This window comes from Coenobita brevimanus, chromosome 90 (assembly GCF_032717465.1).
Source record: "Coenobita brevimanus isolate Jiangsu-jjx chromosome 90, ASM3271746v2, whole genome shotgun sequence".
Classification (NCBI taxonomy): domain Eukaryota; kingdom Metazoa; phylum Arthropoda; class Malacostraca; order Decapoda; family Coenobitidae; genus Coenobita; species Coenobita brevimanus.
The window spans coordinates 25,998,296-26,070,384 of record NC_137043.1 but is presented as its reverse complement, the minus strand read 5'-3'; the positions used below and the strand labels follow the sequence as shown (position 1 = coordinate 26,070,384).

Genomic DNA, 72,089 nt, shown 5'->3' with positions numbered 1-72,089 from the left:
CATTGTGATTTTTGTCATATACTGATAAGCAGTTGGAAGTCACTATATCATCCCGGTGTCCCAGAAAACTGATGAAATGGGAGGACCGTGTTGTACTCCAAGAAGGGAAAGAAATTGCTATAAATATTAATAAGGCTATAACACTGGATTCATAAGAAATAGTAGCATAAATCTATTCATGGCACAGTTCTAAGTCAACTTTTTTCTGTGACATTTCTTCTGCAAATATAAAATAAGCGAGATATTGTGGGGTCTTTAATGTGGCGTTAAGGCTTTGTAAACATTAACCTCGACACTTTTTTATTTTTAATGGTGAAAATAAACAAACAAATGAATTTCAAGCCATTTTAGGCATTAACCTATCCAGCTCCACTTAACCTAACCTAGATCTGTATCATCTGAAAGTTGAGAGATAGGATAGGGAGTATATTGGTGTTGTGATGATGAGAAGTAGATTGAGATGGTCTGGCCATGTGGGGAGGATGGGGGATGATAACTGGGTGCAGAAACTGGGAAGTATTAATGTTAGGGGTAGGATTGTGAGAGGCAGACCAAAAAAGACCTGGGACGAAGTCACTGAGTTTGACCATAGGGTTAAAGGACTGAATATGTAAGCTGCCAGAGATCGAGCAGCATGGAGAGCTGCCATTTGGTATCCAAGGTCGATGCATGCATGCATGTTGGAACCTTTAAAAATGAAACAGAACAAAAGGATTACTATCATGAAATCATCCACTGTGTGTAGAGAGAGAGAGAGATAGATAGATATAGATATATTTAAAATGCAATTATAAATGATTGGAGGCAGCCTGGGAGGGGAGAGAGGGGCAAGAAGCGGTAATGGAGTGTATCTTGTGGATCTGAGTTACACTCTTCCCTCCTCTCCTATGAGGCAGCATCAGCTAAAATTTAGGGGTGACAAACTGGAGAATCGCCCTAATGGGAAATCCGTACAGTACAATCAATATACGCCCATTAAAGAAGGATTATGTAGGAATAAGATAGTGGGAAAAAACAGAGTTTGGGACCTATGATTGGGTGTATCTTCTGGTTCTGAGTGCCTCATGTGAAACATTCACAAGCAGAAGATAAATTAATGGATTATATATGAAGTCCTCAATTACATGACCAGTAAGCAATAAAAACTTATGATCAGGTATTATTTTATGCCTGTACTGTGTACCCTACTTGTTCTGATCATTCAGTGCATAAGATAATGCCACCAAAAAAATGCAGTGCAGTTGTTATTATTTTGTTGCTGCTTTACCCTGGTCCGTGTGTCTGAGCAGACCCATCAACCACATGGAAGCAGCTGCCTTCCTGTGGCTAACAGTGCCTCACCAGGGTTAAAAGAGGGTCCTTCCACATGGTGAGGTGCAGGGAAAATTGTAATGCAGTTGTCATTAGCCATCCACAGATGAAGCAACAAGTCAGTTTCCTATACTGAACCCCCAACATTTTGATAATGTTTAGTTATTCTTACTACTGCTTGACAATTACATTCAGCTTAAGAGAGTCCCTACTATAAAAAGCTACTGAAGGCTAGATCAAACTTCTCCAGTTAAAAATTTACATACTCCAGTTAATGAAACTGTATGCAGTGTAGCAGAAGTAACACAAAAAATCTGTATAATTGGACTGAAAGGGTTATTAAACAGACATACAGTATCTTGCAGCACTCATAATTTCACAACAGTCATTTATATAACACTGCCATTTATATCAGTAACAGTGAAACACCATTATTATGCTGCATAAACTTAACCTCTTCCATAAAGTGATATCTTCTTAAAATTATATTAGGCCCTGGAGAAACTTTTCCAGACTGGAGAGATTAGATGTATCCTCCATTAACCCCTAAATGCCAAGCAATCTACTGTCCGCATGCTCCCTCAGTACGCTGATTTTCCCCAGAATAGCTTTATTTCAAACCTTCATATCTCGGAAACTATAGCATTTGGGGAGTAGACTGTAGCACCAGTCGGGCAGGGCAGTACTCCCGAGGTGGATGGAAAGCTGATGACAGGGAGTGCTGGAGCTCCCGTTTCATCAGCCCTCAGGACTAGTTCCTGACCATCCCCCTTTGCTGAACTTTTCCAGTGTCTCAGTTACACAGAGAGTAGGCCAGCATGCTCTCCAGTACAAATTTCTCTAACTATCTACACCAAACTACATGCACAGTACACACTACACTTCCTATTCTAAATTCAACAAAAATGGCGTCTTTTAATCAAGCCTCGGAGTCCCCAGGGGGGGGGACCATAAATGCCCCCACCGTCCGCCCCTCTCCCGGTGACGACTCGAGGTGCCTGGAACCACTGTCTGACTCTCTTCTTCTTCATTTCTGCAACATTCGCGGCCTTTCCTCTAACTTTCGCTCTGTTGAGCACCACCTCTCCTCCTGTAAACCTCACCTTCTTTTTCTGACGGAGACTCAGCTGTCTGAGGCAACTGACAGCAAACCCTTTTCTGTATCCTCCTACTTTCTCTATACTCATTTCAAAGCCAAAGGTGGCTGTTGTGTATACATACGCAACGACTTATCTTGCTCTCGTGTTCCTGAACTTGATTCTTCTGAATTCTCCACACTCTGGCTTCGGCTTTCCTGTCATTCTCTGACTAAATATATCTGTGCTGTTTACTTATCCCTAATTCTACTGACTATCAAAAATTCTTCGACTATCTTACTTCTACGATGGAACACATTCTGTCCATTTCTCCTTTCTCTGAAATCTCCATTCTTGGAGATTTCAATGTTCACCACCACCTTTGGCTCTCCTCTCCTTTCACGGATCCACCTGGTGAACAAGCCTACATCTTCTCTATCCTTAATGACCTAGAGCAGCTTGTACAGCACCCTACCCGTATCCCTGACCGCCTTGGAGAGAGCTCCAATATACTTGACCTCTTCCTCACAACTAATCCTTCTGCTTACTCTGTTAATCTTTTCTCTCCGTTGGGCTCCTCCGATCACAACCTTATTACCTTAACCTGTCCTATCACTCCGGTACGGCCTGTGGACCCTCCAGGGAAACGTCGTCTGTGGCATTTTGGAGCTGCGGACTGGGAGGCCCTCAGGCAGTACTTCTTTGATTTTCCCTGGAATGATTATTGCTTCCATGGCCGTGAGCCATCTGAGTGTGCCTTGCACATTACAGAGGTTATTCTCTCGGGCATGGAAGCATACATTCCTTTCTCATATCCTTTGACTAACGCAAGAAAGCCTTGGTTTAATCACGCTTGTTCTAATGCTGTCCGCAACAAGGAGAAGGCCTACAAAAGGTACCGGAGCCAACCCACCCCTGAATCACATCATCTTTACGTTTCTGCCCGGAATCGTGCTAAGTCTGTTCTTCGCTCTACTAAAAATAATTTCATCCATACTAAATGCTCTCAACTCTCCAACTCGAATTCTTCCCGCTCCTTGTGGCACCTTGCCAAAAATCTTTCTAACAACTTTACCTCATCATCCTTCCCTCCTCTTTTCTACTCTGATGGTTCTGTAGCTGTTTCTTCTACTGATAAAGCAGATCTCTTCGCACAGACTTTCTCCTCCAATTCCACCTTAGACGATTCCGGTGCTGTTCCTCCATCACTTCCCCCCTCTGACTTCCTCATGGCTGACATTAAAATTTCTTCAGTTGATGTATTTTCTGCCATCACTGGCCTCAGTACTAACAAGGCATATGGGCCTGATGGGGTCCCTCCTGTTGTTCTCAAGAACTGTGCTTCTGTGCTTACACCCTGCTTAGGCAAACTCTTTCGCCTTTGTCTGTCAACTTGTACCTTTCCTTCTTGCTGGAAGTTTGCTCTCATTCAGCCAGTCCCAAAGAAGGGTGACCACTCCCAACCCTCCAACTATCGTCCAATTGCTTTAACGTCCTGTATTTCAAAAGTTTTCGAGTCAATTCTTAATAGAAAAATTTTAAGGCATCTTTCCTATCACAACCTTCTTTCCGATCCTCAGTATGGGTTCCGTCAGGGACGCTCCACTGGCGATCTTCTCACCTACCTTTCAGACTCCTGGTCATCCTCCTTTCGGGACTTTGGCAAAAGCTTTGCCATTGCACTTGACATCTCAAAGGATTTCGATCGAGTCTGGCATAAATCTTTAATTTCCAAACTGCCCTCCTACGGTTTCTATCCTTCTATCTGTGCCTTCATCGCTAGCTTCCTTTCTGGTCGTTCTATAGCCGCTGTTGTAGACGGCCATCGTTCTTCTCCTAGATCTATCAACAGTGGTGTTCCTCAGGGCTCTGTCCTATCACCAACTCTCTTCCTTTTATTCATCAATGATCTTCTAAGCTGTACATCTAACCCTATCCACTCATACGCTGATGACTCCACCCTTCACCTTTCCATTCGGTTCCCGCAACGCCCATCTCAACAGTTACTTCAACAAACAAGGGATGAGGCTATGGCACACCTAATGTCTGACTTGGCTCGTATCTCTGACTGGGGTAAAAATAATATGGTTGTCTTTAATGCGTCTAAGACTCAGTTCTTACACCTATCAACCCGACAAAATCTTCCACAGGTATACCCACTAATGTTTAATAATATTCAGCTTAATCCTGCATCATCCTTGAACATGCTTGGGGTTTCATTTACTCGGGACTTATCTTGGAAAGATCATATTACATCTCTTGTAAAATCTGCTTCCAAGAGATTGGGTTTGCTAAGCCGACTCCACTCTTTTTTTACCGCTGCACAATTGTTGACTCTATACAGGGGTTTTATCCGCCCCTGTGTGGAGTACAACTCTCATGTGTGGGGAGGCTCCCCACATACAGCTCTTCTCAATAGGGTGGAGTCAAAGGCTTTTCGTCTCATTAACTCTCCTCCTCTTACTGACTCCCTTCAACCTCTGTCTCTTCGCCGCACTGTTGCATCTTTATCTCTTTTTTATCGCTACTTTAATGGTCACTGCTCCTCTGAACTGTCTGCTTGCATTCCTCCACCTCTACGACGGGCGCGTAGCACCCGTCTGGCAGCAAACTCTCATCCCTTTTCTGTCCAACTCTCTAATGCAAGAGTTAACCGTTACTCCCAGTCTTTCATTTATGCAACAGGTCAGCTCTGGAACTGTCTCCCTCTGTCTGTATTTCCTGCTGCCTATGATCTCCGGTCTTTCAAACGCAGTGTGTCCAGGCATCTCAAAATGATCGGATCTTGAATTTGGCTCTCTATTGTATTTTGTTTTTCTCTTGGAGGGAACCGTTACTGCGGGCTCATGGCCTTTGGTTCCTTCTTCCTCGCATAAAAAAAAAAAAAAAAAAAAGTTAGGAAATAAAGACCATATTAATCACCAACTCTTCATCTTGCAAATGAAACCATCCCCAGGTCTCTAAGTGGTCCCGCTGATGAGTAGGGAGCTGTGGAAGATGTGTAACTTTTGGTGGACAACAGGGGCTGCATCCGAGCCGATGTTCCTGGCCACAACTTGGGTCCCATGGCTGCAGTCTGGTCGGCCTTTGGCAACACCGACTGGGCAAGCACTGAGGAGTGTTTGCAACACTGCCCAATGCTATATCCACCTTTCTACACAATCTCTTTCATTTCACTACTCAAAGCCATAGTTTTGAATCATCACCCTGTGCATGTGGCTTGTCTTTGGTTTTCTGGGCGTATCAGACTGACACTTTGCCCCGTTGGTGTGTGGGAGAACTCACAGATGCAATACAAAGTGCCTAAAAAAAATAATCAATTTCCCATAATTTTCAATCAACTTTGCATTTTGCACTTTCTTTTTCCTTTGGTATTTCTTCCGCAGGTAGCATGCACTAGTGTAATGAAAATCTCATTCCTAAATAACGATACACCATGAGGTACACTTATACTGCACTGTTTCTTTGGCACTTTCTTTAGGCATAGGACTAATACTTACCTTACAGCTTATGTTAGCACGTATACTACATGCACTTGATATCACATTTACAGCACATATCACATAGTTTTCATAATACAAACAAAGGCCTTGAAATATAGAAAGTACTGCCCAAGAAAGCCATTTTCTTCAAGTGCTACTTGGGGTTCTCTTTCTTTAGATGCTAGGGAAACTATAAATATTTACATGTTCAACGTCACAGATCAGCACGACACCTATAACTCATAAATTACAAAGAAACACAGCACTGGCACAACATTCTCTGCAGTTTACAATCTCCCACATACCTGTGCTCAGTAGTCTTAGTGATACTTAAAGAAGCACTCGGGGTAAAGTGCAACCTTGCACTCACAGCACTGATAATAAGATTCCTTACGTGCTTGGTCCCAACATTTGGTTGTTACACAGGCATGGCACCTCCTGTAGGCAAAGCGGCCAGCAGGAGTTCTGCTCAGGTGCACTAGACAGTGAAAAGACAGATAACTGGAACTCGCCAGCCTGTCAGCTGTTGCAATCTGATACACTGTCTTCCTTGAACCTGCAGGCTGAACAGTTGCATACTTTGCAAGGAGCTGCTGTGCCAGTTCTTTCTCATACTCACATAGAGAAATACTTTTCCCAACATCCTCCTTGTAAAGGATGTAACTATTCAGAATCCCCATATCAAGGTGTAAGAATGCCTTCTTGTACCAGTGGCAGGATTTGCAGAGACAATCTGTTGCACCTATCTACATGTCGGACTTGTTAATGAGCCGCATGTTGTTGTCATCATTGATGGCATCCGGCTTCAACAGGGGTTTCCTGGTCCTGCAGTCTGTCTTGCTGTTTCCTGCACAACCCCCTTGTGAATTGTGGCCAACATGCTGACCTTCCATTTATCATGCCAGCAAATGGCTAACATTTTACCACACTTCCAGGTTAGCTGGGCACTTCTTAGTCTTCTCAGGGAAGGATGGAAAATTCCACCAAGTGGCACAGTTCCAAAGGTTCCAGTTCCAAGTTCACACAGGTATTTCGTCAATGCCAGGGATGTTTAATAATTGTCCCTGAACTGAATGCAATTCCTGTGGAAGTATCTGTCCATCGCAACAGAAAAGCCACGCAGATCACCACAGGGAATGTCCACGTCTGTAGCTGAATAAACTATCATGTCAAACACAAATCCAGTCTGGCAGTCTCGGAGGACAAAGAACTTTAGTCCAAAATGGTGACGTTTGGAGGGCACATACTGAATAAGATGACCCCAGAACAGGACAAGCAGCTCATCAATCACAACCTTCTGGAATGGGCTAAAATGCCTCAGAAATGATTCCTTGAGCTGCATAAGGATAGTCCTAATCTTCCACAACCTGTCACTGGATGCCAGGACATAATTCTTGCTGAAGTGGAGAAACTTCAGGATGGCAAGGTATCAGTTGCGTCTCATATATATCCCAAAGACGGGTGTGTGGATGATTTTGTCTGCTGCCCAATAGTCATGGAGAACATGTTTTTTAACTTGCACCATAACCATCGTAAAGGAGAACCACACGTACACTTCCGCCACCTCTACTACCTTCATTTTCGAGTTCTCGCTCACGGACATGTCCAGCCAGCATACAGAGATAGCCTGGTGAAAGTTTATTTCATCCACCAGGAACTCAACTACTGTGGTGGTAGATATGACCTTGAAAAAGGACAGGATTAATGGTGTTCCTGCCCCAAGGTGCTCCCTCTGTACACCAGCCCTTGTTGCATCAAAGGCAGGTGTTGCAGACTCAAAACCTGCACCCTCCTCCCACACAAAAGCGCCAAGCCTGCTGATGCTGGGGATGCTATGGCGTGATGCCCCCACACCTGGATGTCACCTATGACCACAGGCGCAGCCACAGGCGGGGGGTGGGGGGAGGGGCAGAGGAGGGAAGGGGGAGGGGAAGGAGAGGTGGAGATGGAGGTGACAGACGACAAGGGTGATAACTCACCTATAGCAGGGGCTTCCTGGAGTGATGCTGGCTTGCCACACTGATGATGTGTTGCCGCAAACCTCGATTTCCCCACATTAGAAGGGCCAGACTGTGGGGAAACGGCCCTTGAGGTGCTAGGTTGTGGTGACAAGGGTCGTGACGTGGACTGACGGCAACACACTGCCTGCGAGCGTGGTGGTGAGACAGGGCAGCAGCATTTATGGAGAACGTGTCTGTCACCCTCATCACTGTCTCCCTCACTTTTACTTGCTCCAGGATTATCCACTTCTTCCTCCCAGGTGAAGGCGTCGCTCTCATAGGCTGTCCCTGCCTGCTGATGCTCTGTGAGGCCAGTATCAGAAGGAACAGGGCTTGGAGGACGAGACACATCACTCTCCACATCACTTTCCGTCTTCTCAGAGGAAGTTTCCTCACTCTCAGCTAAACTAGACACAGCCACATCCAATGCAAGCCCAGTAGCAAATCACTGAGCCCTTTCACAGTTCCCTTCAGCAGGAATTTGGCTGGGGTGGATGATGCAACGGGGCCCCGTGTGCCAGGGACAGAATCGGATGAGGCAGAATCAGAGGACATGGCTCTACTGTACACCCTACTAAGGCATGAGAGTGACTGAGTCATGCTTGCGTCTGCTACCGGGAGTCTATCACAACACTTTGGCGGTGAGATCAAATGGCGGCCACTTCAAACTGTGGCGCTAAAACAAGTGCATTCCCGACCTACACCCGGCGCCGCCAATTTCTCGAAAGCTGCGACTGACACCTGATGGTTAGGGGTTCACCCCTTCCATACCAGTGCCTTTCTTTTTTCTTTCATTTGTTTTATTGTCTAGGAAGCTAAATTGTAAGGCACATAAATCAAAAGTGAAAAACAGTGTTGGGTAATGCAAAATCATGTGTATTGTGTTGCTGCAAGAATTTCTGTACTGTACCTCCTGGACAAACATCTGTATCAGTAATTTGCTCATTTAATATCAAACTTTTTTTTTTTTTTTTTTTTTTAATACTTTACATTTTCTTTAAAATTCATACTGTTTCTTAGTTCCCTTAACTAACATCATCACAGATTTCTCACTCTCAGAACCGTATACTGTATTCTTTCATTTTTTAAGCAGAACACGTGTTGTTCATTAACTCCAACCACTTCTTTTTTTTCATCCACTGCCATTTCATCCTCCACATCCCACCAAGCTGTTCTTTTTTTTACTAACTGATATCGTTAATTAGTTTTAGCCTTTATAACGAAACCAAATAACTGTTGTATGTGCTAGATAAATTTTCCAATGTAATTTCCTCCCAGTTCATTGCCCTCACTACTTTACTTTTTGTCTTACTTAACCCCTTAAACGCGGCTGTGTACAGTCATTTCCCCCCGAGTGGCGGGGTTGTATCGCGGTCTGAGTACCTGTAGGAAAAAATTCACCAAAAATCAGAGATTAACCCTAGAACATCATACTTGGTATGGCAGATAGTACTTACATTCAGCTTTCTCCAGAGACAGGTGTTGAGCCTTCGTGGACTACCCAAGGACTTGTGGAGACTTGCAAAGTTGGGTAACCAAATCTTCCCTTTCACACCTCCAGCAACCCGGTTTCCCCTCTACCACAGCCTCATTCTGTCACAGTAAACTTTATACTACAACGTAAAGGTAGTTAGGAATCCGTATTTGTACAATAAGCACTGAAAATAAGGCTAAAATCAACGGAGCGTACGGCCGACATGCTCTGTGGCGGCGGTCTTCCCGTCACTCAACAAACATTTCCATTTTCACAGCTAAAAACATGTATACTACATTATTTTCAATCATATTACTTCCCAAAAGATCACCACGGCGCGCTTTTTATTCTGCCTTACGTCCACCACTTTATTCTCGTTCCTGTCGGTCGCTTGCACTGACTGGGAAGAGCTAGAACTCGCCATAATGTCACTTTGAAAGCCTGCAATAAACTGACGCTAAACAGGGGCAAACCGTGAGAAAAAAAGCTAGTGTTACAACTGGGGAAACAAGCGTTTCCTAGTAGCATAAACTGCTTGTGAGAGGAGAGCGCAGATTTACAGTTCTGAGCGCTCAGAGCGCTGCCATGTATCACAGCCAGGCTGGCCGGGCCGTCGTGGGGGGGGGACGGGGGGAAAACGCGATATTTGGCAACAACTGAGGTCAGTAGTACAAAGGTAAAGTATGCTAGTTGTAGCTAGAGGGTGGTGGTACTGATAGACAATACCAGCTGGAGCCTGCTTGCCTGCGGTTATTCAAAATTTACTAGAATCGCAAACGCAACGACCCGCCGTCATGTCCTTTTGGCCGAGCGTCGCAAACGCGACGATCCGCGTTTAAGGGGTTAAGCACTGAGCCACTCAGTCCAAGGGGAAGCTTCATATGCAATTTCTCCCCTTCCTGTGCAACAGGGGGAATACATTTCTTTGTAACACAAGGACTAGCTACGTGGTACTGCCACACCCTTTCATTAATACCGTGGGCTCACCTTATCTATGCGAAACTTCTTTGTGAATCACCTATATGGCAGATATCAGCTTTTATACCAAATTTTTTATTTGCAGCAGAACTTCTGCTGCTGCACACCAGAATGATACAAGCACATGCAATGATATTCTTTGGAACAAAATCCTTAAATCAGTAATGGTTCCAGTATTAACTTAAAGCATAATATGATGAAAAACTTGAAAAAAAAAAAAAAAAAATGCATGTACTTACTGTACAGAGATCTCTATCCTTTGATGGCACTTTCACCAGTCTCCTCAACACCCATCTCAGCCTCTTGTCCTTCTTTTGTAGCTTCTTGGCCATGACTGACTGTAGGAAAATTTGTTTTACATGTGACTTTATACTTTATACTACAATACCAAATCTATCCTAATCACCCAACCCCCTCAAGTTTTATCAGCCTGTCCATGAAGAAACATCTGAGTAATGCATGGGCAGTAACACAGTAAATATGTAGCTGTAACCATTTACAGCGCTGGGTGGTAACCATTTAACCAACCCATGCGTGTTCCCAATGTGTCAACAAGTGGGTTAGTGGAGAGTTAGTGCCCCTCCCTATTAAACAACTAACTCCAAGACAAACAGCCACCACTTACAGTGTCATGGTATCTGGCTGTAGACAGATAGATATAACAATAAAATGGACCCCTGTCCTACCTGCAGTGCTTCCAAGTTTTACATGGTCGTGGTCTGTATGATTCCAGTTTATGACAATCAAAATTATGATGTGCATCTCTGCTAGTCTGTGCAGTTCATGATTATGATTAATTACTGTGACATGGAACTGACAACCTAAGTCATCCATCCATCATCCAATCCTATGCCGCCCCATGAGGAGTGTAGGAGCCCGGGGCTAGGCAATTTGGTCCTGACATTTAAGATGAGAGTGACCAACATCACTCATCCCTGAGTGGCATTATGTGAGCAATAAACCCGAACCACCCAATGGATGTAAACCTGCACAGGCTCAACCTGATTGGAGCACCTTAGTTACCCACTAAACCACCAGGCGCCATAATATGGTTATGTGGTTACCACCCAGCATCGTAAATTGTTTCCTGGTGTACAGGAAACCATTTGGCTTGTCACTCATTGTAGAGTCACCCATAGGCAGAAGGAAAAGGAAAGAATGAAGGAATAAGAGACAGAAGAGGGAGTGTAAAGTCACCCGTAGGCAGAAGGACGAGGAATGAATGAACGAAAGAGAGACAGAAGTCAAACAAAAAAATTAGATCGCCTGCACAATGACATCATACCACTCCAAACATGTGGCTGGTCTATAATGCTTCACAGTATCCTTTTCCATGTTCTCTTTCTGCTTTGCTCAGCCCTGAACTCTATTCACACACATACTGTTTCCTGCACTACTGGTGTGCTAGGTACAAGACTGTTCCATTGCATGAACCATGCCTGAGCCAGTGGCTTCTATGTTAAGGTAAACAAGCGTCAGTTTGCTCAACTCATAAGAAAGCTATACTGCTTTGTTTTGATTGCCGTGAGTATGTAACTGATGTTGGTCTTAGCACTGATATAAATAAACTGACTGCACAGTTTGGAATAGCTGTGTGACCACTACACAGACATTCCAACTACCTGTTTGGAAGTAGAATGAGGTGCATGAAACAGTTCATTCTCATGCACTTATAAAAATGATTATGTAAATGTGCTGCAGGAAACTAATGTGCTAGTTGATAGAGTGTTCATTAGGTCCAGGGCTGGGGAACTTACTGTACAAAAAGGGATAAGGATATCTAACCTCTAACCATCATCAATTTAAACAAATTTTCTGACACACAGGGAAGCTATGGGTAGTAGTGTTTCCATGTTCCCTGGGTTGAAATTAGTTTTTAAGATAACTATTTTTCATTACTGTGCAAAAAAAAGTTCAGTATCAGACCAAAACAGCTAAGAAAGAAAATATATACTGTACATATATGTTTTGTTTTTCAGGGTTACATACATGTGTGACTGATAAACGGACTGAACTGGAGGCAGTACACCTGAAGCAATGAATAAACAATCTAATGAAGCCAACAAAATTTGTAGCTTTGTACTGTATATTGTTACTATGACACTAAGACCAAACACAGTATGCTTATTGTCAAATTATCATATCAAAAACAGCTTGCTGCATAAACTATAAGATGTAACAACTACTTGTAGGAATTATCTTCAAGAGACTATACTAAAATCCATATTTTTCCAGTGACCAAAGATCATTACGACCTAAAATCTCTGCGGAAAAAGTAAACAGTATCAAGATGGAAGCAACAACTGTGAGTAGCTGTGAGGACAAAGTAGATGTGAGCCAGTACCTCAGTATGCAGGTTATAATACACGAAAGTGAGCTTCCAAACTACGATAAATTACAGGGCCAAGAGGACTTAAACAATGAGGTAAAAAAGAACATGTGCAGCCTTTGTGGAAAGCAGTTTGCACGCAAGAGTGACCTGACACGTCACAACTTAATTCATACTGGGGAAAAACGTCATAAGTGCAATGAATGCGGAAAGCTTTTTACCCGAACCAGTGACTTGAACAGGCATGTTCTAATCCACAGTGGAGAGAAAAGGTACATCTGCAGTGAGTGTGGGAAACGATTCACAAGGAATAGTGACCTCAATCGTCATGTTTTTGTTCACAGCGTAGACAAGCAGTGTGAATGTGAGGAGTGTGGAAAGTCATTCAGTCAGGAGGAGAGTCTCCGAGAGCACATGTTAGTTCACACTGATGCCAAGAAGCTCCAGTGTGAGGAATGTGGTGAGTTGTTTATGGACAACAACAGTCTCAAGATACACAAATACATCCACACTGGAGAGAAACCTCACAAGTGTTCTGAATGTGACAAACAGTTTACAAGGAAGAGTGATCTGAACAGACATATTATCTTACATAGTATAGAAAAAAGGCATAAGTGTTTTGAATGTGGGCAGCAGTTTATTCACAAGAATGAACTTAATAGCCACATGCTTGTTCACTGTGTAGAAAGGGACTATGAGTGTGAGCAGTGCAGCAAACGTTTCAACTGCAACTCAAAACTAAAGCGACATATGCTAGTGCACACTGGTGAAAGAAACTTCAAGTGCGATATATGTGATAAAAGTTTCAGCTGTAACTCAAAGCTTAAGAGACACATGTTAGTTCACAGTGGTGAAAAAAACTTCAAGTGTAAAATATGCGATAAGTGCTTCAGTTGCAACTCAAAGCTCAAACGACACACCTTTGTGCATAATGGCAGTAATATCTTACGCAAATCCTCAGAGAAAAGAGGGTGTAACACCTTTACCCCTGACTGCTCATTCATTATGGCTGAGGCAGTAAATGAAGTATTTGTCATGCCAGAAGCTAGTGTAAATGGTTGGCTTTGTGAAGACAGAAAAAACAGGTGACTGTAAGAATGCACACACTAGAGTCAAAATACACATCTATCCTGTATTATGAGAAGTAAACACAATAATACATTCCCTGTGAAACACAGACTGCTGTAATTTATAGTATATAAGCAAACTATCAATTTGGAATATTATGGCCCTGTTACATAATTTGAGAAAATGCATTATTATTATCATATGACTGTGTCATGGTCCAATGCTGTACACCATATTATAAAGTTCATCACCCTACTTCAGATATATGTGATATGAAAGTCGAATGACAGTAAAAGAAGTTGAAGCAATGGTGGTGACAAGAGATAGGAATATACATTGGTTACAGAACTGAACAGTATACTACTGACCACAGTAAATGTTACAAAGTTTTCCCCAGTGAATATGCTCTGGATGAGTATGTTTATATTCCAAATTACATCACTTAATTCCCATAACACAGTACATATAGTAGCCTACTGTAGTGCTAGTAAAGTCCAGTTCAAAATAAAGTGACTGGTTGTGGAAATGTAATAATCCCAACAACTAAAACGCATTTGCTACACACTGAATCTGGTGAGCCCATTGCCATAATCAGATAAGCACTACTTCAACCAAAACTGTATTTTTGTATTAAAAAAAAAAAAAAAGTAATTACTCATGAGGTTACAGTATATTCCCAGATTTTTTGTTTTCTTTTATAAACAATACTGTGAGGGCAAATTATGGCATTCTGTATAACAAATACATTACTGTACCTAAATCCATTTTTCCTGTGCATTGTGAGCAGCACTGTCACAGGACTTTCCAGTGAAAAACTGACCTTGATACAAGTTACTGGTAGCTACATCAAAAAAATCTGTGACCCAACTTTGCAGTTTCCCTTGTTTTATTAATATATATTTGGTGTTCATCTGAATTTGGTAGCAGGACCCTAATATAATAACTCAGGTTAACCACAGTGCATCTTCCATGGCAAGTTATGATTTACTTTTTTTTTTTTTTTTTTTTTTTTTTTTTAAACTATGGATGAAATTGTTAAGGTTCTTTGGGCTTTCATTGTTTACAGTCTAGTCAAATGATAATGTAAAAACTTTTTTATTTTTAACAGTGGGCTGGTTAATCATGTGAATAAAAAAAAAAAAAAACAGTTATCTGGTACTTAGCTTAAAACACTAAAATTATAGTCTGTATTGAAGATGGCTACAATACAGTACACACCTAACAGAGCCTGTACCACTTCCATACATAATCAACACTGTTATGCCAAACCTGGAAACAACAGCCTATATATTGCAACTACACTTTGTTTGACAAGGAAGGCATCTCTTCATATCTTAGTTAACATATGGCATAATGTACAGGTTCCAGCTTAAGCATATTTAAATAATATTTAAAAAGTTGAGTAGAGTAAGGTGCTGTTCAGTGCATCTGCATTATGTATGGCAGTGGAAGTACAGTATTAGTGTAATATATTCTAAAACATGAAACTGTGTTGAAGATCATTAAGGTGACTACTGATTACTGTATTACTGCCACGTTGAGTGTGTACTTTATATAGTTCATTATATAGTACTTAGCTATGTGTCTGAAGTGTTACTGCAACAGTTTCTCTTTTTACAGATGTTACTGTATACTAGATATATTTTAATGTTCATAGTTGATGAGACAAAGTTTTTAAGATTTATGAGATTATGCCAATCAAACTGTTCTAATTTTTATCCTGATTCTATACTGATAAACTTGCACAGTGTATATTCCCCAATCCCCCCCCAAAAGAGGATTTACCTTAGCTCTTTAAAGACAGTATAATCATGACAGAAATAATCATAAACCATAGTAGAAACGTTACCCTCACAGTCTAACCACAAAACAATCGAACTAGGTATGATCAAATAGCCTTCCTCTTTAATTGTAACTCTTTCGGGCATTAATATTTTTCTTCTTTACCAGGCAAGTAAACTTCTCATGAGCAGTTCAAACACTTTCCACTGGCTGTAATCTCCCAAGTGAAACCTTGGCCAAAACAGTTCGATACTAAATTAATGGAAGGAATTCGAGGACATAAGCTGAAAATAGTACACAGGTATGCACTAATATTATTAACTATTTTTGGTTAATAACCCAGACACTGTAGAGTTCAAAAACATACAAATAACTGTCATCTAAAGGCTACAACTCAATAAAAGATCAAAGGTTTTATGATCTGTTTTCCTTAACCCAGTACATCTGCATTTCATGAGTAGTAGGTTCCTTTATTTGCAGTGCACAAATAATAAAACTGGATCATTATACAGGGTATATGTACTTTACTGGGCTTTAGGTGCATATTGTGTACAATCATTTAGTTATAGTAGTTACTCATACAACTATCAAACATCACAACAAACCTAGACTGCATAACATGAAATACAAACAAAACAAAATGACTGATAATAATCAACTACTGTAGAGGCTTGTTCACTGCAAAATCAGTTAAGATCTATTATGAATATGCCCCCTGCTACTTGACATCAATATAGTCAATCATCGAGTAACATGGACGATATGGACTGGACAGGGACAGTGGTACTCAGACATGTGTTACTCAAACAATATGTTTGCATTTATAATGGTACAATGTGGTCGGGCAACTTTCCAAAACTCTTACTTTTACCCCTTCTTACCACCCTACCCCACATAAATTACCCCCTACTTATACCCACCATCAGGTAAAACACTGAAAGAGATACTGTTTAACTATTTTAATTAAGAACATGAATGGTACTGAAGCAGCATTAACAAAAGCAAAAGTTAGGCTGGGTACCTGTGTGTTTTTGATGCGCAGCTCTGTAGCACTCTCCCACCGCCCCCCACCCCCATCATTGTTGTTGTCATTGTTGAGATGTTGCTGCTCCTGTGCTACCTTCTTCAGTATCTAAGTTGAATCTTTCAATGGTGCTTTCATTCACGCCATACATTTTCTCCATTTCTACCTGCCTTATTCCCTGCTCTAACCTCTTTACTATCTTATACTTCTGAGCATTTGTGAAGATGCGCCACTTTCTGGGTGGCCGGGACTGATCACACAGCATGACTAAGGGTCAATGTCCTCTCTTGACACTCAAACATAAAAAAATCTTGCTGCACGGTGCAGGTATAACTTGGTGAGACACGAGAAGGGACTGAGTACATGGGTGTGTGCCCGGGACAGGTACCCTGATGTAGCCCAGCCAATCATGGCAAGTCTGGCTGATGACATCAATGTGTGTGACTCAAACTGCGTCGCCATGCCAGCTGACACCTCACGTAAACTCGAGATTTTCCCTGTGTTGATTATGACCTGTCGCAATATGCTGACTTTAAGTACAAAAACAAGCTACCCAACCCCACGTAACTCAAAGACTGACTGTATATACATGTTAATGTTTCTTCCAGAGCCAAAGACCCCTCATGGCTTCTCACCCAAGTACAGAACAGCCAGGGAGCTACCAAACTAGAACTAGAACACTCAAAACATAGTCAACTGCCACAACAGCTCTCCAATACTTCTTAAGAGCAAATGATATTATCAGCTCCCCTGACTGTACTCTGCATATAGCCACACTCCTCACATGCTGTATTTACAGGATTTATCATCAGAGTACCTGTCCGCTAATGTATGCTAAGCAATACAGTACAGTACCAGATATATGCAAAATGGTTGGTGGTCGTGAGCATCACCTACTCCCTTGGTGTAGTGCTACCTACTTCTTCCTTCACCTTTATTATTCTCTTCCAGTTTCTCCCACCCTTCCTGTCACTTTTTATTACTTCTTTTCATTTCAGGTTGCTCTGCACTGAGTGACAAGCCTAATGGTTTCCTGTAACCTAAGAAACTATTTACTACACTGGGTGGTAGTAGACCAAATAACAGAGTGAGTGGAGTCTACTTCGGTTACCTTTCAGTTAACTGGGCAGAGATGCAAATGCAGCATCTATCTGGGAACCAAACCTTCACACTCTTTGAAAGCAGTGATAAGGAACAGAGAAGTGAGCATGGAAGTAAAACAGTCACTACATGACAGTATTGTGACACCAACTCTAACATATGGATCTGAAGCTTTGACCTTGTTGGATGGACACATGAGTGAGAGCAGTGGAAATGAGTTATCTGAAAGGAGCATGTGGAGTTACATGAAGAGACAGACTGACAAATGACGAAGTGAAGGGCGCTGAGGTGTGGATGTGATAGACAGCATTAGGACAATACATTGAGGTGGTTTGGCTATGTGGAGAGGATGGAGGGTGAGAGACTAATGAGGAGAGTATATGTGAGTGAGGTGGAGGGGAGGAGAGGGAGAGGGAGGCCAAGGATGAGATGGAGGGATGGAGTGGAGAGGTATATGACAGAGGGGTGTGTGAGCTGGGAGCAAGGCAGTGAAGTGGCATTGGACAGGGCGACATGGAGGCAATTTGTTTGTGGCCACCCCTTATGGGATTGAGGTGACTGGCAATAGATAGATATATAGATAAACAGATAGTATTTCAGGTCCATTCAAACCACTTCTTGTTCTTTGAGAACAACTGACAACACTTCAGGTCTGTTCAGATATTTCATATCAATCTGAGCCCAGGTTGAACATTTCAGTGCCAATGAGGCTCATTCACGTCCAGCCACATTCATTTGCGTTGTTACAGATCCATTCAGACCCTTCACTTCCATGTGGCATGGTCTGATTAATTTAGGTCAATTAATGGCCTTTCAAATCCAGTAACATCCAGCGAGGTCCAAACAGGCCATGCAGATCTTTCACATACTTCAGACACAGCTTTAAAGCACTACACTCCACAAATCCCTTACTAATCAACCTTACACAACACACATTTGACAACATCAACCCCTCGAAACTCACTCAACATAACTCTTACATCAGACATCGTAAGGCCTTTGATGGCATCCACTGGTGCAAGCTTATCACCTAAATCTATAAGAGAAATTCTGAACAGCACCATATACTGGCTTGCCAATTATTGTACTTATTTGGTTGACAAGCACGTTACACTATGGAGCATATCGTCACGAATATGAAATTTTCCTAATAGTCTTTGACAGTGCTTCATTTCCTCATGCACACTTTTCAATCTATACACACATGACACACTTACACCCCAGTCACCCACATCCATCACCTAATATGCAGATGACATTAAAATAGCAAAGTCACACCACATCACAGACACAGCCTACATAATGCAACAAGACTTCCTCAACACACTTCCTGTATGGGTTGAAATCAACAAGCTGATGACTTCCACTCAAAACCACCACTGCCACACTCATCACCAGCAGCAAGCATAAGTACAGGTACTCCCCTGACCTCACTGTGACACACACACACACACACACACACACACACACACCACTAAGATCCTTGGACTGACATACGACGTGACAAAAAAGAAACGAGACACTGGCTGCCAATGACACAATTCAGCAGCCACACAGTAATGAAGTACATCACAGTGTTGCCCAACATCTCAGCACTGTATGAGAAAAGCAGCACTTCAGTTAACCTATTATCTTTCTTTTCACAGGTGGTTTTGAGGCTCCTGTCAAGTGCCCTGTCACAGAATGAGCCTTGAGCAAAGGATTAACATCAGGTTCTTGGCTAACATGGGAAAAACTTCTGCAGAAACCCTTGCCATGTTGAAGGATGTGTACAGAGAGGAAACAGTGTCCCATACAAGTGGCTGTGAGTGGCACAAGAAACTCAAGATGGGGCGGGGTGATGCTCCAAAATGTCCCGTAACACATCCACATGGCGAGTCTTTTGGTCCTCGGAGAGCAGTTTGGGCACGAACTTTGCGCAAATCTTCCGCATGCCCAAGTCTTTCAATAAGATGGACCTCACTGACTCCCTATTCAATCCCAGCTGCTCAGCCAACATTCTGATCGTCAGTCTGCGATCACTCCGCACCAGTTCCTTGACCTTCCGGATGTTGGCATCATTTCTTGTTGTTGAGGGATGTCCTGGTATTAGGCCATCTTCCATGTCACCCCGCCCCATCCTGAGCCTCTTGTGCCACTCACAGACACGTGTATGGGACACTGTTTCCTCTCCGTACACATCCTTCAGCATGGCAAGGGTTTCTGCTGGAGTTTTTCCCATGTTAGCCAGGAACTTGATGTTAATCCTTTGCTCAAGGCTCATTTTGTGACAGAGGGCACTTGACAGGAGCTACAAAACCACCGGTGAAAAGAAAGATAATGGGTTAATTGAAGTGCTGCTTTTCTCATACAGTGCTGAGATGTTGGGGAACACTATGATGTACTTCATTACTGTGTGGCTGATGAATTGTGTGATTAGCAGCTAAAGTCCTGTTTCTTTTTTGTCACACCTCGTATGACACTGAACTCACCTTCAAGGACCACATACAAGAGGCAGTGCACTCCCAGGTTCGATGCACTCAAAAAATTTACGGACTACAGGCAACAAAAAGAAACACTTCCTACTCTACAAACAACATAGTGTATCAGTGATGTCCTATGCCTCCCTAGCATAGGTCCCCATCCCATCTAACACCCACTACAACACCATGCAGACCATACAGAACAATGCTCTATGCATCATCATTGGCTGCACCAAAGCCACTCCCACTCTAAAACTAAAGTCCTCTCTGTCAGAGAATATCTATATATGAGGCACACAGTTCTGTGCAGCAGCCTGTGCCGACTCACAACATCCCTTTCATTACCTGACAGCCGTACAACATAACTATACACATTAAACAACCACACAAACATTACCCAAACCTCTTTGACAACACCTGACCTCCAGCCATTCCAAGACAAGCAATAAAGAAACATCTACTGTACATAATTCACACACAGGGCAAGAGAACAGCTCAATCACAACACTGTACACCAAGCCCCCATCCTGACTTGACCCATCTGAGATAACCTTAAATAGAGTTCACCTAGCAAGGCTATGATCAGGACACCACCCAGCCCTCTTCAGTTGCCAGCTTAAATTTAGGGTGGGTGGAACACAGATGACACGTGCCCCGCTTCTGGAGTAGGTGCACATAGCACAAATAATGAGGCACTCCACAACATATGCCACATTAAGATGCAGACACATCAATAGTGTAAGGATCTTACGAGATTATACCATAGAGTCAGCTGCTTACCAGTGGTCAACGGGTCTACTCAGCCAGGCAGACGGGTTAAGCAACAACAGTGTGCTTCAAACTCAGTCAGATCAGTTCAAAGCCATTCATTTCCAAATAGGGTCATTTACTCTTTCATAATCATACGTGATCATTTAGATAAGTCAAGGTTCACCGTAGTCAGCTTAGGTTCAATTAGGTTCATTCAGGTCTATTAAGGCAACTTCATTTCCATTCAAACAACTTGAGATCCATTCACATCAGCTTAGATCCTTTCCAGGCATGACAGGGGTAGTACTCCATGTGAAGGAGGGCACTGTACAATGGCCAGTAAGATGTAAAAGAAAGCTTTCTCCCAGAAGTTCAAAGGGGGAGCAAAAATGTGAAACATATGTTACAATGCCATAGATGGAGTGAAGTCGGCAGGATGGGCTAGGATGGTGATGGATGGTGGGTATGACAAGGGAAGTTTTCCCTGTGAATAAGGCACTACTGCCTAGGAAAGTGTAAATCAGAGCTATTGCCTAGAAATATAATGGTCGGGCAACTTGACTAGAGTGACTTTGCAAGTCAGGTACTGTATTGTAGCACATGGAGTGGAGACTACCTACCTTGATATGAAGGGCATACAATTTTATGTTGCTGCCTGCTCCATACACAACACCCCTGTCATTATATGATAGACACACAACACACCTAGGTGCATAAAACATTTACCACATGAACATTATCAAACCCTCTAAATCAGCATCCCACCTCCAGATATTCCAACACTAGCAATGAAAAGACAGCTACTGTACATACTGACTTCACACACAGGGCAATACAACACTTTGATAACAATATCTTACTACAAGCCACCCTTCTAACATCCACCCATCAGAGGTGTCCTTATAGAGAAATGATCGATTTCACCTAGCTAGGCTTAGAGCAGGACATCACCCGGCCTTCCTCAACTACCAGCTTAGATTTGGGTTGGGTGGAATCGCAGATGACATGTGCCCAGCTTGCAGATTACGTCACACAATATAACACATACAATGCAGTACTGCACAGCACACGACACTAAGACATAGACACGTCAATGGTGTAGGGAACCTATAGGGCAACCCTACAGGGGCAGTTGCTTACCTACGGTCGACAGATCTGCTTAATCAGATGGACTGGGGTTTAGAACAACTACATGGAATGGATGGAGGGCAGTGGAGTGGATGGCCTAGGATGATGGTTGAAGGAGCGAGTGAAATGGCCGAGGATGGGTTGGAAGGCATGGAATGGTGTTACTGTAGGTGGGAGGGAATGGTGTTAGGTGCAGGGGAGGGCAGGGTTAGTACAGTACATCCTGTTGAAATGGATATAATGTAGTTTCAATTCAGTACAGCATTAGAACATGGTTATAGCTAAAAGTAAAAGCTTTTTCCCATGAAGAAGAAGAAAGTAGACATGTAAGTGGTAACTATTAGACAGATAGACAGGAATATACTGTACAATCACAATGTTGAGGCAAGCATGCTTAAGAATGCACTATTCTGTCAAGGCTATAGCACTTAGAACTGTATATACAAATGAACGAAAACATTTGCTTGCCTAATTCAGATTGAACCTGCCTCTTCATGGAGGCATACACATAATCTTTCCCTCTGCTTTACTCTCTATGAATAAAGCCTCTATACCATATTCTCTCTCTCTCTTTATCACTGTCCTAGGGTACTGAGGAGCATGGGGAAGTATATAGAGCCATGTTATACAACCAGCCATACAGTACATCTGGAGAAGAAATGAGGTTTATTATAATACCTACAATTCATCTACAAGCTTCCAGAGGGAAAGAACTACACATGAGTGCATCTAGAACATCATCAATCGACCTTTTCAATATTTACTACAACCTTACTCTCCTAACCTAATTATTGCATATGAACTATAACAAAACTACTGCATAACAACCATATCAACTGGTAGCAGCGGTGGGGACACTCATAATTATTTATCGTACAATATTACCCAACACAATATAAACCACAAAATAACTTGCCAAGGGCAAACAACTCTAATATGTGGTGACACACACTAATGGGTATTCAATGCTATGACATACCTCATGATACACGAAAAGACTACCCTAACTAATTGTGACATCTGCAACAACATTTCACTTACAGCTTAGGCGAAGAGATATACTGTATACGATAGATCATCATCCACGCAAGGAACAGTCATAACCAAATTCTCTTCTCAAGAGAAATCCCCCACCAACAGATAACTCGAACCCAGCCGGAAAAGCCAGACAAGGAAGATCACACAATACTAGGCTGTGGACACCAATTATTCCTACTCCCTTTCATGCAGACAACATAACATTACAAAAAAACATATATACTGCAGAGTAATCCTACATCCCATACAAAACATCAGCTAATGTCATGATATCTAGCATTTAACAACCACTAACAATACCTCTCTAATGTGTCAAGACCTAGTATGCCCTGGTGTGGCCAGTAAATGAGTCAAGTGGGATGTAGAATGAACCAAGCAGGAAGTGTCCACACATATGAAGGCCTTGATACATAACAAGGACTAAGTAATGAGGCTAAAAGATGTCTGCATACAGGTGTTTTAATGTCCACACTGATGTATAGGTAAGACTAGTATGACCACAAGTTTTACTACTCAAGAATGACAGCAGTGGACGAGGGATCATTACAAAATATATAACTGCCGCATAGGTTGGACTTCTCTGTCTACCTATAGCCAGATGCCTTAATCCTGTAAGGGGTGACTACAAACCAATCGCCTCCATGTCACCCTGTCCCCCACCATTTTGTTGCACTCCCTCCAGCTCACACCCCTCTCTCTCATATACCTCTTCACTCCATCCGTCCATTTCATCCTTGGTCTCCCCCTCCCTCTCCTCCCCTCTACCTCACTCACATACATTCTCCTCATTAGTCTCTCACTCTCCATCCTCTCCACATGGCCAAACCACCTCAGTGTATTTCTCCTAATGATTTCTATCACAACCTCATCCACACCACACTGTTCCTTCTCTTCCTCATTTGTCAGTCTGTCTCACAATGCAACTCCACATGCTCCTCTCATATAACTCATTTCCACTGCTCTCTCTCTTGATTTGTGTCCTTCCAACAAGGTCCAAGTTTTGCTTCCATATGTTAGAGTTGGTATCACAATACTGTACTATCATGCAGTGACATTTTTACTTTCATGCTCACTTCCCTATTTCTTATCACTGCTTCCAAAGACCCAGCAACCTTTCTTCTCTACTGTACCCTTTCAAGCACTTCATCTAAATTTCCATCCTTACTCATCACACTACCCAAGTGCTTAAATGCCCTCACATTTTCCATTTCATCATCCAACCTCACTGTGCACTCAGTGACTTCATATCTCTCAAAGACCACAACTTTACTCTTCCCTACATTCACCTTTAGAATTCGTTTCTTACACACACACCCAGACTCATTCATCAGGCCTTGCAGTTCCCCTTTATCTTCACTTAATTGTCAATACAGTGTCATCTGCAAACAACAGAACAGGAAGTTTCCAAACGTTGCTCTCTCTCTCATTAGGGCTGTGCCAACATCCACTGCCGCACCTTGTATCTCTTTTATGACCCCATCCACATACAGAGTGAACAACCATAGAGACATGGCACGTCCCTATTTCAATTCAACACTCAAATAGAAAAAATTAACTAAATTCATCATCCACACACACTGCAGCCTTAGCGCCTTCATACATACTCTTCATGGCATTCAACAGCTTCCCATTTACTCCATATATTCTTAATATTGTCCACATTCCTTGTCTATCCACTCTGTCATACATCTGATCTACACAACCTCTTCCTTTCCTAAAACTTCCCTGTTCTTCTGCAACTAATTCTTGTTATTTCCCTGTCACTGAGTATCCTACCATATACTTTTCCCATTCCATTTGGAAGACAAATGCCCCTATGATTACCACACACTTCTTCTTCCCCAGTTGATTGATTATAATCACTGAAATTAATGACAGATGTGGAGTATGGAAGTCTACTGACAAGAGAGTAAAAGAAGTGTGCTTAGATGGTACAGGTATACAGTACTGAGAGAACAAATACAAAGAGAGACGAAAATTGTATTTGTGACTGAGTCTGAAGGTGAGAAGAGGCATGGAAGCCCCATCATAAGATGGCTGCATATGGTAATGTATCCGTGAAAATCCAAGATATGGTATGTGAGAAATCAAAGAACTTACATAAGATAAAAAGGAAAGTTGATGTAAGGAGAAGTACATGTTAACAATCAATGAAACAGCTCTGTGCCATTGGCATTTACAAAATGAGAGAGAGAAAGACCTGTGAACCAACAGCTTCATATCACTGATAAAGGCTCCACCATACTTGCATCAGCTTTGGTAACTTAATGGCAGCTCTCCACACTGTTTGATCTTGGTAGCCTCCCTATTCAGTTCATTATCCTTGAGGTCATCCTCTACGACCTCACCCCAGGTCTTTTTGGTCTATCTCTCAAAACCCTACCCTCATTCACACCTCTCACCTTTCACACTCAACAGTCATCCTCTATCCTCTAAACATGCCCAAACCATCTAAATCTACCCCTCTTCATCACAGCACCAATACAGTAAACTCTCAATTATCCATCATCACAGTATCCAGCCCAATCCAATATCTGGAGCTCCTGGCTCAGCTCCGTTAAAGCAATATCCAGTGAAACTATGCAATATCCGGCACCTATCTATCTATCTATCTATTGCCAGACGCCTCAATCCCGTTCGAGGTGGCCACAAACAAATCACCTCCATCTCGCCCTGTCCCACGCCATTTCACTGCCCTGCTCCCGACTCACACACCCCTTTCTCATATACCTCTTCACCCCATCCCTCCATCTCATCCTTGGCTTCCCCCTCCCTCTCCCCCCCTCCACCTCACTCACATACACTCTCTTTGTCAGTCTTTCACCCTCCATCCTTTCCACATGGCCAAACCACCTCAGTGTATTCCTCCTAACGCTTCCTATCACATCCACATCCACACCACAACGTTCCTTTATATCCTCTTTTGTCAGCCTGTCTCTCCATGTGACTCCATAGCCTCCTCTTAAATAACTCATTTCCACTGCTCTCACTCTTCACTTGTGCCCTTCCAACAAGGTCCAAGCTTCACTTCCATACGGTAGAGTTGGTATCACAATACTGTCATGCAGTAACTTTTTCACTTCCATGCTCACTTCCCTGTTTCTTATTACTGCTTTCATGGAACCTGCAACCTTTCTTCCCTGCTGTACCCTTTCAAGCACTTCACCCTCCAAACCTTCATCCTTACTCATCACACTACCCAAGTACTTAAACGTACTCACATTTTCCAACTCCTCACCATCCAACCTCGCTGTACATTCACTGACTTCACCTGTCTCAAAGACCATCACTTTACTCTTCCCTACATTCACTTTTAGATTCCGTTTCTTACACACTCTCCCAAACTCATCCACCAAACCTTGCAGCTCCCCTTCGTCTTCACTCAACAACACAGTATCATCTGCAAACAACAGTACAGGGAGTTTCCAAATGCTACCCTCTCTCACCAGGGCCACTCCAACCTCCACTACCCTACCTTGTACCTCTTTTATTACCCCATCCATGTACAGATTGAACAACCATGGAGACATGACACATCCCTGTTTCAACCCAACCTTCAAAGAGAAAAATTCACTCAGTTCAACATCCACACGCACTGCAGCCTTAGCGCCATCATACATACTCTTCACAGCATTCAACAACTTCCCATCTACTCCATATGTTCTTAATACTTTCCACAATCCTTGTCTATCCACCCTGTCATATGCTTCCTCCTAATCCATGAAAGCCGCATACAACTTCTTTCCCTTCTCTAGAAACTTTTCCACTAAAGATCTAAGAATGAATATCTGATCTACACAACCTCTTCCCTTCCTAAAGCCTCCCTGTTCTTCTCCAACTAATTCCTCTGTTATTTCCCTAACTCTGTCAATAAGTATCCTACCATACACTTTTCCTATTACACTCAATCCTCATAAATCGCGTGTTTATAAATCATGGATTTGTAAATCACGGCTAAGTGGCTGTCAGACTGCCAGCACCCTTAAATCGCTGTTAAGTCACGAAAATCGCGGATCTAAGCACTGAAGTGGGCCTTTTCCGAGGAAAATCGTAAACTGCGGCATTCAGTTTGAAAATCATGACCCAACAACCAATCACCACCCGTCCCTGGTGGCAAGTGTGCATACTAATGCTGCAGAGTTAATGAGAAACATCAGGAACTCATCACCCACTATTTTGCCCGGGGTAAGGGCAGAAGCTGAGCCTGAACCACAGCCTGGCCCTTCACACACTGAGGACGTGGATGACGTAGCATCTGTCATCTCTGAAGCAGACTTTGAGGGCTTCCTGAGGGAGGCAGAGGAGCTGGAGAAGGGAGAACAGCATGAGGGAGCACCCCCACCTCATGCTGGGAGGTTCTAAGTTCTTCCCAACACCACCTCACACCATTCACTTTAACAATATCATCATAGGATTAAGGTGAGATCCCTTAACACTGCTTATTTCTATTAAATACATGCACTGAATATTCCTAAATTTGTATGTTTGTGTTTGATGGTGCCTAGATAGGTGTAGGTAGGGTGCTGTGGGGGGTGGTTGGGCAAAGTCCTGACCCAAATTCATTTTTCACATTAGAGTTATTATTTATAAACCGCGGAATTTGTAAATCGCGGCAGTGGTCCAGACCCAAATTGCCGCAATTTACGAGGATTGAGTGTATACTAAGAAGACAAATGCCCCTATGATTACCACACACTTCTTTTTCCCCTTTTCCTTTGTACAAGGGAATAATTATACCTTACTTCCAATCCTCCGGAACTCTACCTTCCTCCCAGGCCAATGTGCACATCTTCCACATCCATTCTACTACTATCTCTCCCCCATGCTTCAACATTTCACCACACACTCCATCAATTCCTAGGACTTTCCCCAATTTAACTTTCTTCATTGCTTCCACAACTTCTATCCTACTGATTTCTTCCTGTCTTCTTACCTCCCTCCTTCTCCCAGCCATTCCCCAGCCACTTATACTCGCATCACTTCCATCCTCTATGTTCAACAATTCCTTAAAGTGTTCTCCGGCACCGAAATGGGATATAACCGGCAGTTCTATGCGACATCCGGCACTGACGTGTATCAGTCAACTCATTATCAGTAGTCAACCAGTGCCATATTGTATCATTATTTACTGGATTTTATGCTTAGCTTTCATCTTTTACTTATGGAAAAGTTTTTAGGACAGAGGGTCGAGACAGATAATAACATAATATCTGACTCAACACCGAAAGTTGAGCTGATGGGGAGGTACTATGCATTATCCGGCATTTCACATATGTCAAGTCGCCTATGGCGGGTGCTTCTATGGCACAGTTTTCTATGACACAGCAAGGTGCCAGACCCCCCAGTATGAACCACACGCATAAACTATACCTATGGCACGGGCGTGGCAAGGTTTGAAATGTGCCTCTTGCCTTGGAACCCCCAACCCTGCTCCTTCCACTTAAGCACTATTGTCATTGGAATCAGGTACGTACAGTACAGTCACTACTGTACTTGTTATACAGTGAACCAGTATACGATAATTCGCAACAATGATAACAAAAAAGTTACACCCCAAAATCCAATTTACGATGAATTTCCCACTATAACGATATTGCCACTGGAAAATTTCATACAAAGCGCCAGGCGCATGCAAGGCAACCGTCACTCGTCTCAGGCAAGATGGCAGCCCTGACGTGAAGAGCATTGTTTTGGTTCAGTTGTGTAGTCCCGCCACCCCTTCAAAGCCCTGTCTTTTCCACTTGTTCACATGTGCCCCCCTGGTATCATCACCTCTCAGCCAAGCATCGTACTACAGCATACATCATGTAGCACCAGGTCAACGTTATGCAAGTGTGATTATTGTGTTGCTGCACCGATTTACTGTACATGAGTAAAGCTGCGTGTATTGGTGTGATAGTGTTTGTTTTGGTCTTGGAGATGACTTGAACTGACGCAGGAAGTGATAAGGTGGGTTGTCATTTTTGTTTGACTGACTGCTTGATTGTGTGCGTGTGTAAAGTGGGGAAAAGTGGGATGAAAAGGGGGACTTTGGGTGAACGCCCAGAACCAAATTGCATTTTTCCCATAGGTTTAGTTATTTGTATGGCACGGTTTTCTATGGCATGGGCTCGGTCCAGAACCAATTAGCTGTGCCTTAGACGACTTGACTGTATTTGGTGTAGCCCCACCTCCAGCACATAACATATCCTCCAGACAACAAAACTCCTCCACACGCTCAAGGGACTCTCCAAGAAAATCAATCCTTTCATGCCTGTCAATCTCTACATGCTCTCCCAGACACACACACATAATCAGTATTATTTCACAGCCTACCTCTAATACCACTACATCTCTTATGCACCCACTTATAACAAGCAGTGCACAAGATGGAGCCACTTTCCACATCCTTGTGGCAAACTGCACATGGCCACACTCCCTCTGCTTTGACAGTACTGCACCAGCTCTCAAGTATCAAAGCTTTTGTTTTATATGAATTTGCTCTCAAACTCTTGTGACCCATTCCATATCTCCCTTTCCTAAATCTTTCCTCTGCTTCCCTTTCATTCTTCGTAATCAAAACCAAGTCATCAGCATACACCATCTCCCATTGGAGTTCATTTCTGAAGTCAAGTGAGAGACAGCATTAAGGACAACAACTGGGGACACAAGACTGACTCTTGATGCACATGCACAACATTCATGGAAAACTCATCACTGAAATCTCCAATCACTCTCACCTAGGTGTGACCACCCACATACACAGCCATAACCACTCTACCAAGCCATTCCAAGAACCCAAGCTCTCTCATTCCGCACTTCACCACTTCCCTAGGGACTCTGTCAAAGGACTTCTCCATATCAATTAAAACACAGTACACCTCCCTTTTCTTTCCTATTTTTCCTGAATCTACCTACCTACCTATAGTCCAACGCCCTAATCCCACAAAGGGTGGCCACAGACAAAACGCCTCCAAGTCGCTCTGTCACCCACCATTTGACTGCCCTCCCCCCAAGTCACTCCCCTCTCCCTCATATACCTCTCAACTCCATCCCTCCACCTCATCCTCAGTCTTTCCCTCCATCTCCCTCCCTCCACTTCACCTAAAATACACCTCCTAGTCAGTCTTTCATTCCCCATTTGCTCCACATTTCCTGAAGCTGTTTGTCAATAAATATAACATCAGTGGTCCCTTTGCCTGACATAAACCAAAACTGCATCTCATCAATATTCACTTTTTCTCTTAACATACTTTCCGGGACATTCTCCATTACCTTCATTATCTGGTCCAAAAGTTTTAACCCTCTATAATTTCCTCTTTCCAGGGCATCACCCTTCCCATTAAACACATTTATAGTCACACTCTTCAGTCTGCCATCTGGGACAACACATATATAATCTAATTTATCAGATCAGTTACTAAATCCACTCCAGTATCTCCTGAGGCCTTAACATTTCAGCATCAACCTAGGCATACCCGCTGCCTTCATTAACTGCATCCTGCCTACTGCCCTGCTCACAACAGCAACATCAATCAAAGGCCAAGAGTTAAACACTGGATCCACTAACTCCAAACCATCCCTGTTCCAGTAAAACTCCTCAATCAGCACCCAGTTATAATGCTCTCTCCAAGCATCTCTTATATCATCACTATCCACTATTACCTTTTCCCACATCGTTCTTCACACCCTGCTTACCTTTGAAACACCTGTTTTTCCTCTTCATCTGATTTGCAACCTTGAATACCACATTTTTCCTTTGAGCACAATTTAGATTATCCAGTAAAAGTCTGGGATACTCAGATTTTGCCCTGCATACCTCCTCTCTGGCCCTATGCTTTGCAGCCAAATATTCTTGTTACCACCCCTTTTCCATTTCTGGGAATGTCTTCTTTTCTCCTTAACTCCTTTCTCAGGAAAAATATATAGGTAGGGATAGCTGGACTTTTGTTGATCTGGAGGTTTCTGACAGTGAGCCCAGGGAGGTACATAGGGCTATTATATACAAATAACAGGAAGCCTGTTGGCCTATGACGAGGCTATCTGGAAATAAAAAATAAAAAATAAATAAAAAAAAAGTAATTCTATTAAGATCTAACCAATGTGAAGAAAAAAAAGGATAGAAAAGAGGAAGGCTCTTCTCCACCCACCACACCACATGGTTAAACCAGCAGGAAAATTATGGAAAAAAAAAAATTCCATGCTTGCTAGGAAGAACAAGCATGGAAAAAAAAAAATGCCATGCTTGCTACAAAGAATAAGCATGGAAATTTTTATTGAAGGCCTTTTCATAGTGCTTAGCCCTTGGCTGTCAATTGATGCTGCAACTGTGAGCAGGCCAACAGGCAGGATGCAGCTGAGAAAGGCAGTGGGTGTCTGAGCTGACTGCTGAAATGTTGGAAGTCTCAGGATACAGGAGTGGGTTTGGTTCTATCGATCTATTGCCAGACGCCTTTATCCCGTAAAGGATGGCCACAAACAAATTGCCTCTATGTCGCCCTGTCCCCTGCCATTTCATTGCACTGCTCCCAGCTCACACCCCCCTCTCTCATATACCTCTCCACTCCATCCCTCCATCTCATCCTTGGCCTCCCCTTCCCTCTCCCCCTTTCCACCTCACTCACATTCTCCTCGTCAGTCTCTCACTCTCCATCCTCTCCACATGGCCAAACCACCTTAATGTGTTTTTCCTAACACTGATGTCATAAATTTGATTATATATGTGTGCACTGTCCCAGTTGACTTGCTGAAAAGTGTGTCTGTACTGTACTGTATTTGTGTACAAGGGGAAAGGTGATGCCCTTGAAAGAGGGAATTAAAACCTTTTGGATCTGATACTGAAGGTAATGGAGAATGTTTTAGAATGTATGATAAGGGAAAGAGTGAATACTGATGAGATTCAGATGGGTTTATGCCGAGCAAAGGGACCACTGATGCCATATTCATTGTCCATGAGATTCAGGAAAAAATATACAGGAAAAAAAAGGGAGCTGTATTTTTGTTGACTTGGAGAAAGCCTTTGACAGAGTCCCTGGAGGGAAGGTGAAAGGGACAAAGAGAAAGCTTTGGATCAAAGTGTGGCTGGTTAGAGTGGTTATGGCTATGTATGTGGGGGCTCACACCCAGGTGAAAGTGAATGGAGATTTCAGTGATGAGTTTTAAGTGAATGTTGCTGTGCATCAGGAGGTCAGTCTTGAGTCCCTTATTGTTTATCAAAGTGCTTGAAGCTCTCATGTGACTTCAGAAATGGACTCCCTTGGGAAAGGGTATATGCTGATGACCTGGTGTTGACTGTGGAGAATGAAAGGGGGGCAGAGGAAAGATTTAGGGAGCAGAGAGACAGAATAGGGAACAAAGGTTTGAGAAAATGCGGATAACACAAAAGTGATATCATCTATGGCTGGTAGCAGTATTGTCAAAGCAGAGGGAGTGTGGCCAAGTGCAGTTTGTCACAAAGGTGTGAGAAGTAACTCCATCTTGTGCAATGTCTGTGATATGTGCATGCACAAGAGATGTAGCGGTATTCGATGTAGGCTGTGAAATAATGCTATTTTGTGTATGAGGTGCGTCAGGGAGAACGTGTAGAGATTGTCAAGTGTGAAAGAACTTAACTTGCGGGAGTCTCTTGAGTGTGTGGAGGAGTTTTATTATTTGGGGATAAGTATGTGTTGGAGGTAGGGCTAAAGAGTGGTTGAAGTTCAAGGAGCTGTTTGCCTTTCCTAACACTGAAAGGGCTCTCCCTCCACGCTAAGGGATCTATGTATGCAGCATGTGTTATGAGTGTAACAGACCTAGATAGTAAAGGAAGAAGATCTACATAGGCACAAACATACATAATAACAATGATTAGATGGATGTATAGTGTCCTTGAATGAGAGGCCTGGGGAGGCTACGATTGCAACTGATGAGTTGACAGGAAGCTTTGGACTGAATGGATTGGTGTTGTGATGAGGAAGGGTAGACCAAGATGGTTTGGGCATGTTGAGAGGATGGAGGATGACAAATGGGTGCAGAATGTGAGAATGTCGTAGGTAGGGTTGGAAAAGGCAGACCAAAAAAGTTCTGGGACAAGGTTATAGAGTATAAGGGACTGAATAGGGAGGCTCCCAGGGATCGAGTAGCATAGAGAGCTGCCATTAAGTGAACAAACAAGACTGACACATGCACAACTGCTGGAGCCTTTATAAACAATACAAACAATACAAGCCTAAAGAGATACAACCATGGACTATGTAATCCTGTTCAACAGATATGTGATAGAGCAATTTGCAAAGAAAGAGTGAAGTGGGTGCTTAAAAAAATTGGGAAAGAAGAATGGTTGACTAAAGTGGTTATGGCAATGCACGATCAGTGAATGAAGGCTTGTGTAGTGCACTTTCCATGAACATTAGCATGCATCAGGGGTGAGTTTCAAGCCACTTATTATTATGGTGCTTGAAGCTGTCTCACATGATGTAAAACCGGACTTCCATGGGAGGTGCTGAGGTGTTGTATGGCGATAATTTGGTGTTGATTGTGGCGAATGAGATGGCTGTGGAGAAAAAATTGAGAAGTGGAGAGATAGAATGTACCGTAGTACAAGTAGTACAAGAGTCTGAGAGTAAACGTGGACAAAACAAAAGTGATAATATCCAGGACAAATGGCAGTACTGTCATGGCCAGAAGAGTATGGTCACGTGCAGTTTACCACAAGGGGGGAAAATATTCCATTTTGCACAGTGTTTGTGACAAGTGGGTTCATAAGAGATGTGGTACTGGAGGTAGACCACAAAATAATGACTCTGGGTGTGCTATAATGTAAAGGACAGCACAAGGAAAACGAAAGGTGGGAAAGGATTAACTTCGCTGAAGGGCCTCTGTGTGGCAGCATTCTGTTATATGGAGGACAAGGTATGTGCTGAAGGTGGGGCTGGAGCTAGCTCAGTAGCAAGTATAACGAGTGGTTGATAGAAGTTTGGGGAACTGCTCCGTCTCCTGACAACAGGAGGAGAACTTTACCTGTGTTAAGGGGTCCATGTATGCAGCATGAGTGTAATGCTGTACAGCAGTGAGACCTGGGTAGTCTATCTATCTATCTATTGCCAGACGCCTCAATCCCGTTTGGGGTGGCCACAAATAAATCGCCTCCAAGTCGCCCTGTACCCCGCCATTTCACTGCCCTGCTCCCAACTCACACCCCCCTCTCTCATATACCTCTCCACCTCATCCCTCCATCTCATCCTCGGCCTCCCCCTCCCTCTTCCCCCCTCCACCTCACTCACATACACTCTCTTCATCAGTCTTTCACCCTCCATCCTCTCCACATGGCCAAACCACCTCAGTGTGTTCCTCATAACGCTCCCTATCACATCCACATCAACACCACAACGTTCCTTTATATCCTTATTTGTCAGCCTATCTCTCCATGTGACTCCACAGGCTCCTCTTAAATAACTCATTTCCACTGCCCTCACCCTTGACTTGTGTCCTTCCAACAATGTCCAAGCTTCACTTCCGTACGTCAGAGTTGGTATCACAATACTGTCATGTAGTAACTTTTTCACTTCCATGCTCACTTCCCTGTTTTTTATCACTGCTTTCAAAGAACCAGCAACCTTTCTTCCCTGCTGTACCCTTTCAAGCACTTCACCCTCCATACCTCCATCCTTACTCATCACACTACCCAAGTACTTAAATGTACTCACATTTTCCAATTCCTCACCATCCAACCTCGCTGTACATTCACTGACTTCACCTCTCTCAAAGACCATCACTTTACTCTTCCCTACATTCACCTTCAGATTCCGTTTCTTACACACTCTCCCAAACTCATCCACCAAGCCTTGCAGCTCCCCTTCGTCTTCACTCAACAACACAGTATCATCTGCAAACAACAGTACAGGGAGTTTCCAAACACTATCCTCTCTCACCAGGGCCACTCCAACATCCACTACCCTACCTTGTACCTCTTTTATTACCCCATCCATGTACAGATTGAACAACCATGGAGACATGACACATCCCTGTTTCAAACCAACTTTCAAAGAGAAAAATTCACTTAGTTCACCATCCACATGCACTGCAGCCTTCACACCATCGTAGTAATTGAGAATATTCACAGGCTCTGATGTATAGAGATGAGAATGACCTCATGGTGTGTAGTGCATCTTTGAATAACAGGCCTTGGAGGTTAGGAGTGCAAATGAAGAACGGAGAGGACGAGATTTGAATGCAGTAGTGATGTAATGAGAAGGGGTACCTTGATGTGGTTTGGGCATGTGGAGAGGATGAATGATGACAACTGGTTGCAAAGGATGAGAGGTATGAATGCTGAGGACAGAACTGCGAAAGGCAGACCAAAAAAAAATTGAGACAGAATCACAAGGTAACCTCAGGCATAAGGTACTCAATAGGAAGGCTGCTAGACTTTGAGCAGTGTGGAAAACCATTAACCCCTAAAGACTGCAATTCTCCGCACTATCAACCATCAAAGAACGGCAAAAATAACTGTTACCTCTCATGTAGAGAAAAAAAATTTGCACCAAAGTAAATTTTGGCCTCACAGATTTGACGAAGTTGATTATACACACCAGAAAATGTATACTTCACTTACATATGTCTAATGGTTACCGCACTGTAGACAAAAAAAAAAAAAACTTACCCCTCGCTATGAGCGAGAATGGGACGTCACTGAGAAATAAGGGGGAACAGGGAGGTGAAGGGAGTGTGGGGGGACATCAGGAAGAGGGGAAAGGGAGCCTGCCACACATAGCCAACAGTCTGGAGGGGTCTTGGGGGATGATTTGGTTGGGGGAGAGGAGACATTGAGGACAGCACCCAACGGAGCAGAGGGTGGTGGAGAAATGGCAAGGGGGAAGGACCCTCCTCCACTGCGTCTAGGGGAACCAATCAAGCCCGACACCACCAGATATTGTACTTTCCATTGGCTAGGCACCATGTATGTCATCAAAGAGGCGGGGATACCTCGTGCCAATTTTTGGTAGCTTGTGTATGATCAGTGATGAGAGAACTCTACATACCAAGGCATGAACACATTGATATATGAACACTGACCTTTAGGGGTTAAGTGACTGACCAAGGCCAACACATAAAAGCATGTTGGAACCTTTACAAACCAAAGATTTTTTTTTTTCTTTTTTTTTATAGCTGAAACCAGCAAAAGGCTTAAATAAGTGGAAGGACATGTGGCACATCTCACTGGACAGATTTCTGATTGCCTTCCCACTTTTATACCCTTTCTGCTTTTCTTGTTTCTGATCCCCCCCCCCCCCCGACTACTTGCCAGAAAATAGGGTTATGATGATTATCATGATGATGAACCCCATTTTTTGTTTACTGCATGAACTGCATTAGGATTACAGTGATTATCAGCCAAACAATGAAACACTTCTACTGTATTGTATCATTTACTGAAAAGAAACGTACACTTGATACTTTGTTATAACTTAGTTTAAATAAAGTATATACAACAGCACTTGCTGCTCAGCAAAATGTGGACCATGATATTCTTGTAGTTCCATGAAATGCTGAGGAATGATGTAGCCCTGATATTGTCATAAAAGGAGATCCTAAAGAGTGTAGTTTGATGCTTGGGTCACACCACAAAGATCCCAGAAAGTTTTCAAATACAAGAAAACGAAAGTTTAATGTGGTAGATCTGCCTTAGTCCTTCTTCTTGGGGAAAGACATGCTGTAGAAGAACTGCAGGCACATGCCAACTCCAATAATATTGAGACCACAAGTGGTTAAGAAGAGCATGTTGTCCAACACTCCGCCCTTCAGGTGTACTGGTTGTCCATTGTCAACCTGTTAAATAAAATAAGAATCATAAGCTAAATGTAAAACTCAGTGCTTACATCAATGTTGTTGTTGCTGAGTGCATGCCTGAGTCTGTACACTAATTACGTTGTTGTTGTTGCTGCTGGTGCTTTGCCCCGGTCTGTCTCTGGCCAAGCAGGCCAGCTAACTACAGGTAAGCAATTGCTTCTGTGGGGCCATCCAACAGGTACAGTATAGCACAGTACATACATCATGCAGGGATCCAGCACCCCATTGAGGAAGACAGCACATCATCAGGGTTGGACCACAGTCCTGCCCATGGCAAGGAAATATGAGGAGCTTTGGTTCCCTGATAGACACCACAGTTTTTTCACTAATGGTGCACAGTGCCACCACATGTAGGTTCCTCATCAGTGCTTCACTAATTATGTATGCTGTACCTAATTAACTCTGATAACACTGAAAGACCAATGAATCAGTTACTGGATTCTGGGGTTTTAATTCCCTTTACAATGGTCATACATTTTATATTCTTTTTTGTAACCACCTGATGCCTACCAACTCTCCCTCCTTCACTAACAATATTGTCCTATGCTGATGACTTGGCCAGGCTTCACAACACTTCAAATCTCAACAAGTAGTAGCCCAATTCGAACAATACTTACAAACACTAAACATGGCTTACACACAACAGAATGACTGCTTCACCAACTAAATGAACAATCACTTCCTTCGCTTCAGAAAGACGTGAATCTGAAACCTACTCTCAAGTTTCCCTCTTTAATGTCATTCCCTTAGGAGGAACAAATCACAGTTGCTGAACTTGCCTTGGACAAACGTATGGCTTTTTCTCAAAGCAACAAGGGACAGTGCCTCAAGAAAGTATCAGTACTTAGGGGCAGATAGTTTTGAAATCATACGTTCACCTCAGGTGTGTTTTCGGATCACATCGTTGGTTTTTCAGTTTGTTTACCACATAGTTGTTCTGATACTTTTTTTAGGTACTGGACATCAATTGATGCAAAGGCATCTAAAACTCAATGCCTTAGAAAAACTCACAAGTACTACCTTTGAACAGAAGGAACCTCGGAAGTCAATAAAATTTATGCGAACAACAATGAATTGCGTGAACCCGTGCCAGGTCCCACCTAAAAACAGCTTCAAACATGGAAATGCTTAAAAAAACATAACACAAGCATTACGGATAATAACATGATGTACAAATACTGTACCTCAAATATAGATCACTTGCATCAAGAAGCAAAATTACTCTCACTCACAGACCACATGAACATGAGAGGAACACAATTTACTGCTGCAGCACAGGATTCCTTCCACCCAAATGGCTTTATGTTGCAGCACCTACCACAAATGAAAATTAACCCAAATGGCTTTATGTTGCAGCACCTCCTACTACAAATGAAAATTAATATGAACAACTTCCCAACACTACACAATGCCTCAATATCCTTCCCCCTTCAACCATTACTACACTTCACAAACATACGAGTATACACAAACACAGCTACCACACCCATCCAAAACCTCCAGACATACATCCTCATGACCTACCACCATATATCCATCCCTTAGAAACTGAACTTCCAAGAGATGCAAGAGTGTACCTAGCCAGGCTGCAATGTAGCCATCATTCTTCCCTACTTTAGTACCAACACAAAATACACCTCACCCACAACCCACTATGCCTTCACTGCCATGCAGCACCCAACATCAAAACTCATTCACCTCATGCACCTAGCTTTCACAACACAGACAATCCTTCAACAAAACCTTTAAAAAAGATCTCTGGTAACATCCAGATGAAGTGGCCACACTGACCAATTTCCTAAAATCCATGGATTAATGTCCAGATAAACAAAGGGCAACAACAACAACCATCAGATATTATTTATTTTACAAGAGCCACTGGCAGTAAGTGGTGGTAACCATCATCCACTCACCTGATGTAGTGCTGCCAACTTATTTCCTTACCCTTTCTTGTTGTCTCTGTGTCTGCCCTCATCTCTTGCTACTTCTCCCTTTCCTTCCTGTCACTTTGTATTACTCTTCTTTCCACTTCCAATGGCTCTACACTGAATGAAAACCCTCATGGTTTCCTGTAACCCATGAAACCATTTACCATGATGCGTGATAACCACAAAACCAAACTACGGGGTGAAGTGGAGCTTACTATGGTGCCTATTACTGGGTGAAAACACAAATGCAGCATCCATCCAGGAACAAAACCTCCACACAGTTCACCACGCCTCATTGTGGTGAAGCGCTGCCACAAGGAAACATCAGTTCACTACATGAAACAACCCTGCAGGGGAAGCTGCCTGCCTGTGGTTGATGGGTCTGCTTGGCCAGAAAGACTGGAGTTGATCAACAAGAGCTGCTTAGTGGAGAATGGTTTACTGAAGGCTCTATCTACTCCCTCCAGTACAAATAACAGCTAATTTACATTGTCTCTGGGTAGGAAGAAAAATATACAAAAGCACATCACAGGCCTGAAGGGACAAAGACAAAATCATGACTAGTCAGTCCTCACCTAGTCTTGGATATGTGCTGGTGAAATCCCACTATAAGCAAAGCAACTTTAGTATGGCCTGCTTTTGACTAAAGGACACTGGGGTTAACATAATTCTAATGCCCAACAACTTCATAGCGAATCATTAATAACTTTATATGAGCAAAACATGTAAGTTCATCAGCAACTCTACAGTGAAACAATTTATACATGGCTTAACTGTATCAAGCTACATAACTTATTACTGTAAAGCAGTACTGTACTGCCGGATCTGATATGGAAAGCTCTGTTACTTTCTATCTACTGCATCTAACTAACTGTCTATAGTCAGAAGCCCTAATCCCATAAGGGATGGCCACAAACAAATTGCCTCCATGTCATCCTATTTTGCTGCCCTCCCTTGAGCTCACCTTCCCCCACTCTCATATACCTCTCTACTCCATCCCTCCATCTCATCCCCGGTCTCCCCCTCCCTCTTCCCACCTCCATCCCACGCACATATACTCCCCTCATTAGTCTCTTCCCCTCCATTCTCTTCACATGGCCAAACCACCTCAATATATTTCTGATGCTTTCTATCACATCCACATCCACATCACAATGTTCCTTCACTTACTCATTTGTCAGTCTGTCTTGCCATATGACTCCACATGCTCCTCTCAAATAACTTATTTCCACTGTTCTCACTCTTGACTATGTCCTTCCAACAAGAAACGAGCTCCGCTTCCATACATTAGAGTTGGTATCACAATACAGTACTATCATGCAGCGAGTTTTTTGCTTCCGTGCTCACTTTCCTACTTCTTATCACTGCTTTCAAAGAACCAGTAACCTCTCTTCCCTGTTGTACCCTTTCAAGCACTTCATCCTCTAAACTTCCATCCTTAATCATCACACCACCAAAGTACTTAAATGGACTAGCATTTTCCTTTTCCTCACCATCCAACCTCATTGTGCATTCAATTACTTCATTCCTCTGAAAGACAACACCCTTACTATTCTCTACATTCACTCTCAGATTCCATTTCTTACACACTCTCCCTCACAACTTTACCCTTCCTTACATTCATCTTTAGATACCATTTTTTTATACACACTCCCAAACTCATTCACCAACCCTTGCAGTTCCCCTTCATCTTCACTTAACAAATACAGTATCATTTGCAAACAACAGTACATTAAGTTTCAAAATGCTGCCCTCTCTCAATAGGGCCATGCCAACATCCACCACCTTACCTTGTCTCTCATTTATAACCACATCCATATACTGTACATACTGAACCACCATGGAGACATGACAAATCCATTTCAATCCAACATTCAAATAGAAAAACTGACTCGGTTCACCATTCAAATGCACTGCAGCCTTAGCGTCTTCATACATACTCTTCACGGCATCCAACAGCTTCCCATTTACTCCATATATTCTTAATATTTTCCACATTCCTTGTCTATCCACTCTGTCACATGCTTTCTCCAAATCCATGAAAGCTGCTTACAAATTCTTTCCCTTCTCTAGAATCATTTCCACTAAAGATCTTGGGATGAATATTTGATGTAAACAACCTCTTCCCTTCCTAAAACCTCTGTGTTCTTCTCCAACTAATTCCTCTGTTATTTCCCTCTGTCAATAAGTATCCTACCATATACATTTCCTATTACACTAAGAAGACAAATGACCCTGTGATTACCACACACTTCTTTTTCCCCTTTCCCTTGGTACAGGGGAATAATTATACCTGACTTCCAATCCTCCACGACTCTACCTTCCTCCCAGGCTAACCTGCACATTTTCCATATCTATTCTACTACTATCTTTCCCCCACACTTCAGCATTTCACCATCAATTCCTAGGGCTTTCCCTATTTTAATTTTCTTCATTGTTTCCACTACTTCCATCCTTCTAATCTCTTCCTCCAGTCTTATCACCCAGCCATTCCCCAGCCACTTATAATCACATTACTTTCATTCTCTATGTTTAACAATTCCTTAAGTGCTCTCTCCATCTGCTCACTTATTCTCCCTTCTCCACTAACAATCAGCAATTTTTATCTTTCACTCCCCTACTAACTTCTTTATCACCCTCTCTAACTCTCTCTACCTCCTTCCAGAACATTTTCTTACAAGCCCTCCACATTACACTCAAATTCCTTCCAAATTCCTCATTCACTCTCTTCTTACTCTCTTATTAATCTTTTCACATCTCTTTTTCTTCTCCTCTACATATAACTCTCTATTACCTCTCTCACCCTCCTCCATGCCTCTGCTTTTCATCCAGTCACAATATGTTTTCTTCTTTTGTGCCACAGTTTGTCTCAATTCATTCCACCATCCAGTTCCTTGACCCCCTTTTGTTGTTTCTTCACCCCACACCACCTCACATGCTGCACAGATTTCTTCTGTGAATATCTTGCTTGATGAAGGAGTTTGGGAGTGTGTGTAAGAAATGGAAGCTAAAGGTGAACATAGGAAAGAGTAATATGGTCTTCGAGAGAAATGAAGTCAATGAATGTACAGTGAGGTAGGACGAGGAGGAAATGGAAAATGTGAGTGCATTTACATACTTGGGTAGTGTGATCAGTAAGGATGGAAGTTCAGAGGCTGAAGTGCTTGAAAGCGTACAACAAGGAAGAAAAGTTGCTCGTTCTTTGAAAGCAGTGATAAGAAACAGGGAAGTATGCATGGATGTAAAAAAAAAAAAATAAAAAAAAATAAAAAAAAGCCACTGCATGACAGTACTGTGATACCAACTCTTATGTATTGAAGCAAAGCCTGGACCATGTTGGAGGGACACATGTCAAGACTGACAGCAGTGGAAATGAGCTATTTGAGAGGAGCACGTGGAGTCACATGGAGAGAGAGACTGACAAATGAGGAAGCAATGGAGCATTGTGGGTGGATGTGGGTGTGATAGAAAGTGTTTGGAGAAATACATTGAGGTGGTTTGGTCATATGGAGAGGATGGAGAATGAAAGACTCATGAGGAGAGTGTATGTGAGTGACATGGAGGGGGAGGCCAAGGATGAGGTGGAGGGATGGAGTGGAGAGGTATATGCGAGAAAGGGGTGTGAGCTGGGAGCAGGGCAATGAAATGGTGAGGGACAGGGCAACATGGAGACAGTTTATTTGTGGCCACCCCTTATGGGATTAAGGCCTCTGGCAATAAATAGACAGACAGACACAATATCTTGCACACACCTTCTGCCTCCCCCACCTGCTCCTATTGATATTTACCCAATCACTCCTCCACTTCTCTCTTACACTTTTTTTTTTTTTTCCCTCCTATTCACCTATCACATTTTACCTTGACTTTCACCAGCACCAAGCGGTGATTAGAAAGTCTACTCCCCAACCTCTGTATGCTGTTGCATCCAGTATCTAACTTCTCACTCTCTCATCCACACACACTTAATCAATCATTGCCTTTCATTCATTTAGTTCACCACCCATCCTTCACATCCCTCCATGTATACCTGTAGATCATTTTGTGCCTAAAGAGGGAACTGGTTATCACCAACCCCTTCCCCATACAAATGGTCACTAGAACACCACCATCCTCATCCACTTCTGCAGGCACACCCCACTCACAAACTACTCCATCCACCCTCACATCCCCTACTCTTCCATTCTTATCTCCAATCAAAAACACTCTCACTCCTCTCAAACATTTCTATGCATACAGCCATATTTGCCCACAAATCTTTTTTCACTCTGCACGCACAGTCTTTTGTTGGCGAATATACACACACAATTGCCCACACTTGTATTCCTACTCTCAGTCTTACCCACACAATCCCCGAACCAACTGTCTCTCTTATAATCTCCTTCCATCTCTTGCACACAAAAATGCATACACTCACCTCTACCCTCTCATTCTTCCCTACTACTGCCATATATCCAATCCGTACTCCCAAACTCTCACACTCTCATCTCTCCATTTGTCTCACTCAATCCACATACATCCACTTTTGCATCCTCAAGCACCTGGACAATCTCTCCCTCCCTCACTTCATCATTCGCACCCCTCACATTCCACGCTGAAATCCGAACCATGTCCTTTGTACGGTCCTTGGTTGTCAACTGTTGGTCAGTCTTGGTCTGAGGCATATTGTTTGTGTTATTAGTTAGGTGTTTTCCGGAGAGGGGCACTTACCCTCCGCCAAACCACTCGTTAACACAAAGGGAACACGTATTGGTTGGCTATAAGGTTACCACCATGTATTAAATGATTTCCTGGCTTATGGGAAACCACTTGGCTTGTCACTCAATGTAAAGTCATCCACTACACTCTGTAAGTGGATGATGGGCACCCCCACATTATACACATAGGGAAAACGTATTGGTTGGCTATAAGGTTACCACCATGTATTAAATGATTTCCTGGCTTATGGGAAACCACTTGGCTTGTCACTCAATGTAAAGTCATCCATTACACTCAGTAAGTGGATGATGGGCACCCCCACTGACCACACTTTCACTTCAGTTACACTTCCTAACCACACTCAAACACAGACATGAGTCATCATTAGGGCTGGGCAGGAATCAATTCCTGTGATTCTAAGAAAGTTACCTCAGATTTGATTCCAAATTTGGGAACTGACTCCCATGATGCGATTCCACAGACCACTGACTGACACTACAGTACAGTGAGAGCGAGACAGCAAATTGCCACATGGGCGTGCAGCTGTTGGGTGTCTCGACAGAAAGTGGCAGTGTTGGTGTACTGACGTCTGACTTGGCACCGCTGGGCCGTTGGCAGTTAGCAATGGCCAGCAGCCTACCTCAAGCTTACTTGATCAGTGTCTCCCTCAAACTTCTTACAGAAAGAGACAATACTTTGTTAATTATCAGTTTTAATTTGACAACAAATATTACTGTTCAGATTTTTTCTCTGTGTATGTGTGTGTGCTTACAGTATTACACAGCTGCATAGTTAAGACTTTTTAGAAGTTATTACAGTATTACACAGCTGCATAGTTACGAGTTTTTAGAAGTTATATCATTTTTCAAATGGAAATTAGATTTTTGTTATTAACAACATATTCTGCCTTTCAAAGAAACAAGAAATAAATATCTTTCATTACTTTCTGAAGTTTCTTGTATTCCTAAAATGTAAATGTTTAAAGAATATTGAATTTATATTTAATATGCTGTCCTTCCAGGGTTCCATGACAGTAGGGATGACATGGCAGAGATGAGAGATTATTGATTATCATTACCAGTTCGGTGAGGCATGGGGAAAATCTTTTAGTTGCACTGCCCTCAGTAACTATAAGACATTATTTGCTTACTTGAGGAATATATTTTGGAATCGATTTCAGCGATTCCATTGGCACTGAGTATAGGAATTGTTGACTCCAATTTTATCTATTCTTGCCCAGCCCTAGTGATCATGGCAGTTCTTTCACATAAGACTTATGCAACAAAACTAACATGAGTCACGTTGTTCCATAATGTGTCTTGAAATCACAGTGCCATGACTTGTTCAAATGGGAGAATCATACCCACAAAAAAAAGAAAAAAGAAGAAGAAGAAGAAGAAGAAGAAGAAGAAGAGGAAGAAGAAGAAGAGGAGGAAGAAGAAGAAGAGGAAGAAGAAGAAAAAGAAGAAGAAGAAAAAGAAGAAGAAGAAGAGAAAGGAGAGAGTGTATAACTCTCCCTATTCCTGCTTCTGCCAGTGCAAGAACCATGATCCTTATTCATACATTTCTTTGAGCTTAGGATGCACAACAAACTAGCCTATATAACTTTATGAAAACAAATTAAGTCATAATATGTACTGAACTGCTTCAAAGACCTGTAAAAAAAAAAAAAAAAGAGGGGGGGGGGGACTGAGCATTAGTGAATCTGATTCCACCAACTATTACAGTCACTACTCGTTCTACGATGGGGTTACGTCAAGTCATACCTTATCGTATATCTATTTTATCGTAAATCAGGAGACTGAAACACATTATAAAAGGGGGGTTACGTCAACTCAGCTTCCCAAAGTCACCTACCCAGGACTGAAATAAAAATGACAATCAACCTTAATCACTTCCTGTGTCGGTCCAAGTCGTCTCCAAGACCAAAACAAACACTATCACACCAATACAGGCGGCGTTACTCACGTACAGTAAATCGTTGCAACAACACAATAATCACACTTGCATAACATTGGCCTGGTGCTACACAATGTATAGGCCTACTGTAGCACAATGGCTGGCTGAGAGGTAATGATAGCAGGGGGGGGGCACACGTGAACGTGTGGAAAAGACAGGGCTTTGAAGGGATGGCAGGACTGCAACTGAACCAAAACAATGCTCTGCACACTGGGGCCGCCATCTTGCCTGAGACAAGCAACTGTCACCTTGTGTATGCCTGGGGCTTCGTTTGAAATTTTCCGAGGGCAATATTGTTATAGCGGGAAATGCATCGGAAATCGGATTTTGGGGTGAAACTTTTCTGCTATTGTAGCGAATTATCGTAAACCGAATCAACGTAAAACGAGTAGTGACTGTACCGACAGCCATAATGAAAACTTACCCATGAGATGGGCTCGCATAACAGCTGAGCATGCATCATTCCAATTAAGCAGTGAAGGGTTATGACAGGCTTGCTTTTAAGTGACACTATTGGCTTAAAAACTGCTAAAAATAAAATAAAAGGAAAAAGCAAACACAAGCAACTGGAAAATTATTGTTACATCTGTGACAGAGCACAAGAAGTCCAACGGTGTATTGTGCTACTTATACACAAGTATTTATAAGCACAGCACTGTATTTCTAATAAAACACGATGAAACTGCAAAAGAGTATTCCAACATACAACTATTCAGCTATTACAAAAATACAACTACCGGTACCGTACATATTACACTTCAAGTAAACACAGTCTCCTTCATTATTTACCCACACGGTAACCTGTAGTTTTGTCTCCGTAACAGATGAGAATGGGAACCATGTTGATAAAATATTTATTACTCATTATCAGCCACCTCATGCTGGCAAATATTTATGAAATGCCAAGTACTGAACATGGGAAGTAGGCTAAGTTCACACACTGTCTACACAAGCATTACCCAAACCGTACATTTTCAATAAAACATAAAAGTACGGTATTCAAGAAAAATGTAATTAAGACATAGAGAAAAATGCATTTAATCCTTACTACATTTGCTCATGCTGACTTCCTAGAAGAGACATTCCAGCATCATAAGCTTAACAAATTTCAAGTTAAAATGATGATTTAATTACAGTAAAAGTCCTATTATTCGGCAGCTGATTGTTCGGTAGATCCGACATTTCGGCAGTTTTGAGAAATAGTCCCATTTACGAAAATCATTGATTGTTCGGCAGATGTCCGGAATCATCTCGGGAGTCTAGGAAGTGTTATCTGTGGCTTGTAGGCCTAATGTTTCATTACACTTCTGTATGTTCACTAATTTCTATATTTTTATTCAGATTCAGGTATAGTACTGTATTGATTACAATATTGCACAGTATCATACACTACAGTAACCACACCCACCAAATTAGCGAGGGTTACGTTCCAAGCCCCCACGCTAATTCTTGAAATTCTTTCATTCTTGATGCCTTCCTGAAAATGACACCGGTAATTGAGTAGCCCATGAACCACTGACACTGTAATGCATTACCCATAAATAAATGTTGCTTGTTAAATCAGTTTCCCCGTTGTTTTTAGCTGTACAGCTGTGACAGCTCTAGTATTTTTATTCCTCAGCATAATGGTGGAAGGGACTGTCCTGTTTAACTGAACCTAACCTAACCAAGTTTAACTGTACCTTATAATTTAACCAAACCTAACCTAACCTAATGTCAGAAAAATACTTAAAAATAAACTGGAGGAATATGAATTGCTAAGGTGTCTCTGATGAAAGTTAAACGTACATTTAGTGCTCATTCTTTTGTTTGATTTTGTGCTTAACGTGAAAGAGAGAGCATTGATGCAAACAGTAATATATCCCATTAATCCTTTAATAACCTCCGGCACTGAACAACCTTTTACAGTACCGATGTCAGTGATGTTAAGTTAGTGTGAGCTATAAAGAAAACTGAACAATTATGGGGAGGGAACGAAGGTCTTTGGTATATTTACATGACTACGCTACGATTCCAAGCAGTTAGGCGGTCGGTTAATCTCAGATGTTTTCGCCCATTTGGTAAATACACCGTAACTTTATCAATCTTTCCGTGACTCATAGCGAATCATAGCATGGGTTTAGGAAGCTAAATAACACATTGCTAGGTGAGCCGGACGATTATCTTCCCATCTTTAAGAAAAATAAATTGATTTCAGAAGAATGGAAGAACTTTACGTACTCAGAGAGGGATTTAAATTCTTCCATTTTCTTATAAGATGTGAAGATAATCGTCTGGCACACCTAGAAATGTGTTATTTAGCTCCCTAAACCCATGCTATGATTCGCTATGACTGACTGGAGAATTGATAAAGTTACGGTGCATTTACCAAACTGGCGAAAACATCTGAGATTAACTGACCCCCTGACTCCTTGGAATCGTAGCATAGAGTCGTGTAAACATGCCAGTGACCTTCGTTCCATTCCCATAATTGTTCACAGTTTTTCCATAGCTCACTAACTCGACATCGGTACTTTAAAGGGTTGTTCAATGTCGGAAGTTATTAAGGGGTTCATGGAATACATAACTGTTTCCATCAGTACTCTCCTTTCACATGTAAAAAAAAAAAAAAAAAAAAAAAAAACGAACAAAAGAGTGAGTGCTAAATGTAATTTATGACTTTCATCAAAAAGACCTTACCAGTTCAGATCCCTTTATTTTATGCAATTTTCCGACTATTTTATTTTGTTTGGAAAAAGTACTGTATACAGTACTCACTCCAAACATATTTGTAATAATATAAGTAGTGATGAGTTCACCAATACAAATGATGTCCTGAGCTGGTAGGTAATATTCCGTATCATTTCGGCCATCCAGGAAGTGTTATCTGACTTGAAGGCCTACTGTGTCATTACCCTTGTATATGTTCACTAATATATATATATAATTCAGATTCAGGTATAGTACTGTATTGATTGCAGTATTGTACAGTATACAGTACTCTCTCCAAACGCAGTTGTAATACCGTACCATAGGTGGTGATAAGTGTTCACCAATATATTTAATGTACTGAGTGGGTAGGTAGGTTTTTGATTATTCGGCAAATCTAATTTCTCGGCATCATCCTGGTCCCATAGATGCCGAATAATGGGACTTGTACTGTAGTGTACTCTTTTGATGACTAATATCTATTCATAAGAAATTCTATAAGACTTTAAACATCAGTGAACATAATGTACAAGGACATTCAAAGTCAGGATTTATCAAGAAAGATAATAATTTGCTACACTTACTTGATTAATGAGATGCTATCATGTCTACATGGTAACATGGCAATTTGCTCTTGTAAACAAAAGATTTTACATACTACAGTGCTCGTCAGAAGTATGGAGCGCCCTGCGTCCCTCCTGAGAAACAAACCTTTCAACATTGAAAAAACATATAAATAATGCATTTTATTTACCTTTAGTGCTTCGTAGGGTAGCCTTTACGTTTCTTCACGGACCTGAGACGTCTTGGAAGTGAAAGGGCGAGGCTCCTGAGGTGCTGGAGCGGTATTTTGTCCCAGGAGTCACGAATGGCGGCTTCCAGCTTAGGTAGAGAGCTCACGTCCTTCCCTTGGAGACTCTTCTTTACGAGGTACCAGAGGTTTTCAATCGGGTTGAGGTCTGGGCTATTTCCTGGCCAGTCTGTCATGAATGATACCTCGCAGTCACGAAGCCAATTGGTGACCGATTTGGCCTTGTGAGCAGGTGCACCGTCCTGCTGAAACACTCGTGCACCTGTTAGCTCGAAGGAGTCTGGTAAATGATCACACAGAAGCTCCAGGTAAACATCCTGATTCACTCTGAGGTTCTTGGGAAGTACAACAAGCTTCCCCAAACCCTTCCCTGAAAAACAACCCCATACTATGAGTGAATCAGGATGTTTAACTGTGCTTTCTACATACCGTGGGTCAAGTGGGTCACTACCTTTGCATGCTCCTCTGTTACAGGTAACACTAAACGTTGCCTCATCAGACCACAACACTGACAACCATTGCTCCTCACCCCAATTTAGATATTTATTAGCAAAGGCAAGCCTACGAATTCTCTGGCTGCTAGAGAGAAGAGGCTTTTTCACAGGCCTGTGACTTGTGTAACCAAGCTCATGCACCCTACGAGACACTGTTCTCACTGACACCTCATCAAACACTTCTGGGTTGCTCTCCTTAATTTTCCTTGCACTCACACGAGGATTAAACTCCACTGCACGTTTTAAAACATTAACAGACCTTGGGGAAGTTTTCCTAGGCCTACCAGACCTCGGTTTCTTTGTGGGAACTTCACCACTGTTTTCCTCCCGAAACCGCGCACACCAACGACGCACTGTCGATCGTGCCACACCAACCAATTCACTAATTTCCTTTGTCTGGTGGCCTGCCTCCTTTAGAGCAATGATCTGGGATATGATTTCACTCGATAGTTCACGGGTAGGTGCCATAACAAAGTTTTGAAGGCCAAAACACTGCGGGACACTCGGTAAAAAATGGCGCAATTTGAGAGGGACACTCGGCGGAGTTCCTCTCTCTCAGGCAGCCCGTGGGCGACTGAGGCGGGAACCAACCAGCGCGTCAGAAGGCCCCAGGCTACCGTGACGTCATGCTCGGAGCTCAAACTTGTGGCTCAATTCTTACCCCTAAAAATGGGTGATTCTTTTTGGGCCATAAGTATTGCGCGCCCGGCGGACAACGCTGAATACTTCTGACGAGCACTGTATGTTGTACCAGTAAAACATGATACAGTATTCAATAATCTGACATATGTTGAAAATGTTGGACTTCCCTGGCTTTGTTAAACCATCCAAACCCAGTAAGCTGGCAAATACAAGAAACAAAGAAATATGATGTGAAACAATGAAACCAGGAACCTTCAGCGACTTAAATATAACTGAAACAAAAAATGGCTTAAATATAGTTGCCTCAAATTTCAAATGTACTGCACAATTTAAGTTAATATGAGGGAAAAAGAAAAAAACTATACAGTACTTCGATATGAGATGTCCCTCCCACTTTAAGTTGAAGTCAACAATCATTGTAAATGTTAACTGTGTAGCACACTGAATGATGGGTGCATACAGCTCTGCAGGGCAAGTAGAGATCCTTGAGGAGACTGCAACATCTCTCATAAAAAATATGTTACCCTGACACAGGTTTGAACTGCCAACCCTACAGTTATGAAACACGAGTGCTACCACAGATATGCTGTCCCCAACACAAAGAATGATGTATAATGTGTACAAGTGCAATAAAAAGTACAGCCTGACCTGCTACACACATGAAAACTGTCAATAAAAAAAAAGGGGGGGGGGGGAAGGGTCAAGAAATGGTCGTGGTGAGCGAAGGAAATCAATGGGACAGGCTGGAAATTTTTTGGTGGTGGTGGTGGGGGGGGGAGAGTATACCTTGAGAAAATGAGGATAGGGGAAGCTTGTAGAATCAGTAGTTTGAGTGCAGCAAAGGTTTATATTATACATCTACCACAAATAAATGTGTATGGTGGTGGTAGTGGTAGGCAGTAAACAAATGGACATGGTCAGCAAAGAAACAGGTGGGATGAGCTAGAACTGTGGTGGGCAAAGGAGGGGGGTGGAGGACAGAGGCCATTAGAGAATACACTGTGAAAATGGGTGCTGTAAGAGTAACAGGTTCAGCATACTGTGGGTTTGCTTCAAACATTTCTCCAACATGAAGATAAACTTGCCTTCTTTGCATTAACCAGGCATCTTTAATCATCATCATCATCATGATCACGATCATCCGGACCTCCTTTCCAACTAAAGATGTACCAATGTATGGGTAACGGTATCGGTGGTATCGGCCCATTTTTAGAGTATCGAAATCGGTATCGGCAAATTTTCTGCCGATACTACCCGTACTTAAAAGGATTTTTGTGTAGCATATCATTCACTGGAAGTTATTTTGTTAAACAGAATTTGGATGTTTCATAGGGACGAAAAATAAATTATTGGTAATAATGTATCCAGTTATTTAGTATCATACTGTTTTGAGTACATGGTGCGTAGTAATACAGTACATTCTTTGGTACGGTAATGAGCCACATCTGTCACCATGGATATGTACAAGACAGGTTGGTAGCCTCGCATCAGCGGCTCAGGGCCCTGCCACGGCCCTCAGACAGCAGGCACCACCCTCCCTCACTGGTATTGGTATTGGTAGTAATAACGGTATCGGTCCAATTTTGTGGTATCGGTCAAAATTTTGGTATCGGTACATCTCTATTTCCCACCGTTGAGCAGGGTGAGAAGCTGCAACGTACAGACAGCCAAAGTTTGATCAATTCAATGGGCCATGCTTCCATTCACTGATCATTCAAGTCCTCAATTTCTTTGCTCCATCTGATAGGCCAAAAAAATTTCACCACATTCTGTAGCTTCGCACAATAATACACATCATAAACTTTTACCACAAATAATGGTACTGAGTATTTACATTTGACAATGAAGCACAATTCTCAAGTAATTGCACCCTGTTAACTATCAAAATAATCACACAGAAATACTGCACAACACAAATCTCCTCTTATTAACAACAAACATTTGGGTTTATCAACACAAAGCTCTAGAAGACTATCATTCATGCTTGAACTCAGATCTGAGCACACATATCACACAAAGCACATGCTGTTACTAAAACATGTAACTAACCTGGTAACTGAACATCTTAGGCCGTATCTTTTGGTAGCCCGGATGAGACTGGTCTGCAACAGCTCGGCGTGCAGAGCTGCTAGTGAAGGTACGTACAACAGCCTTCAGGAAACAAAGAATACCATATGAAGACAAGACACTAAATAAAAATTCACATACTATATGATCCAATTTTACCAGGAGTGGGTGTGAGATATGAACTGACCTATTAATGAGTATATTTAACACCTTCATGCTGTTGCAGTATCCTACATTTTAGATAATTTGTGCACTGCACACTGATACCAGTGCAAATTACTGTACTTAAATCACTGAAAACTCAGCCAACCTGTAATCAAAGATAACTGAGCAAAATCCACTCCATATTATACCATCATCCACAAACCTGCAATACAGTATATGCCAAACCATCCAATTTGTTTTGTTTTTTTGTTTTTTGTTTTGTTTTTAATGCTGTACTGCAATTATATCTAAGGTTTTGCAACAAATTCATGATACCTGTATAGCTAATGTATGCTAGATATATCAGTATGCATAGCACACTGTACACACAGCAAAAAAACTATCGTTACAGGGGGGTCCGATGTGTTTCATACTGAACAACCTGGCTGTCTCGCTAGGGTTGGTAAGCCTGACAGTGGGTGAGTTGCCAAATAGGACGAGGTAGAAATATGCATGGGAGAAGCAATGGATATAGCTTATAATAAATATGCAAGAAACACACGCAGGGATACCAATGGAGGAGGCTGTTATCAAAAACCTTCATTCGTGTGTCATTTTATATCGCGCAGAAGGTGTAACGATAGTTTTTTTGTTGTGTGTACATTCTCACATAAAACCAAGCTAACACTTCAGCACAATATACATGTACTGCCCTATACCACTGTAAATAATCTGATGAAAGTAAATATTATACAAGAAGGCCAAGAAGGTAAGTAAGCATGGGTGTACAATACACAATGAGTAAAGTGATACAGAATGAGGCTAAAATGAGCACAAGGTAAAATTGCAGTCAACTATTTAAATGAGGTCTGAAAGTGAGAAGCTATTGGATGACATATTACTGGTGATATATGGATGGATTATGAAGACATTATATAAAGCGTGTCAAATCAGCTAAGAAAATGTAATGGGTGAAAAAAAAGTGAAAAGTGGGGGGGGGGGGGGACCTAATGGCACAAGGGTTATGGAATGATACAATCAAGAGCAGGGGACAAAAAGACAAACTGAACACCAAAGATGGGCAGGCTTGCATCGGAGCAGAGGAAAGAAAAGTGTGAAGCTTTCTAAAGTGGGTTTGTTCTAAAAGGATGAAGATTCCAAACTCTTATCAGCTCAGTTAATAGCCAAGTGAACCTGACTTGAGAGTCAATTTGATTAGCAACCAAGAAGGTAGATTCTTACTTAACAAGGTTCATTAAATTTCATGCAGTGACTTAGTACTCAATCTGTGGGAATGACCCAGTTGTCAGGTAAAAACATACCAACTACAGAAAGAGTCAGTTCCATGCAGTGGGCAAGATTAAAATACCGTAAAATAGTGGGTCTGGCAATATGGTTACCATCCACCATTGTAAATGGTTTCTTGAGTTACAAGAAACCATTTGGCTTGTCACCCAATGTACAGCTACCATACCAAAAGTGGAAAAAAGAGCAACTGTATAGTGACAGGAAGAATGAGAAAAGAAAGAAGAGAGGAGGACAGACTCAGAAAAGGGGATGATGGACATCTCCACCAACCACCATGGAAAATGGAGTAGCCTAAGTGAATGAAAGAGCAGCTTTCCCAAAAAAATGCTCTGTAATATGCTAGTCATTAAAAAAAAAAAAAAAAAAAAAAAAAAAAAAAAAAAAAAAATTACACAACAGTGAGGTATGTACAGTATGTTACAGTCATGTTTTATGGGTTTTAGGGCACATGATCCATGAGGAAATGCAACACCACATTCAATCACTTTAAAGCCAAGCCACCCCACACCCAGGTCAGGCGCACGTGCACACACACACACACACACAAATGAGAACAGAGAAGAAGCAAAAATTCTACTGGGGATTTTTGGAGCTAAAGCTGAGGAAGTGGTACTGGAATCCATTCACGGCAGAAGAATCGGCTTAAAAGAAGTAGGTAAAGGGTGGAAAATTATCTTCACTTGAAGAGATTAATGACTACCTTAGTGTAAATAAGCCAGACTTTATGGGATTGGTGGAGACTAAATTAAACGACACAGAAGATATCACAGGAACTGAAGGAAACTACAATGTATGGAATAGACAAAGACTTGGAAAGATAGGAGGTGGAGTAATGATACTGGCAAGGAAAGACATAGCTGTGGACAAGGCTGAAATGGGTGAGGGTATGGCAGAAGTTCTGAAAATAGTGATCAAGAAAAGTAATGGTGAAAAAAGGGACCCAATTATCATCCCCTATCCTCTCCACATATCCACACCATCTCCATCTACCCATCCTCATCACAACACCAATACACTCCAATCCCATCCTATCTATCAACTCTTCCACCATAAACCTGGTCCCCCTAGGTCTCACACTCAGGGACACACCTCAAATCTACCTAATCATTGCCATTTCTGTACCTTTGAGCCTGTGAATATCCTCTTCCTTTATTGCTTAGGTCTCACTACCATACAGCATTACACTCCTAACACATGCCACATACAAAGATCCCTTAGCATGGATGGAAAGCCCTAAGAGGCAACAGTTCCCTTAACTTCTTCCAACCACTCCTCCCTCTAGCCAGAGAGCTAGCTCCAGCCCCACCTCCAGCATATAACAAGTCTCCTAAACAAAAAAATCCCCTTCCACACACTCAAGAGACTCACCAGCAAGTTGAATCCTTTCATGCCTGGCAATCACCACATGCTCTCCCCAACACACCGCATATATAAAATCAGTGTTATCTTGCAGTCTACCTTTAATACCACTACATCTCTTATGCACCCATTTACCACAAACACTGCACAAAATGAAATTACAGTACTTCCCATGCCCTTGTGGCAAATTGGACATGGCCACTCCTCCTCTTTGACAGTACCATCCCCAGCCCTAGATACCATCGCTTTTGTTTTATCTGCATTTACTCTTAAGCCCTTGTGCTCCATGCCATCTCTCCGTTTCTTAAATCTTTCCTCCACCTCCCTTTCATTCTCTGCAATCAACAACAAATCATCAGCATACAACATCTTCCAAGGGAGTCAATTTCTGATGTCACGTGAATGGGCTTCAAGTACCATAATAAACAACAAGGGGCTCAAAACTGACCCATGATACACACCAGCATTCATGGAAAACTCATCACTCAAATCTCCATTCACTCTTATCTGGGTGCAGGCACCCACATACATGGCCATAATCACCCTAACCAGCCACTCCTTGATCCCAAGCTTTTTTATTGCCCACTTCACCACCTCTCTATGGAATATGTCAAAGGCCTTCTCCAAATCAACAAAAACAAAGTACACTTCCCTTTTCTTTCCTATATATTTTTCCTTAAGCTGTTGAACAATGAATGTGGCATCAGTGGCCCCTCTACCTGGCATAAACCCAAACTGCACCTAATCAATATTCACTCTTTCTCTAATCATACCTTCTGGAACTCTCTCCATTATCTTCAATATCTCGTCCAAAAGCTCTATGCCTCTATAATTTCACCTTTCCAGGGCATCACCCTTCTCCTTGTGCACATTTACAATTACACTTTTCAGCCAATCATCTGGGACAACACACTCATATATAATCGTTTGTACCAAATCAGTGACTAACCACACTCTTGTACCTCCTGAGGCTTTCACCAATTCCACAGTCAACTCAGACACACCTGCTGCCTTCTCCACCTGCATCCTACCTATTGCCCTGCTCACAGTACTGTAGCTGCATCAATCAAAGGCAAAGAGCCAAAAACTGGATCTGCTGGCTCTAAACCTTCCCTGTCCCAGCCAAACTCCTCATTCAACAACCGGTTGTAGTGCTCTCTCCAGGCAACTTTAATATCCCCACTGTTCACCACTACCTTTCCTTCATCATTCTTCACACACTGCTCACCTAGGCCTATATCCCTATTCTCCCTCTTCATCTTTGGGGGGTGCGGTAGCACAGTGGTAGCGCGCTGGACTTGTGATCGGGGGATTGCAAGTTTGAGCCTCGCTCGGGCTGCCGTGCCGGGAGGGGTAGCTCCCTCCTGTAACCCTAGCGGGGCTATATAGTCCAATACAGGGCTTAGCTCGGAGGAACTCCATTTCTCCCATTTCCCTCTTCATCTGATTTGCCACCTTTACTATCGTATTCTTCTTTTCCCCACTATTTAGGTTTTCAAGTAAAAGTCTCTAAGAGTCAGACTTTGCCCTGTAAAACTCTTTTCTTGCCCTAAGCCTAGTAGCCAAGTATTCCTCTCTGTTACCACCCTTTCTCCACTCCCGGAAAAGCCTTCTTTTCTCCTTAATTGCAGCTTCTACACCCTCATCCCACCACCAAGTTACTTTATGTCTTGGGTGGCCCCTTGTCCACCCACACACTGACTCAGTAACTCTCAAGAGATTGTTCTTGAGGGCTCTGTGTTGTTCATTAAAACTTCTATCAACAACTCCCTGTTCAGTCACCACTTTATTCATCTCGCTATAGAAGGCATCCCTTACTGGTTGGTTTTTCAACTTACATACCGGTATTTTCCTCCTAAGTGCACTGGTCCCCTTATTCATCACCCACTCCTTAAGTACCATGTCACATATCAATAACTTGTGTTGCAGCACACATTCCTCGCTCCCTATAACTTTAACTTCCCTCGCTAACCTCCTATCAGCCCTCCTGATCATGAAACAGTCTATCTGGCTGCTATTTCCCCCAGACTCATATGTACGGTAATCAACCAACTCTCTCGTTTCCTAAAATTTGTGTTGCACACACTTATGTTCATTGTCTCCCCAACTCAGGTATCCTCTCCCCTTCCTCATTTCTTGTACCATATGCACATCCCCCACATACTCCTTCATATCCTTGATCTGCTTCACCTACATGACTATTTAAATCCCCTTTAAAATTACAATCTCATCATCTCCAATACCACTTATTACACATATTAGGTCATCCTAGAATCTATCCTTCTCTACCTAATCCAAGCCTGCCTGTGGTGCATTCGTCGATATGAATGCAAACATAATCCGACTGAACAAAATGGTCACTATTACTCTCCTGTCACTGACTCTCACCACATTCATGACATATTCCACCCATTTCTCCCCAACTTACACACCCACATTACCATATCCATCTGCTCTACCCTGCCAAAACAACTTGTAACATGCATCACTCCCAGCAATCATTCTAGCTGATCCTCCTCTATACCTGACTTCCCCCTTAACCTACACACACGAGCAGCCGAAGAGAGAGGTCGTCCCAGGCATCGCTCCTAACCTTGAGTAGTTTCAGGAATTTTGTCTGTCCTGTCTCCTAGGGTCATTCTTTAAATTTAAAATAATGAAAGTTGGTAGACTACCAAAAATGTAAAGATTTGTTGGCAATAGTATACATGAATGTTTGTGGCTTATTCGGTAACAGCTGTTTAGGTACTTTACCGGTACGTTAAAGATGGCCGAAAATGTAAACAATGAGGGAATGGAATTTCAAGGATTTGATGCTAATACTAATGTCATGGACCTGGTGAAAACATTAATTATGAGGATTAGTGAACTCGAAAAAAAAGTAGAGAATCTAGTGATAAAGGATGTGCCAGGAAATACGGAAACCACCATACAGAGTCTAATCCAGTCCAACGAAACAGCCAATGAAGAGATTAAGAATTTGAAGAGGGAGAATGTTGAACTGAGGAGGAAACTTGAAGAGAGTACTAATAAAACGGAGAAGGTGAGTAATGTACTAGAAGAACACAAGGCAAAGTGGGCACACGTAGAAGAAGAACAGAAAGAAGTGGTCAGCTTAAGAGAGATCATCCAGGAAGAAAGGGAAATGAACAAGAAAGAAATGGAAGAAAATGTAGTGAAAATACTGAAGAAAAAAGAGAAAATAGTGAGAGAAACTGTAGAAAGGAACAGATGTGTGGTAGTATTTGGAAACAGGGAAGAGGAAGAAAAGGTTAGGTTCGCAAGACTCGAGAAAGACACGAACATGGTGAGAGGAATATTAGGCAAGATTGACCCCGAAGGAGACAAGTGGGTAAAAGAAATTGAGGAAGTAAGGAGGATAGGGCCTTATAAGAAAGGGGAAACAAGACCAATGAGAGTCAAGTTTACATCAGAAAGTGTAATAAATGAGATACTTAAAGTGACCTGGAAATTAAGCAAAGAGGCGGGGATGGAAAATATTATAATAAGAAAAGATCTGAATGAAGAAGAAAGAGAAGTTTTAAAATCATTAAAGGAAGAAGTAAAGGAAAAAAATGATAAGAGGACAGAGGAAGAACGTAATACTTTTTTTGGAGAGTATTGGATATGAAAGTAAGGAAATGGTATTTAAGGAAATAGAAGTGAAGGAAACTAGGGGGGATGGTTGTGAAAGATCAGAAGTTGAAGAAGTGGTACGGACAGAGAGTAGGAGAGAAGAGGGTATTAATAATGTCAAAAATAATTTGAAGGTGATATATACTAATGTTGATGGTTTCATATCGACAAGGATCGAAATTAATGATTTCTTGAGAGAACATGAACCTGATGTCATGTGCCTTGTAGAGACCAAATTAAGAGAAGATATTGATGTTCATTTGGGAGATGGTAAATACAAACTGTGGAGAAAAAGACAGGAAAGAAAAAAAGGGAGGAGGAGTGATGATAGCAGTGAAGAACAACATAAATGTAGATACTGTGGAAATGGGAGAAGGCAGGGCTGAAGTGATATATATGAAATTAGAAACTGGAGAGAATGTTAAGAGAGATATGGCGGTAATGTATGTTCCCCCAAAGACGAGAGCATGGAAGGATGACGAATACCATGAGATGTTGTCAGATATGGCTAGCTACTTGCAAAAAATAATTGAGAAGAGCAATAATATAATTTTGGTGGGTGACTTTAATTGTAAAGAGGTGAACTGGGAGGAATGGTACTCGGGAGGCGGCGAGGATTCGTGGGGTACTATGTTATTAAATATAATAATGAATAATGTGATGACGCAGTGGGTCAAGGAAGAGACACGGTTTCGAGGTGAGGACACACCAGCAAGGTTAGATTTACTGTTCACCAAAGAACCCGATGTAATAGAATCATTGGAATATCTCTGTCCTTTGGGAAAAAGTGATCACGTGGTCATTGAGTTCCAGATGTTAATAGGAAACGTCGAGCCAAGAGACGAGCTTCATAGACAGGGAAGATACAACTTTGGCAAAGCAAATTTTACAGGATTGAGAAACTTTTTTGAAAATGCGGATTGGAGAAAATTAAGAGAAACAAGAGAGATACAGAGGAAGTGGGATATCTTTCTAGACCTCTATAATTTGGGAGTGGAAAAATTTGTACCAAGAGTAAGAGGGAAAGAAAACAGGAAAAAGGAGTGGTTTAATAGAAGGTGTATGATAGCCAAAAAGAGAGAGATAAGGCGTGGAACAATTGGAGAAAGAGAGGTAACGACAGAACAAAGGAAGAATATAAAAGAACAAGAAACGAATACACAAGAATACGTAGGGAAGAAGAAAGGAATTTTGAAAAAGGTATAATTGACAAATGCAAGGATGAACCCAAACTGTTTTACAGATTTGTTAATGGCAAACTGAAACAAAAGGAAGGAATCACCAAGCTGAAAGTAGATGGAGAGGTCTTTAAGGATGCGGCAATGCAAGCAGAAATAATGAACAAACGTTTCCAGTCAGTTTTCACTAAAGAAAAGGAGCTTGTGGAAGGGGAGGGAGTGATTAGAAATGTTACGGTGATGAAAGATATAAAAGTGGAGGTGCAGGAAGTGTATAAATTACTGGAAACTCAAGATGTAAGGAAAGCCCCAGGACCTGATGGAATTTCTAATTGGGTACTGAAGGAATGCAGAGAACAACTGGCGGATAAAATTCACAGCTTAATTGTATGCTCACTGGAAGAGGGGAAAGTGCCAAAAGAATGGAAGAGGGCAAATGTGGTACCAATTTACAAGGGAGGAAACAGGGAAGAACCCCTGAATTATAGACCAGTGTCTCTAACCAGCATGGTCGCAAAATTGTGTGAGAGAATCCTGAAAGACAGATGGATAAAATATCTGGAAGAGATGAATATTTTGGCTGAATGTCAGTTTGGATTCAGAAGTGGAAGGTCATGTGTTTCAAACTTGTTGAGCTTTTACTCAAGAGCGATTGATGTGGTACAGGAGAGAGATGGTTGGGTGGATTGTGTGTACTTAGACTTAGAGAAGGCCTTTGACAAGGTACCTCATAAGAGACTAATGTGGAAACTAGAATATATAGGAGGACTAAAGGGGAAACTTCTGGAATGGATGAGAGACTTTTTGAGAGACAGACAAATGAGGACAGTAATAAAGGAAAAGATGTCTGGATGGAGGGAAGTAACAAGTGGAGTCCCTCAAGGCTCAGTGTTGGCGCCAGTAATGTTCCTGATTTACGTAAATGATATGGTAGATGGAGTGAACAGTTATGCGAGTCTGTTTGCTGATGATGTAAAGATCTTGAGGAAGATCGAGGTTGAGGAGGATTGTAAAATACTGCAGGAGGATTTGGATAGGATACACAATTGGAGCCGGACGTGGGAAATGAAATCTAATGTAAAGAAATGTAAAATATTGGAAATGGGTAAAAGTACCAGGAGACCATCACTGAATTATTTTTTGGGTAATGAATTAATCACAAAAAGGAGAGAAGAGAAAGATTTGGGAGTGCTGGTCCAAGATAGTTTGTCACCAGAAAAGCACATTAACAAGATAGTTGGAGAGACTTATAAGCTCTTGACTAACATAAGAGTAGCATTTCATTATATGGATGAGGAAATGATGAAAAAATTGATAGTGGCCATGATCCGCCCCAGGTTAGAATATGCAGCGGTAGTGTGGTCCCCACACAAAAAGAAAGATATAAACAAGATTGAGAGAATACAAAGAACAGCAACCAAGATGGTCCCCAGTCTGACAGACCTGTCATACAGAGAGAGGCTGGAAAAACTGGATTTGCCTTCGTTAGAGGAAAGGAGAAAGAGGGGAGACATGATTGCGGTGTTCAGGACCATGGTGGGAGTAGATAAAATTGACAAAGAAGATCTGTTTGTATGGGATAAGAGAGCAACAAGAGGACATGGAATGAAATTGAAAAAGTCAAGCTGCTTGAAGGATATCAAGAAATATAGCTTTCCTTACAGAAGTATAGACTTATGGAATAGCCTGGACAAAGAGATCGTCCAGTCTAAAAACTTAAACGAGTTTAAAGTTAAATTCGACTTATTGAGAAACAGCGACGGAAACCCACGAGCATAGTACATTCCGTGTATATCACAATTAGGTATATTCTTAAATATTTGAAACGACTTAGACAAAGAGGTGGTGCATGAGAAAAACATCCATGTGTGTAAAGGTAGACTTGATAAATGTGGATATGGAGACAGGACAACATGAGCATTGCTCAATTCCTGTATACTACAAATAGGTAAATACATCCCACATCCACCCACCTCCTACTAAATACCTCAAATGCCTCCTCCACTCTACCCCTCAAACCTCCCACATTCCATGATGCCGCTCTGATCCCCTTGAGTAATTTAGTTTCCTCAGGGTTGCTTAGAAGATCTTTCTTTCTAGTCATAATCTGGTAAGAATAAATAACGGGGAGAAACATACTACAGGCCCCACCCACCCGCACAGTCCCAGGCCTAGGCGTGGGATCTGGGACCCATAGCATTGTTTTTAAAATGTGGAGTCAATCTGACCCCACATGGTGTACAAAGCATTAAAGATGCAAATCATGGTCTATACAGCAGCCTATTTACACTGCATGAAGGGTTGGAACCAATGTTGAAAATAATTTTTCCTTGTAACATTATGTAAATCATGAGTAATAGCAATACAAGTACAGTATTCTAATATACACTCTTGGTGGCCTAAACAATGTTTTTCCTTCAGTGATAAATCAAAGAGGCATCTTAAAGAAGAGGAAGCCCTTTTTTATGGCTGTCACAGCCAAGTTATGTACAAATGATGACCTTCTTAACACAACCAAAGCCAAAGAGAATTAATTGTCAATACTTCATGGCTGCCAACCTTAGACTACTGATACATTTTCAATCATGGCCTGCTAGTAACATTTTGCTAAACTCGGTTTTTAGAAAAATGTCAAATTTCACAAGCAAATTTAACAAGCACACTGGAGTTTACTTGCCAGCAACTTCTTGAGTTTGGCAGTGTAAAATGGTTTGTTTTTCTACAAGCCGCCAACATCAATCTACAAGAGTAATAAATAAAATAGCTACTCTAACAATTTCACATCAAACCTTTTATCTTTGGAATAATTTTGTACAATATATACTGCAGTAAGAATTTTGTGTTGTGTATCTACCCCTATGTCATATTATCCTCATTCGGCAGCCACAGTTTGTATGACTATGATGAGACCCCAAGTATTAATTGCAGAAGCATACACTCCAGAACATCATTGGCCATTACTAACCTGTGGCACAGTGTCTACCTTACAGTCTGTGATTCTGTGTAGGCGTCTTCTGACACACAAGTTCACGTGCCATTACAGACAAAGGCAAGGTTGCCCAAGCAGAGCTTGTAGGAACTTGATAACTGCTATCAAGAACAAGAAAAACTATATTGTATGTCATACACCACTACTGTCACAGAAAACATAAAAACATTACGACAGAGACTGAAAAATGCATTGTGCAACCCTATAGTCACAAAGATACAAAATTAGGATTTACATAAGCAGCTAAATACAGTTTAACGATGATACCTGTAGTTTTACTACAGGATGCCATCAATAAAATGTTAAGAACGTCCAATGGGGTTTCTGAGATGCTGTATCAACATTCAAAGACAATGCAAATGACCTTCCACTGAAGAAAGGGCAACAGTGCTCTGATTCATGTATAAAAGGTTTACCCGGTAAGTTTCTTATCTGTTCAACCAACTCTACATAATACCAGGTTACTGGAGATTTCTACTGCAGCTCTGTTGCAATTATTTCTAATGCCTAATTATCAGCCTCCCATAATAATTTATCATAAATATACATACAAAGAGATGGATAATTTACCACATATATAAAATCTATACTGCAATCAGAAAAATATAAGACTATCAGGAAGAAGAACAAATGAATTGGTTAGGTGCTTCTACTGCTTAAAGTGTATGTCTACGAAGTATTTTCCTTGAGAGTATAGGTCTATAGGGTAACAGCTCAAATTGCTGAATCACTGTCATTTACATTTATTTAGCCTATTACTTTCTAAAATTTTTTACAGTATATTGTGAACACTTGCAGCAAATAGCTATATGGAACTAGCATTGTGATAAACTGGGTCAGTGGGAGGAGGGCCACCATCCACTCACTCGATGTAGTGCTGCTTTGGGTGTCTGCGCTCTGCTCTTTCCTCTCTTCCTTCCTTCCTCTTCTGTCTTTGTTTCATTCACTCATTCCTCTTCCTTCTGCCTATGGGTGACTCTACACTGAGTGACAAGTCAAGTGGTTTCCTGTACACCAGGAAGCCATTTACCGGTACTATGCTGGGTGGTAACCATATAACCAAATTATGGCATCTAGTGGTTTAGTGGGTAATTAGGGCACTTCAATCAGAATGAGCCTGTGTAGGTTTACATCCAAGGGATGGTTGGGGTTTACTGCTCACGTAAATGCCACTCAGCGATGAGTGAGGCTGGTCACTCTCATCTTGCCCAGCCCCGGGTTCCTACGGTCCTCATGAGGCGACACAGGATTGGATGGACGGATGAATATATTGGTCAGGCACTGTGTTTTGAACCTAAACTAACCTAACTTAACCTAGTCTAATTTCAAAGTACAACACTACCACTGTACAACATTTCAAATACCCGGTAATTTAATTTGTGATATCTAAATCCAGCAATCAATAAAAGCACAATGCCGATGAGGAACCCCCTGTGATTAGCTTATATGAAACTGCAAACTGACCCAATCCCTTTTCAGAGTTCAAGAAAATTTGCCACACCAAATACTCAGTCTAGTGATGCCCCTAGGAAAAAAAAGTTTGCTATTATTTCAGAAATACACCCAAATACCGTAGAATGAAATTCATATGTTCATCATTTAGTTTATGCAATTTTAATAAAAATTTTTCTATATACATCTGTTGCAAATGCACTTTTTAGTACTAAGTAGCTAGATAAAGAGTGAGAGTGGGGGTTGTTCGCTCATGGTTCTGTCTGTTATCAAATCTTCACCCAGACTAGATTAAATTAGGTTAGGTTAGGTGGGTTGGGTCAGATTAAATTAAATAAGGTTAGGTCAGACTGAGATGATTCTCACCCCTCCATCACCTTCCTTATGTACAAACCATTTGCTACGAATGCTTATATATGAGGACATGCTTAGAACTGCTTAAATTCAGCAATGACCATATTAATTTCAGTGTCCGTTACTTGGGTGTAATCCCAAAAATTTACCAAAAGTTTTACCAAAAATCTTAGGCCATAGGTAAGTTACCGGTGTTGCAATTCCCAAACTCAACAAATTTAGGTCAGATCCAGGTGTAATCGTCTACCGTTATGTAAAATTTGGCACTCAACTTCCTGTATAATTGTTACTATAGATTAGGGCAATTAAAGTATACATAATTATTTGATACAATGTATGTAGAGCCAATCAGCTGATCCATTGCATCACCGCCGGGGTCCCTGCCTCGCTGTATTAACACCTCTTACTAATCACATCTAGTCAATAACACCTCTACTGGGGCCTGTATGATTCATATGACGAAGCTATCTCAAAATACATCAGTTCCAACTACAATACGCTTAAATATACTTACACGTGCAGTATTCATTTTGCGTAGACCAATACAGCCCACCTCTTACAAGATGGCTCCAGGCTCAGTCCGGTCGGGTCCCGACCCTACCTCCGGTTCTCTATAAATTAAGTTCTAAAATTCTATATTACATTCAGATTAAATCATTTAATTCCCCTCAAAGAATATCAAGCTGAATAAAACTCGTGACAAAAGTGAAAGAGTAAAAAATGCATTTACTAGGTAGATGATCCATCTTTCAGCGGGAAATTTAACTATACAAAACATTAATCGAGCGGTTCCAAGCCCCAAGGGCCCGGATTCACAAATTTATGATCATTTCTCCATACTAACTGTAATTAGTTTTTGCAAGAAGGACAAGAAGTGCAGAAAGTTCACACTTTTCGTTCATCCTACAAAAATATATCTTAGTTACGAGCATTTACCAAATCGGTGGCGACCATCATCCACTCTCTTGTGCAGTGCTGCCTACCTCTTCCTTCACCTTCATCATTCTACTTCTGTCTGCCTCCTATCTTCCTATTTCTACAATCTCTCCTTTCACTTTTCATTACTCCTCTTTCCTTTTTAGATGGCTAAACATTGAGTGATAATCCTTATAGTTTTCAACAAGCCAGGAAACCATTTGCAGTGCTGGATGGAAACCATATAACTAACCCATATGTGTTCCCTACATGTATACGTGTGGGTTGGTGGATTAACTCAAAGACAAACGACCATTCCTTACAGGATTATGGCACCTGGGTATAGACTCATCACTATAGGTTCATACGGTTGGAGTGCCTTAATTACTCACTAAACCACCAGGCGCCATAGTTTGGTTTTATGGTTACCACCCAGCATAATAACTGGTTTCCAGGTGTACAGGAAATCATTTAGTTTCACACTCAGTGTAGTCCCCTGCACACAGAAGGAAGAGGAAAGAAAAAAGGAAAGAAGGACATAAGGGGAAGCAAGAGAGGAAAGGGCAGCCACCCGAGAGCAGCACTGGGCGGTGAATGCCACCACCTACCATAATATATATATATATATATATATATATATATATATATATATATATATATATATATATATATATATATATATATGGGGGGGGCGCCGTAGCACAGTGGTAGCGCGCTGGACTCGTAATCGGGGGGTTGCGAGTTTGAGCCTCGCCCGGGCTGCCGTGCCGGGAGGGGTAGCTCCCCCCTGTAACCCTAACGGGGCTATATAGTCCAATACAGGGCTTAGCTCGGGGGAACTCCATTTCTCCAATATATATATATATATATATATATATATATATATATATATATATATATATATATATATATATATATATATATAAAATTCATCATCATCATCTTTTCCTCCATTCCCACCCTAGGGCAGGGTGAGGAGTAGCAACATCCAGACTGCCCAATGCAATGGGCCACGATTCGAATCATTCATCATTTAAGTCCCTGGAATCCTGGCTCTATCTCATATGCAAAAAAACTTTCACCACATTCTGTAGCTTCACATAAATGTATCCAATATGGGTCAAACAATCTATCTATCTATCTATCTATTGCCAGACGCCTCAATCCCATTCGGGGTGGCCACAAACAAATCGCCTCCAAGTTGCCCTGTTCCTCGCCATTTCACTGCCCCGCTCCCAACTCATCCCCCCCTCTCTCATATACCTCTCCACCCCATCCCTCCATCTCATCCTCGGCCTCCCCCTCCGTCCTCCCCCCTCCACCTCACTAACATACACTCTCTTCGTCAGTCTTTCACCCTCCATCCTCTCCACATGGCCAAACCACCTCAGTGTATTCCTCCTAACGCTTCCTATCACATCCACATCCACACCACAACGCTCCTTTATATCCTCATTTGTCAGCCTGTCTCTCCATGTGACTCCACAGGCTCCTCTTAAATAACTCATTTCCACTGCTCTCACTCTTGACTTGTGTCCTTCCAGCAACGTCCAAGCTTCCATATGTTAGAGTTGGTATCACAATACTGTTATGTAGTAACTTTTTCACTTCCATGTTCACTTCCATGTTTCTTATCACTGCTTTCAAGGAACCAGCAACCTTTCTTCCCTGCTGTACCCTTTCAAGCACTTCACCCTCCAAACCTCCATCCTTACTCATCACACTACCCAAGTACTTAAACGTACTCACATTTTCCAATTCCTCACCATCCAACCTCGCTGTACATTCACTGACTTCACCTCTCTCAAAGACCATCGCTTTACTCTTCCCTACATTCACCTTTAGATTCCAATTCTTACACACTCTCCCAAACTCATCTACCAAGCCTTGCAGCTCTCCTTCGTCTTCACTCAACATTGTATGATTCATAAATTAATATGAATTATGTTCTCAGTCTAATCCTCAAATTTGCATTTGAATTTCTCCTCACCCTGCTTGTGCAGTTCACCTGACCTGTTCCCCTCTAACACTCCAAAAAGTGTTGTTAGAAGCATCAACCATGGACAAACAGAGAAACACAAAATTCATCTTTTTGCAATTTTAACATTTCACAAAGTTTTGGCAACTGTAATGTACACATCTACATTTCCTGTAAAAAGCTATACCCGTTACAGCTGTTAAGAGACATGCATCCCCTGTTAGAGGTGTTTAGAGATATGCATTCCCCTCATTTTCCAGGAAGGACAAACAGAGACAGAAAAACTTTCTCTTTTATGTATCTATATATGGAAGAAATGTTTCTCTGGAATTTCTACATACAATGACGGAAAATATTCTAAAAATGTTTTGTCTTTTTTTTTTATGTAGTATGTACACTTGTGGAGGGATGGAGTTGAGAGGTATATGAGGGAGGGGGGGGTGAGTTGGGGGGAGGGTAGTCAAATGGTGGGTGACAGAGTGACTTGGAGGCGTTTTGTCTGCGGCCACCCTTTGCGGGATTAGGGCGTCGGGCTATAGATAGATAGATAGATAGATAGTATGTACACTTTCGTTTACTGGGAAATAATGGCACACGTGCATAAATTTTTTCCTATGAAAGTAAGCACTAGATACCAAAGAAAAAGTATAAAAATTTTCAGAAGGCAACCAAATAATTTTCATTAATTTTATCTTATCTAATTTAATTTAATGAATTGTCACTTTTGCCTTTATCGCATGGCTACAGGAAGGTTTTGCCCATCAAACACTGCCTATAACTCAGTTTCACAAAACTGGCGTCTTTGCCCCTTCAGTATTAAACTATCTATCTATCTATCTATATCCCGACACCCTAATCCCGCAAAGGGTGGCCGAAGACAAAACACCTCCAAGTCGCTCTGTCACCCACCATTTGACTACCCTCCCCCCAACTCACCCCCCCTCCCTCATATACCTCTCTACTCCATCCCTCCACCTCATCCTCAGTCTACCCCTCCCTCTCCCTCCCTCCACCTCACCTACATACACCCTCTTAGTCAGTCTTTCATTCTCCATTCTCTTCACATGTCCAAACCACTTCAGTGTGTTTCTCCTTAAAATGCCCGCCGTGACCGCCTCTGGACCTCCCACCTCACCACCCCCCACACCACCGCCGAGCCGCCACCCCACCACCACCCCAGGAGGACACACCGGTGAGGTTAGTGACCTCGGGCAAGAGGGTCATCGGGGCATCCTGACCCTGAGCCCCTATTCCCCGCAAGTGCCCCAACCCCAGGCGTTCAGGCAAACTGAACTACTGTGCAGGCGGGGTAGTGACCGTCAGACCAGGGGTGGGACTGAAAAGAGGTCAGTCCCAGGTAACACCGTCTTGACGGTCTTGTTACACCCTCTAGGGCAGGAAGAGGCCCAAGGGCAGGAAGAGGCCCAAGGCTACGGCCATAAGAGAGAAATAGACACAGGCTACGGCCTGACAGAGTGTGTAAAGGGGAAGGTGACCCCAGGCTCCGGCCTTAACACGCTGAGGAGAGAGAGTTGCCTGTGTGCATCCCTCTCCAGCTGTACTTTGGCTACGGCCAGAATACGGTCCAGGGTAGAGACCCTGCTACCGTACGTGTAGCGCTACCCAATTACGGAAGCGGCGACTCGGGGCCGGCCTCTCGCCGGAGCAGACGGGTGATCCCGTTTCTCCGTTAGTCGTTTCCCGTACGGGCAGACACTCGGCTCCGGCTGGGGCACGTACCAGGGTGGAGAATTCCCTGACGGTAGGATCTGTCCGTATTGGAGAGAGTGCGGCTCTTGAGCCCCTCACTTCGGCTTGTCTCCTACTGTGGGAGGAACACCACGTCGACGGCCTCTTGCCTCGGCGAAAGGGCGACCTCGATCACCCTATAGGTGTTCCTCGCACGCCGGGCAAGTTCACGGCTCCAGCCAAAGTCCACACTAGGAGAAGTAGAGCCCCAACTCAGCCCTATGAACACACTCAGGGAACCACGAAGAGCGTGAGTCTCCCTTTAGCCTCTTTCCCTTCGGGGAGCCCTTCGTCGCCATCCAGGCTTCTTGGCCAAGAGGAGGCGTTAGAGTGGTGGCAAGGCCCGATAGCGGATTTACCGCCCACACCCGGGCGTTCCTTAGCCCTGTCGGAGCCCTACAGGAGACGCTGCCACAGCCCAGCCCTGACGGCGCCTCTCCCCCTGAGCACCCGCAGTCCCAGGACGCCCAGGCCTTCCACCGCAGTCCACGACGACGGAGACCCAGGCTCCCTCACTCCCCGGAAGCAGAGGAAGCAGGCCCGAATCCTCCGACTGTTCGGCCCTAGCCCCGAGGGCCCCCGATCAGGTCGAGGCCCCCAGACCACAGGGCCTCCCTGCACCCCACCAGCGCGGCCCTAGGAAGGAGCCGCCCCTCAGGTCGAGGCCCCAAACAAGGGAGCCTCCCTGACAGTAAGTACCAGTGACTTAACCACCCAAGAAACAAGGGTAAAACAAATACAGTGACAGTGACCCCGAATACAGTGACAGTGATCCAGTGCACAGTGGCAGTGTCTAATAAAAGATATATTAAACAGTGGTATCATAGAAATTCGTGTGCAAGCGTTAAACAGTTCAGTCCCCCTCTATAGGAAGGAAACGGGGAGTTTTCTGTGGAACTAGAGGTAGGTGCGTGAGTGAGCCGAAAGGCAAGTGAAGTGTTCCCCCGCGACTTGGTGACAGTGTCGGATGTCGCCATACGCACCCTACCTCTATTATAGTAATATCTCCGCCACAGACTCCCGATCACAGTGAACCAAATTAAGACTCCCCCATTTATTATTATCCACCAGTGACACGATAATTAATCCAAACTGACAACCACAGTGAAGTGATATCTCATCTAAGTAACAGTAAAACATATCCACGACTGCCCTCTGCCATGTATTAATGTATACTGGATCAGGCTATGTAAACGAGTGTAATATTGTATCTTTGTTCTATTATGTGTCAAATATTGTTGTATGTACACTGTAATGAGTAGAACTTAAGCAATAGATGTGATTCGGTGTACTGTCTCTTTTTATGCCCTGTTCCTTTGTTAGTGCATTACATCCGGTCTAGTAAAAGGGCCCCGTTCCAGTGCTCGTGTTTTTACGACGAGAAGTCGCCTTAAAAACACAGCATTACACTCCTAATCTTCTCAACCACATCCACATCCACCCCACAACGTTCTTTCACTTCTTCATTCGTCAACCTGTCCCTCCACGTCACTCCACATGCTCCTCTCAAGTAACTCATTTCCACTGCTCTCACTCTTGACTTGTTCCCCTCTTGCAAGGTCCACGCCTCGCTTCCATACGTCAGGGTAGGGATCACAATACTATCATGCAATGACTTCTTAACTTCCATACTCACCTCCCTATTTCTCATCACTGCTTTCAGTGTACCAACAACCTTCCTTCGCTGCTGTACTCTTTCACGCACTTCATCCCCCAAAGTTTCATCCTTACTCATCACACTACCCAAGTATTTGAATGCACTCACATTCTCCATATCCTCACTATCCAACCTCACTGCACACTCTGTGACTTCATTCCTCTCAAACACCATAACTTTACTTTTGTTTACAGTAACTTTCAGATTCCTCCTCCAACACACTGTCCCAAATTCATTCACCAAACCTTGCAACTCCCATTCATCTTCACTCAACAATACTGTATCATCAGCAAACAGCAACACCGGAATCTTCCAAATCTCACCCTCATTCATTAGAGCCATCCCCACATCCACTGCCCTACCTTGCACCTCCTTTACAACCCCATCCATGTATATATTAAACAGCCATGGAGACATCACACAACCCTGTTTCAGTCCCACATTGAGATCAAAGAACTCACTCAGCTCACCATCCACTCGCACCGTAGCCCTAGCTCTCTCATACATACTCTTCACAGCACTCAGCAATTTCCCCTCCACTCCATATATTCTTAATACCTTCCACATACCTTGCCTATCTATTCTGTCATAAGCTTTCTCCAAGTCCATGAAGGCAGCATACACTTTCCTTCCCTTCTCTAGATACTTCTCCACTAAACATCTTAGAATAAATATCTGATCTACACACCCTTTTCCCTTCCTAAACCCCCCTTGTTCTTCTCCAACTAGCTCCTCTGTCATATGCCTAACCCTATCAATGAGTAGTCTACCATATATTTTACCAGTCACACTAAGAAGGCAAATACCCCTATGGTTACCACATACTTCTCTCTCCCCTTTTCCTTTGTATAAAGGAACAATTAAACCTGATTTCCAGTCCTCTGGAACCCTTCCCTCTTCCCAAGCCAATCTACACAACTTCAATATCCACTCCACAACAATCTCACCCCCATACCTAAGCATTTCACCAAACACTCCATCAATTCCTGGGGCCTTTCCCAACTTAATCTTTTTCATCGCTTCCACTACTTCCGCCCTACTGATCTCTTCCTCCCTCCTCTCATCTCTTCTTCTCCCAGCCATTCCTCAACCACTTATACTCACACTGCTCTCACTCTCTACATTCAACAAATCCTCAAAGTGCTCTTTCCATCTCCTCAATTTCTCTCTCTTCTCCACCAACAATCTATTATTCCTATCTTTCACTCCCCTACTATTTCCCCTTTCACACTGCCATACTTTACCTCCTTCCAAAACAATTTCTTACTCTCCCTCCA

The 72,089-nt window shown here is 42.4% G+C and overlaps 2 protein-coding genes and 1 pseudogene across 2 annotated transcripts; 1 reads left to right on the top strand and 2 right to left on the bottom strand.

The window, feature by feature from the left end:
* Positions 1-11,756: 11,756 nt before the first annotated feature.
* On the top strand, positions 11,757-17,194 carry LOC145411642 (uncharacterized). Its single transcript, XM_080281648.1, has 3 exons — positions 11,757-11,785; positions 12,557-13,735; positions 16,852-17,194. Exons 1-3 carry the CDS (start codon positions 11,757-11,759, stop codon positions 17,192-17,194), a joined length of 1,551 nt encoding a protein of 516 aa, XP_080137774.1.
* A 2,253-nt stretch (positions 17,195-19,447) lies between these two features.
* On the bottom strand, positions 19,448-19,846 carry LOC145411641 (protein GVQW3 pseudogene; annotated as a pseudogene).
* A 16,534-nt stretch (positions 19,847-36,380) lies between these two features.
* LOC145411528 (cytochrome c oxidase subunit 7A, mitochondrial-like) lies at positions 36,381-65,110 on the bottom strand. Its single transcript, XM_080281539.1, has 3 exons — positions 65,028-65,110; positions 52,076-52,177; positions 36,381-36,788 (listed from the first exon to the last, which is right to left on the bottom strand). Exons 1-3 carry the CDS (start codon positions 65,040-65,042, stop codon positions 36,645-36,647), a joined length of 261 nt encoding a protein of 86 aa, XP_080137665.1. The 5' UTR covers positions 65,043-65,110; the 3' UTR covers positions 36,381-36,644.
* Between the last annotated feature and the right edge of the window lie 6,979 nt (positions 65,111-72,089).

Bases quoted from the DNA above. Each gene is read 5' to 3' on its own strand.
- LOC145411642 (XM_080281648.1), top strand. From the start codon at position 11,757: ATGCCTGAGCCAGTGGCTTCTATGTTAAG. The intron at 11,786-12,556 runs GTAAACAAGCGT...ATATTTTTCCAG, and splicing joins CCAGTGGCTTCTATGTTAAG to TGACCAAAGATCATTACGAC. The intron at 13,736-16,851 runs GTGACTGTAAGA...TGCACGGTGCAG, and splicing joins TGTGAAGACAGAAAAAACAG to GTATAACTTGGTGAGACACG.
- LOC145411528 (XM_080281539.1), bottom strand. The intron at 36,789-52,075 runs GTTAGTTACATG...TTTATTTAACAG, and splicing joins CTAAGATGTTCAGTTACCAG to GTTGACAATGGACAACCAGT.